This window comes from Schistocerca serialis, chromosome 8 (genome assembly GCF_023864345.2).
Source record: "Schistocerca serialis cubense isolate TAMUIC-IGC-003099 chromosome 8, iqSchSeri2.2, whole genome shotgun sequence".
NCBI lineage: Eukaryota > Metazoa > Arthropoda > Insecta > Orthoptera > Acrididae > Schistocerca > Schistocerca serialis.
Genome location: NC_064645.1, coordinates 64516854 through 64588942, shown reverse-complemented (window position 1 = coordinate 64588942; position 72089 = coordinate 64516854).

The following is a 72089-nucleotide window of genomic DNA, read 5'->3' as shown; positions in this document are numbered from 1 at the left end:
TGCACTTACACCGAATGTCGACCACTTCCATCCGCAGATACACAGGGGCTCTTTCGACTGAAACGGCAAACGATCCCGAAAATAACTGAAAAATGGATGTAATATTGATAGTGTCCTCAAACGTTTAGGTAGCTATTCCCGTAATTCTTTCAAATTGTCGTTTTCCTTAACGTCAGTGACCTTAGGGAAGTGGACAGTGCTGCTTATTAGAAGTTTCCCGTTCAATAGTGCGATTTTATTTTTAAAAAAAAGTACGTCCACTTTCGCCATGAAATCAGAAATAAACAGCTTCTCACAATACAGTGAGGGCAACTTTATTTAAAATACAGAACCTGCAACCCACTATGGATCTTCTAATTTTAGATCTTGCTTCCCATTTGCTTCAGGATATCAACAGTAGCTTGTTTTAAATGGAGAACTTGTTTCACAGGTGTCTTTTGACTTAATCAACGTATTTTTCATTATCACAAGACGTCTCCATACTCTTCATTAAGTGCCATCAGAAAGTAACGATGTAATAATGCATGCGACTTCAGAAAATTTAATATTTGCTTCCCCAATTCCATTATGTTTTCCATGTCTGCATATTCAACAAAAGTGCTTTGAGATGTACAGAAGAATGAATACCATAGAAATCGTCTGTCGATAGCTGTAATTATTAGCTCATTAATTGTCAACTAAAGCTTTAAATTCTCTCTGCATACCAGTTATGCGGTAACCTCGATTATGTGACTGCATAAAAGATATTGAGAGTTCTCATCTTTCTCCTTTGTGATTCCCATTCATATTTAAATGATTGCTGCAATAGACCGCTAGACTTCCTCCTTTTGCCAGAGGCATACAAACTACCGCCGCGAGAAAATTCTGGTCCTACGGAAGATCGATAAACGGGTCTGAGGCTTCCATCCAGTCGGTCGTGACCAGTCTGATGTAGCAGCAGAAGATACCAAAAGAAAAGCGAAGTTTGAAATTTCGTGTTTAAGAAATCCTTCACGCAGGAGTATCGTACTAATAAACCGCCGTTTGACCATCGCACAGTCTCCCATACGGAGGATATAATAATAGGCATCACTGGCGTAGTGGAGGAAGTGAAAATAAATAAGTCGTCATTTCCTGATGGAATCCCAGTTCAGTTTTACAAAGATTCCTCTGCAACATTGTCTCCTTAATTTTCTTGAACTTATCGCGAATCTCTCGCCCAGCGACAGGTCCTAAGCGACTCGAAAAAAGGGTAGATAACTCCCACATATAAGAAGAGCAAAAGATGCAGACCAATATCCTTATCACTGGTTTGCTGTAGATATCTTGATTATATTCTCTGTTCGAGTATAATAAATATCTATCAGACGGAAAAGCTTGTGTCCGCGTATCAGCACGGTTTTAGAAAGCACCACTTTTTCGAAATTCAGCTAGCCCTTTTGTCAGATGATACACTGCGAACTATTTGTGAAGGGCAACAGGCAGATTCAATATTCCTAGATTTCCAAAAACCGTTTGACACTATGCTCCACTGCATACGCCATATCGTCCCACACATGGGAGTGGCTCAGTCCTCCTACTACCAGGGTTTCTTGTCCCTCTCAGTACCGCTGAGTACACCCGGATATACTGGATGCGTTTTAATGAAATAACATAAAAATATACAGTACACAGTTCAATGTAACAGTAATGACTCTGTTTTCATAAATATAATATTAAATGAACAAAAATTCAGATTGGGATCGTATTGCCCCAGTGGCACTCAGTGCAAGAAACGATGACTGGCTTTTCACGTGTTTTAAATATAAACTGAACAAAGCATCATTTAATACAACTGACTCAGAGAGAGAAAAACATCTTTTGAAAACAAAACAAGAGATATATGACTTTCCAGTGTGCTTATGGCGTCATATTGACCCCAGTGGCACTTGGGCAGATACAACAGCTAGTGCAAGAAACACTAACAATTCATCCAAAACAGCTGAAAATAATATTTATCATTGCTGCAGGTGTTTTGTGTAACATCTGTTCAATGTAAAATTTTTCATTCTATCTTTACAAATGTTGCATTCAAGAAATTTCACGAATAATTTAAGTTGGGATCATACTGACCCCAGTAGTACTGAGTGGAAAAACCACGAAAAAAATTTAATGTGTTGTAAATATGCAGATATGTACCTGACACCAGGCTTTACCGAATCCCCAGTGACCAGAGGTCAGTGGAATGCACCTTGCAGGTCTCCGAGTGAATAAACCACGTCTGTTCAGTCGTCTGTAGACTGTGTGTCTGGAGACAACTGTTCCAGTGGCTGCGGTAAGGTTCCAAGTAAGGTTATCAGCAGTACTCCGTGGCCGTCTGCGGGCACTGATGGTGAGATATCGGTGTTCTTGTGGTGTTGTACACTGTGGACGTCCCGTGCTGTAGCGCCGTGAGACGTTTCTTGTCTGCTGGAATCGTTGCCATAATCTTGAGATCACACTTTGTGGCACACGGAGGGCCCGTGCTACGACCTGCTGTGTTTGACCAGCCTCCAGTCGCCCTAGTATTCTACTCCTCATAATGTCATCAATATGTGTTCTTTGAGCCATTTTCAACCCGTAGTCACCATTAGCACGTCTGAAAACGTGTGCACACCTACTCGCTGCACCGTACTCTGACATGCACCAACACACCTCTGTGTACGCTGCGTGCACCACCTTGCGACGACGGCAGGTGAAATGCACCGCATCGTCATACCCCGAGGTAATTCAAACCCGCAAACCGCCCACCAGAGCGTTGTTTCACCATGTATCAGCATTATCCTTAATTTATGAGCATGAGTATAGATCCGAGACTTAGTCGCCATTTCAACACAAGGTTCTATTCAGTTCTGGGGTCTCATAAGAATGGGTAAAGTAACTATTTAGACGATCAATCATTTCAGACGTGCTGGCCGGAGTAGCCGAGTGGTTGTAGGTGCTTCAGTCTGGACCCGCGCGACCGCTGCGGTCGCAGGTTCGATTCCTGCCTCGGGCATGATCTGTGTGATGTCCTTAAGTTAGTTAGGCTTAAATAGTTCTAAGTTCTAGGGGACTGATGACCTCAGCTGTTAAGTCCCATAGTGCTCAGAGCCATTTGAACAATTTCAGACGTTTCGTTTCTCATGAGTTGAGAAAACTTTTTTAGCTAACGTAATGATGGTATCCCGAATGCACGATCGCAACGGAAACAAGAATCAACAATTTTGTCACTCACGTAAACTGATTTTTGCTATCAGCAACAAAAACGATTTTTGTGCGTACAAATTTCAAAATCATTAATAGAGTTCTGCAGTGTACGCAGTTATGATCTTGTTGGTCACTTGCGTTGGACAAGCACTTCGTTTACTTTAGATACACTGCCCCAGAAGATAAGTCCATAAGACAACATTAGTGTCAACTATAACTTCATGTTATATACCCAGAAAAATCTAAATTTATGCTAGCAAGCTAACGAATGTATGGAAATTTGTGGTAAAGACTATGGGAGCAAACAGCTGAGGTCATCAGTCCCTAGGCTTACGCACTACTTAATCTAACTTAAACTAAGGACAACACACACACCCATGCCCGATGGAGGACTCGAACCTACGACGAGGGGAGCCACGCGATCCGTGACAAGGCGCCTCAGAAGAATGTTTAGTCATAAATAAAGAAAGTGGAATGCGATATTTCGGTAAATGCTTCAGTCTTGACATGTTCTAATTTTGCATTTGGAGTGAAGTGTGCTTATAACTGTATGAGTTGCATTATGTTTGTTAGTGCACAATTCTACAGGAAACAGTAAGTAAGACAAGAAGGAGTGAAACTATGCAAACTGAACGAACACTCTGGTCCGTACAATGACAGTTGCTTCTAAGGGCAAACAAATTGCTATTCTTGATTAATTTGTCAATGTGCTATCCAGATTAGGGCGATTCTTATTTTTTTTTAATTTTGTGGTTCTTAATGCTCACCCCTTAGTTTGTTCTCTTTTGTTTTAATAAGAATTTTAAGACCTATTTTGTTGAAACGGAAGACAAGCATTCCAAACTACAGCGGCCGAGAAGTTGCGGCATGTCACTACTTGTTTATTACTGATTGTTCCTGTGCTTGACTGCTGTCATTAGGATGGCATAATATGGAGGTTAAATAGAAATGTTAAATGATTTGAACACCCCCTCATTTCATAATGCGCCAAATGTCATTACAGTTAATAAATATTAACCCATACCAAACGGACTTATATACTTAATTAAATTTTGTATGGCCTACTGAAATAATGGTGTGTATTTCCTATTGGAATAAACAATTGAAATGACCCTACACACATATGTGTGAAAATATGCTTAAATATATTTAACTTGGAGAAATTTATGTGCTACTATGCAACAGAACATACAAAATGTGTGAATGCAGCGTAAGTCAATACTAGTTTTAGCATTATTTTCCTTTCAGAGATCTTTTTTTGTTTTGTTTTCAATTAAGGTATTGTTTGTGGTAGTCTTCCAGACAACCCAAAATTCATCTTTTTTCTTCTTGATTGACTGTTAATGGTCCATTTAAATCCAACATAAACATCACTCCTCTCTATGCTGTATCGGATATAGCACATACAGCATAGACCTTTTCGCAGTCTCTTTGGTACAAAGTGTTTGAATGCCAAGAAAAAGTAACTTTATTTAAGAAATTTAAATATATGCTTAACTTCTTCAACATGTCCAACGTCTTGACTGAAATGAAGTCATCACTCAGCTACAGAGTGACAATTCCATTTTGGAAAAATCTTCCAGTTGTGGCTAAGCAATATCCTTTCTTCCAGGAGTGCTAGTCCCGCAAGTTTCAGAGGAGTGATGGCGCTATAAGATGAGGTGCTGGCCGAAATAAAGCTGTGAGGACAGGTCGTCATTCGTGCCTTGGTAGCTTAGTCGGCACAGGTCCTGCCAGCCAAAGACAAATTTTCCGATTTCGCGTCTCAGTCCGGCGTACAATTTTCATCTTCCACGAAGTTTCATGTCAGCGCATTGTCCGCTACAGAGCGAAAATTCCAGTCTGGAGTATGATAGTCAGGCACACGCATAAAAAGTAATAAACAAAATGTAGTGAGATGGCGCATCTTCCCAGCCACTACAGCATGTGTTCCTCGCCCACAACCTCAACAAAACAGGTCGTATAATTCCTCTTAAAATAAAAGGGAAATAAAAAACAAGAGGTGTGCGTGAGGAAATGCGAAATTCGAAAAAAATAAGTACCAGTCTAATCCAAATGCAGTGTAACAACTTTCTTAGTTTCATTCAGTATATGATCATATATTGTATTCAGTGTAGTTGCGAGTTGCCTACCTAACGACTTCCAGGGGCAAAAAAAATTTTTCAGCATTTCATACAATTACTGACCGAATTTAAAAATTTGAAATTCTGTTATAGTCTGCTTGTTGGTCAGGTATTAAATGTTGGGAACAGTGTATATGTCCTGAGACAAAGTAACTCACAGCGCCCAAATTCCCCGCAATATAACCATCAAGTATTTGATAATGCCAACAGGCTTTACGTATAATTTTCAAACCTTTTCGAAACTATTATTCGGTGACACCCCGTACGAAATAATGATAGGAAGAAAATTTGGTCTTTTATTACATTTTCGCCGCTCATGCAGTACAACTTTAATATCACACATCTCGTTCTATTTTATTACTCCCTTACACCAACTCTATTCGCAACGTATCCACTTATACCACTGAATGTACCTGCAAAATTATGCCTTTGTACGACATATTGTTCATGAGATATGATGTCATAAAAATGATATGCGTGAAGGACTGGATTATCTTAAAACGGGTTTTACATGTTTAACGTTAAACATTTACCACATTACCCCACTTTCGTAGTAAACAGACATTTGTAGCTGTTTTTATACATGGGAATCCGACTCATTAAAGAATCGGAGGAGTGTGCGGGGTGGGAGTGCCGGGGAGATTAGCTGATAATGTCAACTTCTACTGCTAGCGTGTCATTTTTGCATGTTTGATATCACATAATTTGATTATTTCTGAGATTAACATTTATACTATTAGGATAAATTTGTACGTAATAACAGTCGTAAAATCTACATCTATAAACACAAATGACTTTAAAAGTAGTTACAACAGGTTTTAGTAGTTACAATAAATTGTGATAAAGCCCACTGCTCAAGTGAACCTTATTTTACACTTAACTGGACGCCCCTGGAGATACTAACGACCCCATCTGAAGTAATCACCATCGCCAGCCTACATCCCCTCACTTTATCAAATACTGCGCAGGAGTTCGGATTTTAACCCAAGACATTTTCGTAAACACTGGTGGTTATGAACTTTACGCCGCCACCTCTCCTACTTGCCGGCACTGGCTCTGAAGTTTTATCCACCAGCAGGATTGGAACTGGCCCACCTCCCAGTCGAGCGCCTCTGCACCAGCGTGCGTAAGCGACCTCGGCTACGAAGTGTGTGTCTTTAGAGGGGCTAGCTCTCTGCCCAGAGTACTTATTAAGCTTAATATTTCCCTGTTTTTTTATCAGTGCATTACCTTCAAGCAAGATCTGTGCTGTTACAAGTAAACTACAATAACTATAATTTCATTTCATCTATTGTTTCCACTTGTTTCCATTGTTTTTTAATTTATTAATCGTGCACCGTATGAATCAGAGGCCTTCCTTATATTCTATTCTTAGCCTGCAGATTTTGGGGATCCCATGACCTCGCATATCGTATTATTTACTACAAGTGTTTTTGGCATTCTTTAGGCTTACTCTTTATTTTGTCTGCACACTGAGTACTGATAGTGACGCAGTAACTGCTGGTTACGCAATATCAAACAGTAAAACTGATCTCTGCACGCTGATAATGTTTTTTGGATCTTCATTGTCGCGCGCTGGACCTTTATCTGAATCAGTGGATTATCCCTGGTGGGTCGGCAGGATTCGTCTAATGCAGACTCGTTCTGACGTGTGTGTTTCGACATAACCGGGATGAAACTGCACCCATCTCGAGAGTATATTGGTTTAATTATTCGTGCTGCAGTTGAAGTATATCTGAAGTTCCAGCATGAAGAAATTTATTATGGCTTGTTGCGTACCGCAGTTTTCTGAGTCACAGTGTAGCTCCAGTTAGGTTTTGGAGAAGGAAGAATTCTAATAAAAACCACTACATTATGTATTCCGTTATTAATTGTTGTCAATTAAATGCTTAATTGTCCGTATCGTAATATGCAATTGAAAGAACACATATTCGCGGAACGGATTTACGAGTGTGGAAGGTAGTAATGTACTGTTGTCGCTAATATCTTATAGGATGCTGTACGAAACTTTTTTCCACCAGAAAGGGAAAAAAAGTATCGTTGTTTTACAACAAGTTCCATCTGCTTGTTACGGTTTAATAATGTTGCTGTTTCTAGGGCGACGCATATCAGTTAGTGTATTCAGAAAGTCATTAGGTCCAACAGCGAGTATACAAGTAATAAGCAGGCAGTTTGTAAGCTTCTAGCATAATTAAAGCGCTCCCTGCGCTGCTCGCCAAAATTATGTTCACAGCCAGTTTTCCAACGTAGGTCAGCAAAGCAAACACTCGGCACTGTAATAAAATTAACCCTTTTCTTGTTGTAAAGCATACAGCTCTTGGCAATTTTAACTACGGGATGTCTTGCTTCATGCTTTAGTCCCCCCCCCCCCCCTCTCTTTCTCTCTCTCTCTCTCTCTCTCTCTCTCTTTTCCCCCACTCCTTTTCTCAAGAAAGTCGATTCAGAGTTCAGCGCTGTATCGAGGTGTATGTACTGAGGGACAGGCCGCGAGTTAATTACTGCAGTACTCACGTCGACATCATTGCCAAAACGATAATGTTTTGGAAACCGCAGCACTAAAAATATGTGTTTCACTTTACTGTGGCAATGGTTGCCACCTGTTTTCACTTTTAACAAAAGAAATCTTGGGTGTTTAGGTATCGTGCCCTATCTGTGACCACCTAGATTGCAGACGCAGTTCGAAACTGAAATACCTTGATTCAGCCTAAAATCCAAGTCTTTCTCACATCACCATAATAATTAATAGTTCTGAGTGCGTTACATTCCAATAAAATCTAGTATTTACGCCTCTTTAGAAAATGCCTCTGAACAAGTAGTACAACATTTATTTTTCTTTTACTTACCTGTTAATTTCATTGCAGTCATTCATTCATTGTTTCCACTAGTTAATCAGCATCTTCAGATTTTCATGCTCTGTCTAAATTCAGATAGAATATGTTAGTCTGATATATGAGAATCAAATGATGAACATGTGAGGGACGTGCATAGTTTGCTCACGTTGTTTTTTTCTTTACGTTTCCTTGTGGCATCCCAAATATCTATGCTAACAAACTATGGTTCCCCACATTAAATGTTTAAAAGTGTTTAGTTAAAATTTTATGTTTCATTCACTTGTGTCATGTGTAATAAATTTAATGAGACTAGCTTCTGATTATCAGCTAATTTATTTTCGTGAACGCTTTGTAGTTCGCGTTCGATCACGTGGTTGTGAAAATAACTCTCGAGGACCAATGTGTAGACCAAAATGGGAATTTCCCGACAGAGCAGTATGATAACTCAGCGCAAATCATTGAAATAAGTATTGTATTACAACTAAATAGAACTATGGTCCAGGAATAATTTATTTGGTAAGCAGAAGTCAGTGAAGTTCGAGAAAGTGAACCGAAATAAAAAAGTACACGTTTGTCAATTGTTACTGTAGAATGAAGTTATGTGAACGTTCGACTCCCTCTTGTCTGGACGAAGAAGGAGTGTATATGAAATTTTCAGTGTACTTATCTGTACTTATTGCGTAGAAATGAAGATTGTAATTACGAGTCTATTTCTGTGCGCGGGAGAGTACATTGGAACCCTAAATGTTGTCTGTGATTGATACTTGAAGTTAAATTGCACATAAATGTGAGCTCATCGACACAGGTACAGCTAATCGTTATCTTGTTGTTTGAAAGAAAAAATAAAAGAAAAATATTAATCCAGTTAAGTGTGATGGAGAAATATGAAATACCACTTCTTAATAATAGCTGTTTTACAATGGCAGAGTACAGTTTAGTAAATTATGTAGAAATATAAGAACAAATAATGCTTTTTTATTTCTAGCAGATCAATCAGAATGTGCTTCTGGGATTCTTTTTATTATTCTCTCGTGGATATCAGTATTAAATCCGTCAGATACGGCAATGGTCAGAAAAATAAGTATAATCAGTAATATAAACAATACTACACTCTGCTAGAGCAAGTCCGGATATACAGTTTACTTTTCTTTGGAAGTGACATTTCCGACTTTATCTGTCTCCCAGCCTGCAGCTCTGTACGGAACCTATCGGCGCGTCCACCACATCTGCTGAAACGCAGCACTCTGCTAAGGTCCCAGACTCACACCTCGTCTTCAGTGTTCAGTCGCAATGGGATGCGTTGTTGAGCCTTAGGAGAAGCCCACAAAAGACCACGATACACATTTCTATCACCGTGTCGTGATGCGAATGTAATCTCTTACGTTACGAAAATCCAATACTTACGTGCTAATCATAACGCTATTGCCTGAGACAGGATTCGTGATCCCCATGACGAAGTACATCACCGCAAGTGGCCCCCTCGGACACCTGATATGGTTCAAATAGGGCGTTCCTTCTTTCAAAACACTTTGTGAATTAACTACCTTTCAGAGTGGGAATGAAGACATATCTTTCTGACTGTTGTGAAAAGTTTTGTTGATATCTGACTTTGTGATGCTCATATTTTGAATTCAAAGAAACGAAAGTAGCATGTTTTCTACAACCTGTGCTTATGAGAGTTCTGGTAGCTGACATTGTAATGAAGGTGACTTGGTGAAACTCCTAGCTAGTATAATTGAATTTTCTCATGTTGAGAAAGCATAAGGAACAATCTGTTATACTTAGTAAAAAATTTCTAAAGCCAAGAGCGCATAAATATATCATTATTTACAACGAGCGGTTTCGACAGACTTTGCTGCCATCTTCAGGTCTTCAAAAACTTTTATTATGAAATGCATCCATTTTGAGTTCGAATCTCTCTCCAAATAACCATGTTAATGGATAGAACGTTGGACATTATACAAAGTTTTGTCATAAACAAAACATTTAAAATCAAAAAGCACCACGTGCACATGGCCGTGTCCATATATGTAGCGCTCACAGATCATTGTTACGTCACAAAAATCACGGCACACAATAAAACGTGCAGAAGCACATTTCTTTACGTTAGCTGGAAATGTTCTAATCATTGAAGGTCCACATCGGACGGCGTATCAGGTACAACTCATTATCTAGAATAATGCTTCACAATTACGGCCCTAAACCGTACTGAAATTAATCTGACTCCTAGAGAAAAATCGTTTAAATGCATATGATTTAGACCCTCAGCCGATTTGAACTCAGAATTATCTGAATACACTGAATTTATCCCTTTAAAATTATTAGCATCAACATTAATTTGGTGACAGGATTAAGTCCTGAACTTGACAAACATTCTTATTGGACCTATCATTAGCGAAACGGACGTAGACCCATATGACAAAGAACTTACCTGGTGCACTAAAACGAGCGCAATCATATTTCCGCTGCACCAAACGTGTGCAATTATCAGTTTGGCACGGAATATATACAAAATTATTGGCCTAGGTTAAAGAAAACGATAAACGTCATCGTACAAATGAAGGGCTTATTTCAATAGTGGTACAAGTCCATTACCTCCAGTTTTCTGCCTATAATCTTCTGAAATTAATGATTCAATCAAACAGAAACGCTACGGTCGCAGGTTCGAATCCTGCCTCGGGAATGGGTGTTTGTGATGTCCTTAGGTTAGTTAGGTTTAACTAGTTCTAAGTTCTAGGGGACTAATGACCTCAGCAGTTGAGTCCCATAGTGCTCAGAGCCATTTGAACCATTTTGTCAAACAGAAAGCAAGGTTCATCTCTAGTAAGAATCCATATGCTTGAATATTTCTGGTATCTCAACTGCTGATTTTTCAGCGCTCATTTAACTTTAGAACTCTGTATCTCAAAATGAACAAAATTGGACTTGTACCATTGTTGAAATAAGCCCTCCAAATCAACGTAAAGTCAAAGTATAAAAAGCAATAGTGATTTGAATTACACACAATGTAGATACACAAGTGACGGACAGTGAAGGCACATAAACTTGCTGAAACTACAAGCCTCGCAAACTCACACATTAATGACAATTACAAAAGGCACCGAGAAAACGCATTGACAAAGAGGGCACAGAAAAAATACAGGAAACACGATCGTCTACATGGGCAAGAACAGGCTTCCAATTATCGATCAAGCGTTACAAACTTTAAGATTCACCTGCAGCTTCCACGAAACCCAACTAATTAAAATTTTGGGACCATAATACGCCCAAACTGTGGCTTTAATTTTGGATGATAATGATCAAAAGCAATACGGGTGATTTAGGAAGATACTGGGCCCGTGAAACGTACATCATCCGTCCAAATTGTTGCGACACTGACTGTATTCCCAAAGTGTAAGCGACGGCAGCGCAGTAACTACGGTGGCAGTTTGAACTATTAACTGTAAACAACAGATGAGCGTTCGATCTGTCTACTGTGAGTAGCCGGTGGTAGGTAATGGACGTGCAGTGGTAGTTGTCAATGTTATTGTGTAAAAAAATTCAGTAGAGTGATATCTCTATGTCAACAGTTCAAGACATTCTCCAGAATGTTCTGAAGACGATAAAGCTGTGTGCAAAGTTTATCCGGTACACCTTGACTCCTGACCAAAAATAACGACGCGTGGCTGCCTGCTGTGACTTGAGAAATGAAAAATGTGGATTTTTTCCCGGAAAAAAACAACACGAGCGACGAGACTTTGTGTTGTCAATAGGAACCTACTGTAGAACGATGAAGTACAGAAATTCACATGAAGGGACAACGCTTTGAGCACATAACCGACTTTCAAGCCATTGTGACGTGCAAACTGAAGAACATTCCAAAGAAAACTTTCCAGATAATTTTACAGATTTGTACGTTCTGTCCATTGTCCTCAACTGGCGGGAGACCATGTGGAACAACCTAAGCACTAAACACCTCTATTCCTCTATTTTTTATTAATACAGTATCAAAACGTTTTGGACTGATGAGGTATAGTAATTCCACAAAAAGTCTCCGCATGAGTGCCATAAAACGGCTTGCGGTAAGTCTATAGCGACAATAAATTCGTATCGCCAAAAAAGTTGGCATTCACTCACTCCTGTTAAATGAGAATGAAGGCCTTTCGAAACATGCACATGAGTGACGAAGGTCTTCGTTTCCAGCACCACAACTTTCACTAGGACCTATCTGAGATTTTGATAACAAGTCTTCTCTGTCCCATGTTTGGCAGACGAGAATCCGCCCTGCTTACATTTCCAAAAGGACGTATCCTTCCCTGACCAACTTTGCCAGAGAAACAAAAGAATCACAAACCTGGTATGAGGAAGACTTTCCTGCTTCAGGTATGTCAATAGTGTGAGGGTATCATTACTTGAACATATATTTTGTCTGCTAAAGGCTGAAGTAGTAGTAGCAGTGTGATGAACGAAAGTTTTCGTCGTATATACAGGCAAATAAGCCAAGATTCAGTTGTGCCCAACTGGTATTTATGCATCTCACAACGAGTACAAGCGTACTTCATGCCAAAGGGGGTAAATAGCCTACAAAAAAAGACCTTCTTTTTTTGCCGTTCGTATTATTTTGCTCGACTCCAAGAAGGGACAGAAAGCAATATATAGAACACACATTTTAGGTAACAGATAATTTCATCTTCGCAAATCGTAGTTTGGTCTTCATACGCTTGTGGCATCTAAGAGGGAATATTTCACTATTTGCCAAAGTGTACTTTAATAATTGCCTTAATTATCATTGAAGCTAGCTTTGTGTACGTAGCCATAGGAGTAGACGGTCATTTGGCCTTGATCTTCTATATAGTTCCTAAAACAGTACACTTTGTGGTCACGCTATTTGGTGTTGATACTGACTTAACGGATTTAAGGCTACTTCACCATTCCTTCGCAGAACTAAAAAACCTACAACTTTCGTATTACACACTTAGTTCCTTCGCCGTGTTAGAGTCCATTTAAAGGGAAACTCGTAACTCGTTCATGACTCTGTAACGCCTAACCTGTACGTTCAGCACCGCTCTTCGACTGTATAGCGCTCAGAACACTTTTTTTTAAGCTAGCGGCATTTTCAATACGATTTTCTTTTACTTCAAAGTCAACAAAAACCCGGACCGGCGTTTCTCTTCTTATAATACGGCGGTTACTGAGCACATCATTCGGATAATTTGTTAAATATTTGGTAATGTTCGACTATGTCTTTCCTGCAAACACGTCAGAAGGCGTGCGAGATAATAAACAAATTCAGATCAGAGAAAACGTTTTCGCGCTGAAAAGGATGAACAGTGTCCAGTTTCTTCCCCTTTCGTGTCAGTGTAAGTACTGCCTGGATATCAGAACTGAACACCGACCGGTTGAAATGTTGTGGAGGAAACATTTTCTTTTTGCTGCCATGTGAAAATAAGTTACGAAAATTTGTCGTTTTCGAGTGATAAACATGTCTAAGACTATGCATCCATCGATAACACTTTTGTGCAGTTGATAGCACATTAATCACAACTCAGAGACACAGAAAAACTGTGTCTTGAGTGAATATGTTCCTAGCCCAGCTTAACACAATGCCACGGAATGCACTCCCACTGCATACCGAGGCGAGACACACCTCCGACGAGAAACCAGTTCCCTAGGATGATAGGAAGCAGCGTGCGTGGTTTACCCACGGGTATCCTTACCTCCGAATACATCTTTCTCTACCTGCCATCCATCTCTATCTTACGGGTTTGAACCCTTTAGCTTCCCGTAAGTGGTAAGTTCGAAGGTTTTCTCTCCGAAACTTAGCTATTGCCATCAATATTCATATTTATTTCCTAAAAAAGTTCTATTACAAATTTAGCAAAAATGTGTATCTTAACAATTCTACCAAGCCAGTCTTGGACCTATTGCTGTTTTTGGTAGTATTCCTTGAATTGCTAAGAGATAAGTATGACCAAAGTAGAGACGGCCGCGCCCCGTAATCGTCACATTGCGAGTATGATTTTACTGACTCGATCTTCTAGTCACGTGACAGGTGTGATTACCGCGTCCGATGTTTTTCATTGGTTTAAAGTGCTGTGATACTGTTTTCGTCATTCTCTGAGTTATTCGAGTAAAGCATGATGCATTCTGTGAATTGAAGGGTGCTTAGAGATGAAGCTTACGTCAATATTAATTCTTTTAAATAGAATTAGTTCTTTCAGTGTTGCAACTGAACTTATTCACCAGTCGATGTGGTTACTGTGACTTCGGTACGTTGACAACAGCCTATGAGGCACCACTGATCTGTCTGTGTAAACAGGCGCGCTCCAGACAAACAGTGTAAGATACACACACACATAAATTCCACAAATTCAAAATTCTGGTTTATTCAGTTACATAAATAGTAAACTTTCGAGTGATGGTTGTACGAAGGTAGCCGACGTGTCAGGTGTTTCAAGATTTACACCGCATACATGGAAAGCGGAAGAACACCATCCGCTAAGTCACAACGCGGACGATGGTGAGTTGAGTGATGGCGGCAGATCGCATTGAAGAAGATTGTGATGATAAATACGAGGAAGACATTTGCGGAAGTCCATACATTTTGACAACATAGTCTACGGGAGAGCAGCGACCAGATGTTATATTTACGTTAAAATGAACAGTCGAGATCGCATCAATATTTCTTTATTGACCGTTTCCGGCTTATACACAGTCATCTGCCTGGTGCTGAAGGCCCCTCGGATTTCTCGTGGTACCACGATCGCACACTGAATGTACGATCGTGGTACCACGAGAAATCCGAGGGGCCGTCAGCCACAAAATGAGTTCCATAAGTTAGGAAATGCAGAGCGAGCTGGAGTTCGAAAACTGTTAAAATCACTGATGCAAGCGCCTTACTAGGGAAACGCGCTGCCAAAGCCATAAAGCCTGGAGTATGGAGCAATGGAATAAAGTAATGAGTCTTGTGTCACAATGTTTCCAACTCTGGGCCGAGTCTACATTCCAAGAGGGAAACGTGGCGGGGTTGGGCGATCGTTTGGGCAGCCATATCGAAGTGTCCCATGGTCCCCATGCTTACACTACAAGCTCACACTATGTCAAGGATTAGGTGACCAGTTTGGCTGATCAGGCTCGTCCCATGGTATACTGTCTGTCCTCCAGTGGTAGCGCTGTATGTGTGACTCCATAGGATCCCAATTCACACAGGTCGCATCGTCCAAAATTGATTTTGTGAGTATTTGGGCGCATTGTCGAATTTCTCTTGGTCATCACAGCTTCCATTATCTTAATACTATTGAGCCTTTGTCGCCTACTTTGCAGAGAAAAGCGTGCGATCGCTATCCCGTCATCGTTAGCTGAATTTGCCACTACTTCTCAGGAAAATGGTGTAAGATCTACTTGAAAACCGTACACGTCCTGTATTAATTCATTCTGAGACCACTGGAAGCTGTTCTGAAAGCCAACGTTTCTCCTGCACCGTATTGGGCATGGGGAGAAGAGGAATCTGTAGCACAACTTGACTAGACGAAGGGTATTGGTAGGACACATTTTGAAGCATCAAGGGATAACAAATTTAGTATTGGAAGGAAGCATCGAGAGTAAAAATCGTAGAACGAGACCAAGAGATGAATACAGTAAGCAGATTCGGAAGGATATACGTTGCAGAAGCCTTGCACGGAGTAGAGTACCATGGAGAGCTGCATCAAACCAGTCTCTGGGCTGAAGACCAAAACAACAACATTAGGCATGAAATTTGTTCTATTTTTGTTGTTTCCATATTTCTATCCACCCGTTGCACTTCTTCTTATGCCGGTCACCTCTGCTGCAGGCTTCTCGAACAGTAGCCATATAGCAGCAGTGGCAGCGAGCAGACGTGAGGAGCCTGTCTCTCTTCGAGCGCCGCGGCCACTTTGTGCTTACACAACGTGTGGTGTAGTATTTGCTGTAACAGCGTTCTGTAACCTGTGGAACTTAAGCAGAAGAGATTGTACCCACTCAGTTTTCGATCATAACTCTGCAATTCACAACGCTTTTGACATTTACATATGGGAGCACAAGGAACTTGACACTGCCTATGATAATATTACACGAGACTGAATAATTCCGAATAATGTGAAGGTATTGTAACCTCCTCTAGTGGAGTTCTAAAATTTAAACGTGACGCACAAGTTCTGCACTTTGGCTATGGGATTCATTCAGCCCTTCGAATTTTCGAATGACGGTACCTCACGATCGCTACGTCCCTATACAACTGTACTTACTGTGAAAAATGAAAAAAACCTTCGCCTGGGTATAGATACCAAGTTTACGGACACTCATCTCGCAGAGTGGGCAGTTCTCCGCCTGATATTTCTGCCTTTTAACCGAGCACTTGCAGGCAAATTGTAGGAAGCGCAAGCCGGCGCAACTTCCCGCGAAGCGAGCCGGCCGCTCTAGCCTCGCCCAACCCTCCATCATCCTAACGTCCTTCCCGCTATCGCGCCGTAAAACAGCTGCAGCCCAGCGCAGTTTTTCGCTGACGGTGAGGCGCACAAGCTGACGCGAAGCCCACTGCAGTCGCTACGGTGACGGAGAAGGGGACTTAGCAAGACGTGGGCGGAGTGTGAGTGCCCAGCACCTAACAAAGACACCCTCAGTGATGAGAAGGTTACATCTGCTACTAAATGAGGTGTAACAATTTCTGATGAAACAACAAGTGTAGTTTCGCTTGAAGTTCAATTCAGCATTCCGATGACGCGACCGAAAGAGAGACGTAACAAGAATACCAAAGGCAAAGGAAACAGGGACACACTACATCTCTCACCCAAGGCCTGCTCTATTGGAAACGGTCAGGTCCACTATGGGAGATGCCACTGCTTCGGGATGGACATCTGAAGCTACAGCCATGAAAGGCGACACACTCGTCATGCACGAAACATCGCCCTGGTGAGTGGAAATCGAGACTGAAGCGCCAATTGAAAGAAAACAGTCCTCGGTCACTATCTTTAACGCATTAACCGGGTTTCAACACTGCTAGGAGTGTCTTCCTCAGAATTTAAATCAAAGAATGGTCTATAATATGTTCACAGAATTGTGACTAAAAACGTATGATACAGAGTATAAGTACGGAATCATCGTGAAAGACTGGCAGTACTTACACGTCATTTATAAAATAATAAATGTGCCTAAAGGGCATTAGTCTCAAAGATATTTAAGATAAAAAGACCTGTGATGGCGAGCCACCAAGGGCTGCTCGTTACTTGCGCGTCTACAGGTTGCAAACGCACTGAGATGCTCGCGTTAACATATGTGGCCAGGTGAACATGGTACTGCAACGAGCGCGCCATCTAGTATCCGTAGATACAGTTAGGCTACTTCGCATTAAAATATATGCAGAAATGATTATAAATGAACATTATTTGGTACATAATGGAAATCAATGTTTGTTTGATAGTAGCATACAACATAACATTTTGTCTACATCAAAGCTTATAACCGTAAGATAGAACATGAAAACATCATTATGAAAATGTAGATAGGACTGAATGACAACTTTTAGAAAGCAATATTGACGTAAAACACAGCCAAGAAACATTTGATAATTAGAAAACATAGGGCTACCTTAGAAGGGAAAGAACATTTCGGCAACCTGCACAAGGAGACCCGACGTCAGATATCGAGTAACGGCTTTCCACCGTTGAAAAATTTTTTGTTACGTAGCTGTAGCTGTTCGTTAAGGATGAGACTATCCTTTCGACCAAAAAGTTTGAAAATCTCTAATTCTTCTAGAATATCTAGTCTACGCCCTCTCTTTTCGGTGTGCAAAATGTTGCTATCGCAGATGGATTTAGGTGAATGACCTGTTATTAGAAGATGGTCTGCAAAAGATGAATTTTGGGGGCTAGTGCCATTTTTTATTAGCAGGTGTTCTTTATATCTGGTAGTGAAGGCACGTCCTGTTTGTCCTATATAGTAAGAGGAGCAAGTCTCGCAGACACTTTTGTAGACGCCAGAATTTTCTATATGGGAACGAATATAATGTAAATTATGAATTAACATTCTCTTCAAATTGTTATTAGTAGAAAAAGCAACGTTGCAATCGTATTTCTTTCGAAGAATGCGTTGGATCTGATAAGAGATAGGCCCCACGAAAGGAATAGAGAAATATTTTTTTAGTTAGACTCGATAACGGAAGTGCCTAGCGTAGTAATTCTTTTAGCAGCTTTCTTCTTAACGACGTCATGTACTATGTTACATTTATACTCGTTAACTGCTATTGTTTTAAGTGAATTGATTTCGTCGTTGAACTTTTCTTCAGAGAGTGGGATGGAAATGGCTCGGTGAACAGCAGAATGAAAGAAGGCTTCTTTATGCGATTGTGGATGAATAGAAGATGCAGGAACGATCTGGTCTATAATTTTCTTGTGGTTTTGAATGCTGGATACCGAATAAAAATCAAATATCACTCAAATGGGAGAAAATTCTTTTATGTGGTCACTGCCATACCGACGCTCTGACAAAGTAGATTCGGTACGCAAAGCCTGGGCTTCAGTCCACAGTGAAACAGTACGCCAGACGGAAACTGTTCTCGAAAAAACCGAGCACAGATTTTTACTATCAATATCCCAGAGAAATAATGTCTTATGCCCTGCAACATACGAACAGTTCAAGAATCTTTAAGGTAAAATCACTGACATAGGGCACAAGCAGCTCTCTGGAGTAGATACCATGAGGGGCATTATGAACTGTACTCACGCATATTATAGTTCCCTGTATAAGAGACAACACATCGACGATCAGGTCTGTCACAGAATACTCAGCATTATCCAGGAACGTCTGCAAGAGCCGGATAAAGTCACTCTGCAACGACGACACTGAGGAAGTAACCTTCCCTGCAGCTGAGGGAAAGACGACGAGGCCTGACGCAATATGAGCAGATTTCTTTTTTCTTCATCAGTCTTCTGACTTGTTTGATGCAGCCAGCCACGAATTTGTGCCATGTTCTCCTGTGCCAAACCTCTTCACATCAGAGTAGCACTCACAACCTACGTCCTCAAATTTTCGTGGATGTATTCCAGTCTCCGTCTTCCTCTTCAACTTTTACCCTCTACAGATCTCTCTAGTGCCAGGGAAACCACTTCCTGTTGTCTTAACAGATGTCCTATCGCACAGTCCCTTCTCTTTCTCAGTGTCTTCCTTATATCTCTTTTCTCTCTGATTCTGCACAGAACCTTCTCATTCCTTACCTTATCAGTCCACCTGTTTGTCAATATTCGTCTGTAGCACCACATCTCAAACGCTTTGATTCTCTTCTCTTCCGGTTTCCCACAGTCCATATTTCACTACCATACAATTCTGTGCTCCAAAAGTACATTCACAGAAAATTCTTCGTCAAATTAAGGTCTGTCTCTCCTGATAGTAGATTTCTCTTGGCCAGGAATGCCTTTTTGCCAGTGCTAGTCTGATTTTTTGTCCTCCTTCCTCTGTTCGTCATGGGTTACTTTGCTGCCAAGGTGCCAGAATTCCGTACCGTCATCTACGTCGTGATCACCAATCCTGATGTTTAGTTTCTCACTGTTCTCATTTCTGCTACTTCTCATTACTTTCGTCTTTCTTCGATTCACTGTCAATCCATATTCTGCACTCGTTAGACTGTCTATTCCCTTCAGCAGAATCCGTAATTCTTCTTCACTTTCACAGAGTAGGGCGATGTCAGCAGCAAATCTTATCATTGATATCCATTCACATTCAATTTTAACTCCACTGTTGAACCTGTCCTTTACTTCGTAATTGCTTCTTAAACGTATACATTGAACAGTACGGGCGGAAGATTACATCCCTGCCTTACACCCTTTTTAATCCGAGCGCTTCATTCTTAGTTGTCCACTCTTATTATTCTCTCTTGGCTCATGTGCGTACTGTATATTTCCCGTCTCTCCCTATAGCTTACAGCTATTTTCTTCAGAATTTCGAACATATTGTAACACTTGATACTGTCGAATGCTTTTCCCAGCTCGACAAATCTGATGAACGTGTCTTGATTTTTCTTCAGCATTGCTTCCATTATCAACCTACACTCCTGGAAATTGAAATAAGAACACCGTGAATTCATTGTCCCAGGAAGGGGAAACTTTATTGACACATTCCTGGGGTCAGATACAACACATGATCACACTGACAGAACCACGGGCACATAGACACAGGCAGCAGAGCATGCACAATGTCGGCACTAGTACAGTGTATATCCACCTTTCGCAGCAATGCAGGCTGCTATTCTCCCATGGAGACGATCGTAGAGATGCTGGATGTAGTCCTGTGGAACGGCTTGCCATGCCATTTCCACCTGGCGCCTCAGTTGGACCAACGTTCGTGCTGGACGTGCAGACCGCGTGAGACGACGCTTCATCCAGTCCCAAACATGCTCAATGGGGGACAGATCCGGAGATCTTGCTGGCCAGGGTAGTTGACGTACACCTTCTAGAGCACGTTGGGTGGCACGGGATACATGCGGACGTGCATTGTCCTGTTGGAACAGCAAGTTCCCTTGCCGGTCTAGGAATGGTACAACGATGGGTTCGATGACGGTTTGGATGTACCGTGCACTATTCAGTGTCCCCTCGACGATCACCAGTGGTGTACGGCCAGTGTAGGAGATCGCTCCCCACACCATGATGTGTTGGCCCTGTGTGCCTCGGTCGTATGCAGTCCTGATTGTGGCGCTCACCTGCACGGCGCCAAACACGCATACGACCATCATTGGCACCAACGCAGAAGCGACTCTCATCGCTGAAGACGACACGTCTCCATTCGTCCCTCCATTCACGCCTGTCGCGACACCACTGGAGGCGGGCTGCACGATGTTGGGGCGTGAGCGGAAGACGGCCTAACGGTGTGCGGGACCGTAGCCCAGCTTCATGGAGACGGTTGCGAATGGTCCTCGCCGATACCCCAGGAGCAACAGTGTCCCTAATTTGCTGGGAAGTGGCGGTGCGGTCCCCTACGGCACTGCGTAGGATCCTACGGTCTTGGCGTGCATCCGTGCGTCGCTGCGGTCCGGTCCCAGGTCGACGGGCACGTGCACCTTCCGCCGACCACTGGCGACAACATCGCTGTACTGTGGAGACCTCACGCCCCACGTGTTGAGCAATTCGGCTGTACGTCCACCCGGCCTTCCGCATGCCCACTATACGCCCTCGCTCAAAGTCCGTCAACTGCATATACGGTTCACGTCCACGCTGTCGCGGCATGCTGCCAGTGTTAAAGGCTGCGATGGAGCTCCGTATGCCACGGCAAACTGGCTGACACTGACGGCGGCGGTGCACAAATGCTGCGCAGCTAGCGCCATTCGACGGCCAACACCGCGGTTCCTGGTGTGTCCGCTGTGCCGTGCGTGTGATCATTGCTTGTACAGCCCTCTCGCAGTGTCCGGAGCAAGTATGGTGGGTCTGACACACCGGTGTCAATGTGTTCTTTTTTCCATTTCCAGGAGTGTATATGTAGAATTGCCTTTCTAGTGCCTTTATCTTTCCTAAAGCCAAACTGATCATCTAAAAATTCTCTTTTCCATTCTTCTGTATACTATTCTTGCCACCAATTTGAATGCATGAGCAGTAAAGCTCATTGTGCAATAATTTTTGCACTTGTCGGCACTTTCAGTTGTCGGAATTGTGTGGATGACATTTTTCTGAAATTCTAATGGTGTGTCGCCAGTACATACTATCGTGAATAGTCGTTTTGTTGCCACTTCCACCAATGATTTTAGAAATTTTGATCAAATGCTGTCTATTCCTTCTGCCTTATTTGACTTTAAGTGTTCCAGAGCTCTTTTAAATCCCTATTATAATACTGGATCCATTATCTCTTCTATGTCGAGACTGCTTCTTCCTCTATCACGTCACCAGACAAGTCTTCCCCACACAGAGGCCTTCAAGGTATTCTTTCCACCTATCCGCTCTCTCCTCTGCATTTAACAGTGGAATTTCTATTGCACCCTTAATGTTATCACTCTGGCTTTTAGTTTCAGGGAAGGTTGTTTTGACTTTCCCATATGCTGAGTCAGTCCTTCCGACAATCGTTTCGTTTTCGATTTCTTCACATTTTTCATGCAGACATTTCGCCTTAGCTTCCATGCGCTACCTATTTATTTCATTCCTAAGTGATTTGTATTTCTCTGTTCCGGAATTATTTTGAACATTTTTGTACTTCCTACTTTCAACGATTAACTGAAGTATTTCTTCTGTTGCACATGGTTTCTTCGCTGTTAGCTTCTGCGTAATGACGGTTTTCTTTCCAACTTCTATAACTTCGCTTTGAGATGATGTCCATTCCTCTTCAACTGAACTGCCTACTAAGTTATTTCTTATCGCAATAGCTATAGGCTCACAGAACTTCAAGAGTACACTTCCGTATCCCACTTCCTTGAGCATTGATTCTTCGTGACTAGTCTCTTGAACTTCAGCCTACTCTCCATCACTACTAAGTTGTGATCTGAGTCTATACCTACTCCTAGATACGCCTTACAGTCCAGTATGTGATTTCGGAATCTCCGCCTGACGCAATCTAATTGAAATCTTTCCATATCTCCCTGCCTTTTCCACGTATATCTCCTCCTCTTGTGACTCTTGAACAGAGTATTCGCTAATACCCTGAAATTTAGTGCAGAACTCAAGCTTTCTCCTCTCTCATTATTAGTTCCAAGCCCATATTCTCCCGTAACCCTTTCTTCTACTCCTTCCCCTACAACCGCATTCCAATCCACCATGACCATAAAATTTTCAACTCCCTTTATGTACTGCATTATCCTCTCGATACCCTCATATACTTTCCCTATCTCTTCATCTTCAGCTTGCGACGCTACCATGTATACCTCACCTACCTTTATCGATGTTGATCTGCTGTCGATTCTGATGAGAACCACCCTACCACTAAACTTTTCACAGTAATTCACTCTCTGCCCTACTTTCCTATTCATAACGAGTCCTACACCCATTAAACCATTTTCTGATGCTGTTGTTATTACCCCGTACTCATCTGAGCAGAAATCCTTTGTCTTCTTTCCATTTCACTTCAGTGAACCCCACCATATCTGTAATGAGCATTAGCATTTCCCCGTTCAGATTTTCTAGCTTCCTTATCACGTCCAAACCCTTGTCTTTCCATACCATTATTCGTAATGCGTTATCATTTCGTTTGGTATTCCATCTTTCCGTCATAGTTGCCTCTCCTTGGCAGTCCCAACATGGGGGATACTTCAGAATATTTTACCAATGGAAAGATCATCACGACAGTTTTCAGTTACAGGACACAAGTCCTGTGGATACACATTATGTGTCTTTATGCAGGTGTTTCCATTGCCTTTTCATCCTCATACTGTTGATCATTGATGATTCTTCCGCCTTTAGAAGCAGTTTCCGGGAATACGCAGCAGATTTCTGCCAGTCCTATTGGGACATCCTCAGGGACTCCCTTCAAGCTGTTGGTAGTAATGTGTGCCGAGATGCGATGGTACCCTGATGCTCTGAAAGAAGGCATAGTAGTTCTGGTCCCAAAAACCGGCTGGAATACGCATGTATACAACCTCCAGCCTAATATACCGCTTAACGCAAATTTAAAAATCATTACACATGCGGTCGAGATGTATATGCAATTACCCTTGGAAAAGACTCTATGTGGTCATGTACCGACATCATTCCACAGGCATCGATACATTGGTAACGTAACTGCAAGTTTCTGTTTGATGGAGATAGCAGTCGCGTGGATCCAGTGGTGCACACCCTCTAAGCCACAGCTCCAGCTACCGTGCTGGCTGCAGATTGCTTGACTAGCGCTTTCGTGTGGCGGGTTTCCGGGTTCCGCTTAATAGGGCGGGAGTCCGCTACACACAGGAAGAGGCTACACGTGTGGCGGGGGCTGTGTGGAAGGGACTGGGTGGTTTTTCAGGTTAGAGGGTCTCAGGAAAACACAGAAAGGGCGTCTGTCTAAAAGGGAGCAGGTAAAACACAGTAAGGTAGTTGTAGAAACGATCGGTATTGTAGTTGTAAATTGTCGTAGCTCTGTTGGGAAAGAAACGGAGCCCCAAGCCCTAATAGAAAGCGCTGAAGCTCAAATACACTCCTGGAAATTGAAATAAGAACACCGTGAATTCATTGTCCCAGGAAGAGGAAACTTTATTGACACATTCCTGGGGTCAGATATATCACATGATCACACTGACAGAACCACAGGCACATAGACACAGGCAACAGAGCATGCACAGTGTCGGCACTAGTACAGTGTATATCCACCTTTCGCAGCAATGCAGGCTGCTATTCTCCCATGGAGACGATCGTAGAGATGCTGGATGTAGTCCTGTGGAACGGCTTGCCATGCCATTTCCACCTGGCGCCTCAGTTGGACCAGCGTTCGTGCTGGACGTGCAGACCGCGTGAGACGACGCTTCATCCAGTCCCAAACATGCTCAATGGGGGACAGATCCGGAGATCTTGCTGGCCAGGATAGTTGACTTACACCTTCTAGAGCACGTTGGGTGGCACGGGATACATGCGGACGTGCATTGTCCTGTTGGAACAGCAAGTTCCCTTGCCGGTCTGGGAATGGTACAACGATGGGTTCGATGACGGTTTGGATGTACCGTGCACTATTCAGTGTCCCCTCGACGATCACCAGTGGTGTACGGCCAGTGTAGGAGATCGCTCCCCACACCATGATGCCGGGTGTTGGCCCTGTGTGCCTTGGTCGTATGCAGTCCTGATTGTGGCGCTCACCTGCACGGCGCCAAACACGCATACGACCATCATTGGCACCAACGCAGAAGCGACTCTCATCGCTGAAGACGACACGTCTCCATTCGTCCCTCCATTCACGCCTGTCGCGACACCACTGGAGGCGGGCTGCACGATGTTGGGGCGTGAGCGGAAGACGGCCTAACGGTGTGCGGGACAGTAGCCCAGCTTCATGGAGACGGTTGCGAATGGTCCTCGCCGATACCCCAGGAGCAACAGTGTCCCTAATTTGCTGGGAATTGGTGGTGCGGTCCCCTACGGCACTGCGTAGGATCCTACGGTCTTGGCGTGCATCCGTGCGTCGCTGTGGTCCGGTCCCAGGTCGACGGGCACGTGCACCTTCCGCCGACCACTGGCGACAACATCGATGTACTGTGGAGACCTCACGCCCCACGTGTTGAGCAATTCGGCGGTACGTCCACCCGGCCTCCCGCGTGCCCACTATACGCCCTCGCTCAAAGTCCGTCAACTGCACATACGGTTCACGTCCACGCTGTCGCGGCATGCTACCAGTGTTAAAGACTGCGATGGAGCTCCGTATGCCACGGCAAACTGGCTGACACTGACGGCGGCGGTGCACAAAAGCTGCGCAGCTAGCGCCATTCGACGGCCAACACCGCGGTTCCTGGTGTGTCCGCTGTGCCGTGCGTGTGATCATTGCTTGTACAGCCCTCTCGCAGTGTCCGGAGCAAGTATGGTGGGTCTGACACACCGATGTCAATGTGTTCTTTTTTCCATTTCCAGGAGTGTAGTTATAGGTTCAGTAAGCTGGCTAAAGCCGGAAATAAGTTCAGCCGAATTTTTTTCAAAACGATCTAACAATGTTTAGAAAGGACAGATTAAACGCAGTTCGTGGTGGAGTATTTATTGATGTCAGAAGCAGTTTACCTTGTAGTCAAATTGAAGTAGATAGTTCCTGCGAAATAGTATGGGTAGAAGTTGTACTTGACAATCGGACTAAACTATTAATTGGATCGTTTGACCTACCGCCGCACCACTCCCCCGACTCAGAAGATATAGTTGCTGAACAGTTCAAAGAAAATTTGAGTCTCATTTCAAATAGGTAACCCACTCACACAATTATAGTCGGTGGTGACTTCAATCTACCCTCGATGTGCTGGCAAAATTAAACTTTTAAAGCCGACGGGAGGCATAAAATGTCGTCAGAAATGGTACTGAATGCTTTCTCAGGAAACTGCTTTGAACAATTAGTTCATGAGCCCACTCGATGCGTAAATGGTTGCGAAAAATACTTGACCTCTTATCAACAAATAATACTGGACAAATAGGGAGTATCGTGACGAATACAGGGATTAGCGACCACAAGGCAGTTGTTGCTAGGCTGAATACCGTAACACCTATAACCATCGAAAAGCAACGCAAAGTATATATATTTAAAAAAAAAAGCTCATAAATATGCTCTTAACGTCTTTTTAAGAGACAGTCTTCACTCCTTTCAATATGGTCATGGAAGTGTAGAAAATATGTGGAATGATTTCAAAGAGATAGTAGCGACAGCAATTGAGAGATATATACCACAAATTAATAATTGATGGTACTGATTCCCCCCCCCCCCCCCCCCGCCCCCCCGGTATACAAAACGGGTCAGATCGCTGTTACAGAAGCAACGAAAAAAATTTGCCAAATTTAAAAGAACGCAAAATCCCCAAATTTGGCAAAGTTTTGCAGAAGTTCGAAATATAGCGCGTCCTTCAATACAAGATGCTTTTGATAATTTCCACAACGAAACTCTGTCTTGGAATGTGGCAGAAAACCCAAGGAGGTTTTGGTCATACCTAAAGCACACCAGTGGCAAGACGCAGTCATTATATTCACTCCGCAATAAGAACGTTGAGATCACCTATGACAGCGTCACTAAAACAGAGTTATTAAACACGGTTTTTCAGAAAGTCCTTCACCAAAGAAGACGAAGTAAATATTCCTGAATTCCAGTCAAGAACAACTGTCAAGATGAGAAACATAGTAGTAGATATCCTTGATGTAACAAAGCAGCTTAAAACGCTTAATAAAGGCAAGGCCTCCGGTCCAGATTGTATACCAGTCAGGTGTCCGGCCCCGGTAGCTGAGTGGTCAGCGTGACAGACTGTCAAACCTAAGGTCCCGGGTTCGATTCCCGGCTGGGTCAGAGATTTTCTCCGCTCAGGGACTGGGTGTTGTGTTGTCCTAATCATCATCATTTCATCCCCATCGACGCGCAGGTCGCTGAAGTGGCGTCAACTCGAAAGACCTGCACCAGGCGAACGGTCTACCCGACGGGAGGCCTTAGCCACACGACCAGCCAGGTTCCTTTCAGAGTATGCTGATACAGTAACTCAATATTTAGCAAATGTATACAACCGCTCGCTCACAGAAATATCCGTACCTAACACTGAAAATACCCAAAAAAGGAAGTAGGAGTAACCCGCTGAATTACAGGCCTATATCACTAACGTCGATTTGCAGTAGGGTTTTGAAACATATACTGTGTTCGAACATTATGAATTACCTCCAAAAAAATGTTTTATTGACACATAGTCAGCACAGATTCAGAAAATATCGTTCTTGTGTAACACAACTAGCTCTTTATACTCATGAAGTAATGAATGCTATCGACAAGTGATGTTAAATTGATTTCATATTTTTAGACTTCCAGAAGGCTTTCGACACCGTTTCTCACAAACGTCTTCTAACCAAACTGCGTGCCTATGGAATATCGCCTCAAATGTAGGACTGCATTCGTTATTTCCTATCAGAAAGGTCACAGTTCGTAGTAATAGACGGAAAGTCATCGAGTAAAACAGAAGGAATATCTGGCTTTCACCAAGGAAGTGTTACAGGTCCTCTATTGTAAGAGACAATCTGAGTACCTGTCTTAGATTGTTTGCAGATGAAGCTGTCAATTATCGTCTTGTAAAGTCATCGGATGATCAAAAGACTTGCAAAATGACTTAGATAAGATATCTGTATGGTGCGAAAAGTGGCGATTGACCCTCAATAAAGAAAAGTGTGAAGTTATTCACATGGCTACTAAAAGAAATCATCTAAATTTTAATTACGCGATAAGTGGCACAAATCTGAAGGCTATAAATTCAACCAAATACTCAGGTATTACAATTACAAATAACATAAACTGGAATGATCACATACGTAATGTTGTGGGTAGAGCAAACCAAAGACTGCGATTCACTGGCAGAACACAGAAGCTGCAGGATCCGCATCAGGTGGAACTGAGGGATGACATCGAAAAAGTTCAAAGAAGGGCAGCTCGTTTTGTATTATCGCGAAATAGGGGAGATAGTGTAACAGACATGACACGTGTATTGGAATGGCAATCATTAAAACAAAGGCGTTTTTCGCTGCGACGGGATCTTCTCACGAAATTTCAATCACCAGTTTTCTCCTCCGATTGCGAAAACATTCTGCTGGCACCCACCTACAAAGGGAGAAATGATCATCACGATAAACTAAAGAGAAATTAGGGCTTGCACAGAAAAATTTAAGTGCTTGTTTCTCCCGCGCGCCGTTCGACAGTGGAACGGTAGAGAGACAGCTTGAAGGTCGTTAATTGAATACTCTTCCAGGCACTTTATTGTGAATAGGAGAGTAATCATGTAGATGTAGATGTCGGAGTAGACATTAGGCATGAAGGAATGCAGGCGGTCCGCAGCTGTCAGCGTGTGTTCTATTGTTACCACAGGTCCCATTCAAGCTCAGGAGAACGTATCCTACAGCACACTCAGCAATCGTAATTGACGATGTGGTTGGGTCGACATGTGAACTTGTATGGGCGGTCGGCTGCGGAGCTCCATGTTCAACAATGTACGATGAATGGTGCGCTCCGAAACACTTGTGCGTGCAGCAGCACAGTGCTCTTTCGACGGAGGTGCCACAGATCACCATCTGTCCTGCTTTACAGAGCAGACAAGCCTCCTAACGCCACGTTCCGTGAAGAGTCCTGGACGTCCAACCATTTCGCGCCTAGTGGTAGTTTCATTGTCCTTCTACCTCTTTCCGTAGAGGCATACGACGGCAGCAAGTGGACATTCGACCGGATTCGCCGTTTTCGAGATACTCGTTCACAGGCTTTGTCAAAGTCGCTTTTGTCAATGGCTTTCCTCGTTTCGATAGGGTGATACCCTGTTCGTATCAGCCCCGCTTACACACTTTTGTCATCGCATCGCGTGCCCGCAACGCCACCAAGCGCCGTCCAGCGTCGGAGTGAGCAGTGTCTATAATGTTTTCGTTATCAGTGTACATGAGATGTTAAAGATTCTACTTTTTCAGAAGCGCATTTCTTCCTTTTGCCAGAACGCATTTTATATTCTCTCAACGTGAGCCACCATAAATTATTTTCCTGCCGAAATAGCAAACTTCGTCGACTACCTCTCTTGTTTCATTTCCTAACCTAATTCCCTCATCGTCGCCTTAGTTAATTCGACTACATTCAGTCCCCTTTGTTTTACTATTTATGGTGGTCATCTCGTCACTTCAAGACACTATCCCATTTCGTTCAGCTGCATTTCCAAGTCCTCTTCTGTATGTGACAGAATCACAAGGTCATCAGCAAACCTTTAAATTTTTACACTGAGGTCACAAAAGTCATGTGGTGCCTCCTAATATCATGTTGAACCTCCTTTTTCCCGGCTTGGCGGAGCAATTAGAGGTGGCATGGACTCAACAAGTCCTTGGAAGTTGCCTGCAGAAGTATTAAGCTTTGTTGCCTCTACAGCGAAATGCTCCCGATGCATGATTTTGTGCACGAAGTGACTCTCGATTATGTCCCATAAATGTTCGATAATATTCACGTCGGGTGATCTGTGTGGCCAAATCGTTCGCCCGAATTGTCGCTAACAATTGTATCCCAGGGATATGACCTCATAGTTTTGGAGGATGAATCCATGAGTGGTTGCAAATGGTCTTCAAGTAGCCGAACAAGTGTTCTGATTATCTGTGTTATTTCTACAGCTACTAATTCTCTTGTCAAGTTTGCATTAAAATTTAGCGTGCTCATTCTTTCTTGTTCCTTTATAATAACACATATAATCAGAACACACAAATTCATAATTATTTATAATCGTAGAACATCAGAGGAAATCACAGCCAACAAGCTAAAACAAAAATTAAAACAGAACAAGGCCACAGTAACAAGAGCAGACGAAGGGAACATTACTGTAATTATGTATGAAAAAGAATATACAGAAAAAACACCAGATTTTCTCAAAAACAACATCAAAAAACTGACCAGTGACCCAACAGCAAGGTACCAAAAAAACATTCAAGAGACACTGAAAAGCATCAAAAATACATTCTCGAAAGGCTAGCTAAAAAGGAGGACACAGAAAAATCCAAAAGTACTCACCCTAAATTCCCTACCAAACGTTCACAAGGATAATATCCCATCAAGGCCCTTCATCAACTCCGAAATGCTCCATTCTACCACCTAGCCCAACAGACACACACACTACTAAAGAAACTGTACACTTTTGATAACAACAGGAACCTGGAAAACTCAAAGGGATTAATCGACAGAGTCAAGAGCATACACATACCAGACACAGCAATCCTGTATCATTTGACGTCACATCAATGTACACTTGTATTCCAATAAATGACACTATCAACATCATCACACAAAGATTAAAACAACAAGTAAACACACTGGACACACATATCAATGAAATAACAACCATACTCAAGACCATAACATCACAAAATTATTTTGTGTTCAACAAAGAACTTTATTCTCAACATGAAAGATTGCCAATGGGATCACAAGTTAGTGGCCTCCTAGCTAACATATTTATGAACAACCTTGAGAACATAATCTTCAGACGCATAATAAAACCAAAAAACTACGAAGTTATATACTGGTACCGTTATTTCGATGACATAAGATGCCTGATTGATGAACCACATACACACAAAGAACAGCTACACAATGAAATAAACAACTTACACCCAAAAATTAACTTCACATTAGAAACATAAACTAACAACTCAGTACAATTTCTAGATCTCACCATACATAAAACAAACAACACACACCCGCTTCACAATATTCAGGTACCCGACAACAACATGCACCACCATATACAAGCTATCGAACCACCCATTGACACATAAGCAAGCAAACTTCACGTTCATGTTCCACAGGTTAAACCGAACGCCCATGAACAAACAGAACTACACACAAGAACTAAACACAATAAAACAAATAGCAGTAGAAAATGGCTATGATACCCATATAGTAGACAAGTTAAATCAAAAAGTACGTAAACAGTACAAAAATTAACATACCACACACACACACACATACGAACACACACACACACACACACACAAATCCTCACCCAACACAGAACAACACAAAACACAAACAATGGCCTCACGCAAACCACAACAGAGCAACAACACACACACAAAACGAAACGGCACATACCCACCTACAATAACAAGATTGTTCACAGAATAGGCAGCATATTAAAGAAACAGGGACTCCAAATAGGATACAGGACAGAGAACACAACACCGAAAAAGATCAGAACCCAAGAAACACCCACTTATAAATTTAACACATCAGGAATATATGAACTCCCATACGACACTTGCCAGTCACTGTACATGGGACGAACAGGCAGAAACTCCAAAACATATTCAGAACATCTCAGAGCTTTAAAAAGCAACAGCCCCCATAGCACATTTGCTGGCCACATTATAGCTCACAACTTCCACCCAACTACAATAGAAACACACTTAAGAATACTAAAACGCAGCCACAGCCTATACAGCAAATTGACCATTGAGGAAAACTTCCACATACAGAAGGCAATGGCTGAAGGAAAACAGGTCATAAATGAACACACTACACTCTGCAAGGGGGCACTATTTAGCACATTAAAGGAACTTTACAAAAAAGACAACACAAACAGATAAAGTCTACACACACACACACACACACACACACATACACACACACACACACACACGAGAAATGGATACACTACACCCTGCAAAGACTCACCAATTTAACACAAAAGGAACACCATGTAAAAGACAACACAAACAGCAAAGATGCGTATATAAAACATACACACACACACACACACACACACACACACACACACACATAGATAAAATGTAAACAAAATTCAAATTTGGCGCCGAGCTCACTGGTGAACAACTGAACCCTGACTGGGCTGGGACACACAACAACCACAATTACACTGTGTTTCGGTGAAGTGCAAAGAGCTTTTACAACCTTATTTGTGAAAATACGTGTTATATTTACGTGAGCATCACAACACCTCATCATGATGCTGAGAGTAAAAGGGCTTGCCACATGAAAACGTAAGTAAAAAGGATTATAGGTGCGAAATATCGCGAAAAACTAAATTACGTTTAGATGATAGGTTAATTCCCAACAAAAGCTCTCATAAACATCGTTTGGTTGCAGATGACAAGCTACCTGTAATAGATAATACTCAAGCGGTCCTGAAAAATCATGCACTCGAAGTGTAAAGGTGTTAACAAAAAGAAACGAATTATTGTTTGAACTAAATGTCCACATAATTTTTGTAATCATTTAGTAAAAATGTTCAAATTATAGATTAAATAAAACGGAAACCCACTGAGGATGGCACAGTGGTGCTGAAACATGTTTGGGAAATTGGAAAAAGCGGTGTTTTCCATAACTGGCAGACCTTACATCCTACAATACCTCGTAGTATAAGCGTTCCCTCGCGTGTTCTTACATTTCTCCCGACCCCAACTGATTTTCCACGAGGTCGGCTTCTACTAATGTTTCCATTCTTTTGTCAATAATACTAGTTAATATTTTCCAGTCATGGCATATTAAACTGATAGTTCGGTAATACTCACAGCTGTCAGCAGCTGCCTTCTTTGGAATTGAAATTATTACATTCTTTCTGAAGTCTGTGGTATTACGACTTCTGTATATCTTACACATTAGAAGGAATAATTTGATCATGGCTGGCTGTCCCATGTATCTCAATAAGTCTGCAGGATTGTCTGTTGCACCAAGATCCTTGTAGTTTTGCTAGTTTATTCTCGCAGTATCGTATTTCCTATCTGATATAAACTTACTTCCACTTCTCTTTGTGTGAAAGTGTGCTGAAGTTTGTTTATCTTACTAAGAACTTCTATATATTCCTCCCACCTCTCAGTATTTCCTTCCTAGCTTAGCTCTGGCCTGCCATGTGAACTGTTCACTACAATACAGCTGCTTAGCTTTTCTCCAAAACTCTCTTTAATTTTCGTATGGACGGCAATTGTATTCCCCTAAGCGAAGGAAGTCGTGCATTTAACGATTTCTGCTTAGCAAGTTGGCACTTTCTGTCAGTCTCGTTATTTAGATGACTGCTTCATTTGCTTCATTTTTATATTTCTTCCTTTCATTGATTACATTCAGTAACCAGGGATTCTCATTACACGTCCTATCTGATCAAGCGCTGCCTTCACTATAACTCTGAAAGCTACCAGCCCATCTTCTACTGTATTCCTTTCCCCTGTTTCCCTCTACAGTTGCCCAATACTCTTTCTGAAACTTACAAGAACGTCTGGTTATTTCAGCTTATTCAGATCCCGTCTCCTTAACAAGAACGTCGGGTTGTTTCAGCTAATCCAGATCCATCTCTTAAATTTCCTACATTTTGTAGCTTCTTCAGCAGTTCTGCAGACCATAACCAATTACTTATGGTCAGTCTCTACCTCTGCCAATGGAGATGCTTGCATTTCAAAATATGGTTTCGAGATCACTGTGTTGCTAATGTGTAAGGGTGTTTCAAAAGTGACGAGTTGGAGGCTGTGAAATGAAAACAGCTGAAGGGACCGTAATGCCATTACCTACGGAAGAAGGTGTTGCCATTTAAAAGAGTTCAGACCCGAAACTAGGTGCTAGTGGGACACTGGCACAGACCCACGTGACGAGAGATGAGCATGTGCACGTGTCGACCGTCCATTGCACACAACAGTGCTGAAAACAGAGAAACGGAGGCTTCGGCAGGAGTGCAGGGGAACGGATATTAATCGTAGCACGGCAGAAGTGTACGGAGAGCATTGCATGTCCATTGCAATTCCGGCACTTCTGCGACCTCTGGAGCAAAGGCTCGCCGATCTTCAGTAATGAGGCCATCCACTTGCTGGACAGTTGTACTGACAATGCGGTGTGGCGTTCCAGATCGTGCGTCATCGGCCAACGCCATGCGTCCTTTCTTGAATCGCTTCTGCTACGCCCTGACCCTCGCAACCGACATGCTGTGCTCTCATTGTAGTTGTGCAATTTTTCGATGAATTTCTATTACCCTTACTCCTTCCTCTTTAAGGAAACGCGCTGCGCTCCTTTACTCTTCTTTTGGCGCCTCCATTTCTCCGTTCTCAACAATACTATGTGCAGTGGTAGGTCGACGTGTGCACGTGCTCGGTCTGTTGTCACGTGACAACAGCGACGAGTTTGGGACGTGAGCGCTCTTATAGATGCCGCACCTTCTTCTGTAGCCATTCACAGTACGATCCTCCCATCGGTTTTCATGTCACAGCCTCCGTCTCGTTTCTTTTTGAATGATTCTTATATAATCAGTTTGAAATCTTTCAGTGTCCTCCGGTCTCTTCCAAGTTCGCAACCTCTTTTCACGAGTCTTAAACCAAGCGTCAAAGACTTTCATCGTATGCTGTGTGCAAAATTCTAGGAGGCGGCTTTCTCCTTCATTCTTTTCCCTCATTCAGTCTCCTTTTATTATTTTCACTTACATTTTTTTTCCTGCAAACGAATTCCAGTCACACATCACAGTTTAATTTTCGTCTGCCATAACTATCTGATTAATATCCTTCATCTTATCACACATTCTTTCAGTCTCTTCACGATCTGAGAGCTAGTTGGCGTATGAACTTGTACTGCTGTGGTGGGTCTTGGATTCGTCTTTAACTTGGCTATTATAATGCATTCAGTATATTACTCATACTAGCTTACCCGCATTCCTACTTTCTTAGTCATTATTAGGCCTAGCTCTGCCTGATTCCTACTGGATTTCTTTATTATTAACACCGTATTGAGCTGATGAAATGTCCTGTTCTTACTGCCACGACACTTCACTAATTTCCACCATACCTAGTTTTATCCTACCCGCATACTTTTTTTAATTCGCTAGCTTTGCTACTCTGTTCAGTTGTTCGACATTCCATAGTCCGAGCTGTAGAATTCTAGCTATGTTTCTCCTGATGGTGACATTCTGTTCCGTTCTTGATGCATTACATTGATGCCGAAACTGGTAGCACATAGAAGTTCATAAAATAAATTTCTACAATACATACGGCTGTTGGTAAAATATTGCATCAAGAAGTTCATGCCAGCCGTCGTCCCACGATCCATAATGGATCAACGAAGATTCTGTTCAGTGGTCCCCTCCTGGAGATTCGAATGTGGGGACTAAACTAACCCTCGAAAATTTTAACTAACACAATATCGTCATTATGTCCAGCAGTGGAGCTGTATGCCCTCGGGAGAAAAATTATGGCTGTAGTTTCCGCTTGCTTTCAGCCCTACACACCACTAGCACAATATAGGCATTTTTACTAATGAAAATAGATTCTTTCCAAATGCGTGTTTCCAAGAGTATCTTTAGGATAGAATAAAACTAAAAATATTTTAGAGGGACAAAATACAGCAGACGAATTTAAGGTACTCTGGGCATATAATGATAAGACTCACAAGAAAATTTGTGATGTCTGGAGGAACAAAGACGGGAGTAATACCTAGAAGCTGGACAAAATGGTTCAAATGGCTCTGAGCACTATGGGACTTAACAGCTGTGGTCATCAGTCCCCTAGAACTTAGAACTACTTAAACCTAACTAACCTAAGGACATCACACACATCCATGCCCGAGGCAGGATTCGAACCTGCGACCGTAGCAGTCGCGCGGTTCCGGACTGCGCGCCTAGAACCGCGAGAAGGCTGGACAGAAGTCATGAAAGAAACCACCAGAACGACTCTGGGAAAGCTGACGACTATATCATCGTCTACGAGTGCATGGAGGAGCACCGCTCATGTCATCTGGAGTCGGAGACGACTTGTTGGCTCGTAACAACGAAAGGGGTAGATCGAGGATGGAGAGATGGAAATCTGGATATGGGAATCGCCGAGTAGGTGGGCCAGTAGTGGGTGCTCAGCTTTATTGTGAGTTTGCTTCGATTTTGCACCGATAAAAAAATGACACCCATGCTTTCGATGTGAGACCTATGAGCCCGCTGGCCACTGTCTATGCTGGAAGGGGTGGAGGTCCGCACCGCGCATCCCACTCAGCGCACGGACCGAGGAGCAGCCCCGAGATTAATCGCGCGCTGTGGGGCGCTGCGCTGCGGGGCGGTGCGGGCTCACGACCCATTTTCCGGCCCCTTGGCACAGAAACCCAGGGACGCAGCTGGGCTGGCCACGTTCAGAAGCAGCCGCGTCACGCCGCCGCCGCCGCCGCCGCCGTGAATTATTCCGGATGCAGACGTTTGCGGCATGCATTATTCGCGGCCGCTTGCCCTCTGCGAGCAGGTGGCGCTCCTGCAATTACCCCCGAGGTGAGCGGCGGGGGTGGGAGGGAGGGGGAGAAGATGCGCCTCCGCAAAGTGCAGCGCAGCGTGCCGCATGCGGGATTGGGGGCGGGGGGACCTTGCACGGTTGCCACAAGGGGCCCCCGGAGGCGCTGCAGGCGAAGACGCTTAACCCACGACTTCATGCACTCCAGTGCTCTACGGCTAGCGTACTTGTGCTTTACGTTAAGGAGAGTCTAGGTGGTATGTGCAACAATAGCGTTGCCATCAACATTGCTGCAATGTGGCTTCTGTGGATGGCAATTTTTGCGGTCTGATTGGACAGTGCAGGTAGTCGCCAAAGTACTGCTTGGATGTGGTTGGTGATGTCCAAAAAGGGCGTACAACACTTCGTAACTCAGGGAAATGTCTCTGGTGTTGTCTGTAAATCCTCCCCTCTCGCTCTCACCTAAGTTTCCTGCTTGTCTCACAGATAGCACTGTAGTCACGTGTCTGACATGTGGATCATAGTATCTCTCCCTTGCCAATTTGATTCATTTTGACAGCGTGTGTAGCATGCGAGTAGGACTTGATGTGCGTAAACGGGAAAACGCAACTCTTAACCGTTTGAGGTGTGCTTATACAGCTGCCTGTATCCATGGATTTTAAGCAACCCTCAACGTCTTCAAATACTAACAAGGGAACCTCCCCATCGCACCCCCCTCAGATTTGGTTATAAGTTGGCGCAGTGGATAGGCCTTGAAAAACTGAACACAGATAAGTCGAGAAAACAGGAAGAAATTGTGTGGAACTATGAAAAAATGAGCAAAATGTACAAACTGAGTAGTCGATGTGCAAGATAGGCAACATCACGGATAATGTGAGCTGAGGAGCTCCGTGGTCCTGTGGTTAGCGTGAGCAGCTACGGAACGATAGGTCATTGGTTCAAGTCTTCCCTCGAACGAAAATTTTAGTTTCTTTATTTCCGCAAAGTTATGATCTGTCCGTTCGTTCACTGACGTCTCTGTTCACTGTAATAAGTTTAGTGTCTGTGTTTTGCGACCGCACCGCAAAACCGTGCGATTAGTAGACTAAAGGACCGAAAACATTTGATCGCAACCGATTCCTCCACAGGAAAACCCGAAAACATGTCTGATATATTCTACAGGACACTGGTGACGGCATGTGCGTCACATGACAGGAATATGTTGTCGACCCAGCTAACTAGTACACTTGGCGAATGGGTAAAAAGATTCTTCTACCTTGCCCGATCTAGGTTTTCTTGTGGATGTGATAATCGCTCCCAAAAAAGTGATGAAAACATAAGAGTTTCTCACATAAACTGAAAATAAAGAATTAAACTTCTCCACTCGCGGAAAGACTTGAACCAAGGATCTCTCGTTCCGGAGCTGCTCACGCTAACCACGGGACCACGGCGCTCCTGAGCTGACACAAACACGGATGTTGCCTATGTTGCACATGGACTACTCAGTTTGTATATTTTGCTTATTTTTTTCGTAGTTCCACACAACTTCTTCCTGTTTTCTCGACTGATCTGTGTTCAGTTTTTCAAGGCCTATCTACTGTGCCAACTTATAACTAAATCTGAGGGGGGTGCGATGGGGAGGTTCCCTTGTAAGTACAGGGTTTTTATATTCTCTCGCTCTTTACATGCCAACTACTAGTCCTACAGAAAAAAATGAACATGACCTTTATGTTGGGAATTTAATGTAGTTAAATTTTTTGCTGGGATAAATTTTCGCTCGAGGCCGTAGTTTTCGAATTATCCAGGAGAAACGTACGAAAGAGACCTTCAAACGCGTTTTTCTTGAATAACTAGAAAACCGTGACCTCCAGCGGAAACGCATGCTGGTAAACAAATTTAACTACCTGGTAAATATAACTCAACTTTCCCTATTTAACACGTTATAACACGGAAACTAATTATCTACGAGTACCAAGCGTGGTAGCATTAATGTCCAGATTTTGAGGTGCATGATTTCCATGCGTCACAACGCTACCGTCCAGTTCCAACTATGGCCACCAGGTGTCGAGATCAGCCATCGTGATTCATAGTCTCACACAACTGACCAGTCGCAGTGCACCTGTCGACGTGTCAACATGAGCTTGGACAAAATGAGTAAGGCATTATTGGTGAAGATCTATTACCAAACAGCAGTAATGCTGCAGCTGCGCTTCGATAATATCTCAGGCCGAAAGAGTGACGGAAGGGTCCTCTTTCTCCACCTGCTGTGCGGAGCATGATGAAGAAGTTCGAATCAACTGGAGAACTGGGCGTCGCTCCGGGAAGGGGCCGACGGCCGGTTGCACCACAGGTGGTTTATGAAATCGCTGTTGCTACGGCAGACAACGCTGCGCGCAATTCCAGATCGTCAGGCAGTGCGCGTGCTGTGCCACGACAGTTGAACATCCCGTGGTCCACTGTACGGAAACTGCTTCGAACCATTCTCAAATGGTATCCGTCCAACATACATGTCGTATAGCAGCTTGCACCACTATTCTATGAACATACGAAGCTCATTTTTCCCTTACGGGTGAGGTGAACACACAGAACTGAGCGGGGATCTCCACCTCCAGTGACCGTGCATGAAGTTCCCCTGTATGGTGAACGTGTCACCGTATGGTGTGGCTTCACGGCTACGTTCATCACTGCCCCATCCCTTTTTTGAACAGGTTGTCACGCAAGGACCAAAGATGTGCAGTGTGACTGGCCGGCGTTACTCCGATAGGCTTCCCCAGCATGTCATACCCGCTCTACAGTAGAGAGACGCACTGAACTCAACAGTTTTCATGTCAGATGGGGCCCCACCGCACATCGCTCATGAAGCTCACCTGCTTCACCGAAACACATTTGGAAACGACCGAATTATCAACCGATCGTTTCCAAATGCTTGGCCAGCACGATCACCTTATCTCACTCCCTGTGATTTCTGGTTGTGGAGCTACCTGAAGGACAGGGTTTACAAGGGAAACAAGTGCTGATCTGAAGCGCAGCATATCAAGAGAGGTAGCCAGCATTCCAACGGACGTGCTGTGCAGAATCCAATCCGGCGCTTTCAGACTCTTCTGGACACTGATGGGTGCAATATTGCACCCCTTTTGTAGCAGTAATGGTAGCGGTACGTAATGGTATGATGTACAGGGTTATTACAAATGAATGAAGCGATTTCACAGCTCTACAATAACTTTATTATTTGAGATATTTTCACAATGCTTTGCACACACATACAAAAACTCAAAAAGTTTTTTTAGGCATTCACAAATGTTCGAAATGTGCCCCTTTAGTGATTCGGCAGACATCAAGCCGATAATCAAGTTCCTCCCACACTCGGCGCAGCATGTCCCCATCAATGAGTTCGAAAGCATCGTTGATGCGAGCTTGCAGTTCTGGCACGTTTCTTGGTAGAGGAGGTTTAAACACTGAATCTTTCACATAACCCCACAGAAAGAAATTGCATGGGATTAAGTCGGGAGAGCGTGGAGGCCATGACATGAATTGCTGATCATGATCTCCACCACGACCGATCCATCGGTTTTCCAATCTCCTGTTTAAGAAATGCCGAACATCATGATGGAAGTGCGGTGGAGCACCATCCTGTGGTACGTTTAGCTCCCTGCTTGCTTTATTCGTCGACTTCCGCGGGCTACGCGTGAAACTTGCCCTCACGCGTTCAACCGTTTCTTCGCTAACTGCAGGCCAACCCGTTGATTTCCCCTTACAGAGGCATCCAGAAGCTTTAAACTGCGCATACCATCGCCGAATGGAGTTAGCAGTTGGTGGATCTTTGTTGAACTTCGTCCTGAAGTGTCGTTGCACTGTTATGACTGACTGATGTGAGTGCATTTCAAGCACGACATCCTGTCGGCATTTTGTCTCACTGCGCTCTCGAGCGCTCTGGCGGCAGAAACCTGAAGTGCGGCTTCAGCCGAACAAAACTTTATGATTTTTTCTACGTATCTGTAGTGTGTCGTGACCATATGTCAATGAATGGAGCTACAGTGAATTTATGAAATCGCTTCAATCATTTGTAATAGCCCTGTGCCTCAGCAGCACATTAAAAGTGTTTCAGTTGAATTGATTCTGCGTTATTTCTTCTCCCCACGTCCTTGACATTAATGCTACCGAGTCTCGTCCTCGTAGGGTAATTAGTTTCTGTGTTATAACGTGTTAAATAAGGAAAGTTTATTAATCCACCCAGTACGTTAAATTTCCTACAAAAAGATCTTGTTCATTTTTTCTGTGGGATCTGTAGATTGCACTTATTGAATAAGAGAACATGAAAATTTCTCACATGGTTTTTGAAGGTGTTGCAGATGGCATAAAACGTATTGGTAGGGCCAACTGAATCACCCTCCGTACTTCGTACGGCCGGAAATGTTCAAGCTGTCTGCAGGTGAGTGAGTAAGTGCGTAGTTTCATAAGTGTGAAACCTCTGGGTCGAGTTTCGCTGCTGGTACTTTTTCTTTCGTTCACATATAATTGTGACAACAGATTTATTACGATAATGTAAATTATCGGTAATTAGTGATTAATTTATTATTTATATAACATTCATCGTATAAAAAGGAGTAAATACTTCTTCTGTAAGGAAACTGGAACTAAAAAAAAGGACACATATCTTTCAATAGAATCAGTATAATCATTTTATTTATATTATTGTATCTACATTTATAACAAGTACATTATGTAACCTTCGAAGAACTGAACGAATGGTGATCATACTCATCACGAAACATGGAAAACGGTAATTATTGCGACATAAAGCACATGCGATGGGCCGGCCGGAGCGGCCGTGCGGTTCTAGGCGATACAGTCTGGAGCAGAGCGACCACTACGGTCGCAGGTTCGAATCCTGCTTCGGGCATGAATGTGTGTGATGTCCTTAGGTTAGTTAGATTTAATTAGTTCTAAGTTCTAGGCGACTGATGACCTCAGAAGTTAAGTCGCATAGTGCTCAGAGCCATTTGAACCAATATGCGATGGTCAACGAATTTTTACTTGTGCATGGTTTTTCAATGTGTCTGTTGGAAAACAAACTTGGTTTGGATTCATAAACGGCTCCCGCTCATAACACAGTTTAGCAGCAAATTCCGCACATCGAAGCATATCACCGAATTCTGGTACAGACGGCTGAGAGTGTATAATTGATTTAATTTTTGCGAAATTTCCGTAGAAGCCATCTCTCTCTTCTGTCCGATGACGTGCGCCCAATTTGTAATTGTTTCATAAGGTTCTGCGCCTGCATGTAGAAATAAATGCAGCAAGAGTGCGTTTGGGAGGGACTACTTCAGTACTGCATGTTGACAGGATAATTTGGGGATGAAAAAAAAAGTACTTGTAGCCACATTCGATACAGTGACATCGTACTCTGAGAGTGACCACTCACACGCTCCTGTGAGGCCGTGAAAGCTAGTGAATAAACAAAGTACACGAACACGTCCAAAATTTTCAGAATCGATTTTCTCTGAAAAGGCTGACAGCTGCGTCTGCCTGTTCACACACATATGTTGAAGTCTTAGCCGTTCCGTCGACACCCTGACCGTATGAATCAAGTCGGTGAGGGAAAGCTGGTACGGTCCTCTTGTGAGTGAGAACAATATCGTTTGGCTTTTGTTCGGAACACTGCTCGCTTTCATGTAGCCACATGTCTTGCAGTTGTTTGTCGAAAGTTCGTTCTGTACAGCAATGGAGTAGGGGACAAACGACAGAACTGTGAATTTTGTAAATAGCATTCGTCTATGAGTTATGGGACATCGAAAGTAATGTATACGAAGATCGTAATCTGAGGAAAACAGTTGGCAAGTTGTTGTTGATGAGTTCGGGATAAAGCTTGGAGTAGCGTACAAAAAAATTTGAAATCTTCCAACCTAGGCGAGGCAAAAAAGTTTCGTGGAAAGAGTGGAAACGCATGTGGCTCTTCATCCGCATACTTTGCCTCCGATGTCGTGTCTTTCATATCTCGAGACGTGCCTGAAGCAGAAGTAGTTGGTGTAAACACTTGCGCTTGCTTATGAGCAAAATAAAAATAAAAATTGTAATCTTATTTCTTGTTTACTTCAATGAGGTCTTTCAGTCCTTCTGTCCAATCACTGCATACCTCTGAGAAAGATGCGCATCCAGCATCAGCTCATGCGTTAAATTTTCTGAAGCATTCCCCTTACAATGCATCCACAAAGCCAAATCGTTCTCGTTCTTTCTAACTTGATACCTTGTGTGACGTAAAAGCAGTAGAGCCCACTCACTCCCACCACCTCGCATTCGTCCATCTCGTGACAATAATATGCCCGTTGTAGGCACTTCTGGCTGGGAAATGTATTGTCGCTAATATTGCCAAGAAACAGTGCCCGTTAATGTTGTAGTACATATTACTGTAATTAGTGTTGCCACAGTGTTATCAGTCAATGTTGTCTGGATACTCTGTATTGTTGGAAATATCCAATGTTTACGGCCCGTGTAAACCGACCATTATATTACATTACTCGTGTACCGTCTCTGGGACATGGAAATAAGTCAAGTATGTATATAAATTTAATTTTAGTGCCATACTCTAAAGTGACATTACATTACTGTGTGGCACTGGCAGTTACAATTATTGCCAACAGCCATGGCGCAGCGGTAACACCGACTCCCGCCAGATTACCGAAGTTAAGCGCTGTCGAGCTGCGTTAGCACTTGGATGGGTGACCAGACGGTCTGTCGAGCGGTGTTGGCAAACGGTGTGCACTCAGCCCTTGTGAGGCAAACCGAGAAGCTACTTGATTGAGAAGTAGTGGCTCCAGTCTGGTAAACTGACATACGGCCGGGAGAGCGGTGTGCTGACCACATACCACTCCATATCTGCATCCAATAACCCCTTTGGGATGAGGATGACACGGCGACCAGTCGGTACCGCTGGGCCTTTATGGCCATTTCGGCCGGAGTTTATATTTTAGTTTTTTTATTGCAATTATTAATTAAACTGAAACATAAATTTTAAGTTTCTGTGAAGAAGTTCCTGAGTTGACTAGTAGTTGCCCAACAAAAATTTATTTGCTTTACTCTTTAAAGTCGTGTACTAAACTCGTCCAACTGCTGGAGTAGCCAGTGCAGCGTAAACACTATTGCTATTTCTGTTATATTAACTCATATTCTTCTTAGGTGAATAGCTTGTCTACTTCCTCTTCGTAAGTGTGCATTTGTACATTGTACTGAAAAGGGTTTTCGCATTCCCAACAAGAGTCCACACATGCACTCACATTATAGGTGAGTGTAACGAAACAGCCTCAGAATTTACGAGAATGACCATACGGTTCAAATGAAACTTCGCTTGTGTTTTGTCACTGCGTTGTAAAGTTTTTCAGAGAAAATGTTTACTATCTCACTAACGAGAAAGATAAACACTGGCGATAAAATTTTGTTACAGGCATTAATTTGTTCACTGGCAGGTTAACTTCTACACGGTGCGGTCGTACATTGCACAAGCCATGACAACGTTGTGCAAAATTCAGATACAGAGAGTACTTAACTACATCATCTGATCGTTTATACTTCGATACAGCTGGAGACAAAACGTCGCATAAGCACCGGTATCAATTAGATACTTACATGTAGAGTTTTAGTTTGATTGCTTTGATCCGCCCTACATTCATATCAATTATCTGCTGGATGTCTTCCTCTACACTTCTTAGCCTTTACAGCTCCCTGTAGTACCACGGAAGTTCCCTGATGTGTTCACAGATGTCCCATTGTCCCGTCCCTCCTTATTGTCAGTGTTTCCTATACATTCCTTTCCTCACCCCAGTCTGCGTAGAACCTCCTCATTCCTTACCATATCAGTCCACCTAATTTTCAACATTCTTCTGTAGCACTACATTTCAAACGCCTCGATTCTCTTCCGTTCAGGTTTTCCCACAGTCCATATCTCACTACAGTACAAAGCTACGCCGCGCAGAGTGGCTGCGGGGTTTGAGACACCATGTCACAGATTGCGCGGCCGCTCCCGCCAGAGGTTCGAGTCCTCCCTCGGGCACGGGTGTGTGTGTGTTATTCTTAGCGTAAGTTAGTTTAAGTAGTGTATAAGTCTAGGGACCGAAGACTCAGCAGTTTGGTCAATTAGGAATTCACACACATTACAAAGCTGCGTTCCAAATTTACAATATCAGAAATTTATTTCCCAATTCAAAATTAATTTTTGATGCTAGCAGACTCCTTTTAGCCAGGAACACCCTTTTTGCGTGTGCTAGTCTGCTTTTTATGTCCTCCTTTGTCTGTCTGTCATGGGTTATTTTGCTGCCTTGATAGAAGAATTCCTTGACTTCATCTACTTTGTGGTCACCAGTCCTGATGGTAAGTTTCTCTCTGTTCTTATTTCTGCTACTTCTCAACACTTCCGTCTTTCTACCATTTACTCGCAGTCCATATTCTGTACTCATTAGAATGATCATTCCGTTCTAGACTTCCTGCAATTTTTCTTCACCTTCACTGAGATATAGCAATGTCATCAGTGAATATTATCATTGATCTCCTCTCACCCTGAATTTTAACCCCACTCTTGAAGCTCTCTTTAATATCCGTCATTGCTTCTTCGATTCATAGATTGAACAGTAATGGCGAAATACTTCATCCCTGTCTTATCCGCTTTTCAGCACGAGCACTTCGTTCTTGGTCTTCCAGTCTTAATGTTCTGTCTTGGTTCTTCTACATGTTGAATACTACACGTCTTTCCCTATAGCTTACACCTATTTTTTTCAGAATTTCGACCATCTCAAACCAGTTTTCACTAACGAATGCTTTTTCCAGGCTGACAAATCCTATTAAAGTGTCTTGGTTTTTCTTTAGTCTTGCTTCCATTGTCAATCAAAACGTCAGAACTGGCTCTGTGGTGTCTTTACCTGTCCTAAAGACAAACAGATAGTCACATAACAAATCCTGAATTTTCTTTTCCATTTTTCTGTTTGTTATTCCTGTCATTAACTTGAATGCAAAAAATGGCTCTGAGCACTATGGGACTTAACATCTTAGGTTATCAGTCCCCTAGAACGTAGAACTACTTAAACCTGACTAACCTAAGGACATCACACACATCCATGCCCGAGGCAGGATTCGAACCTGCGACCGTAGCAGTCCCGCGATCCCGGACTGAAGCGCCCAGAACCGCACGGCCACCGCGGCCGGCTCTTGAATGCATCTGCATCTATATCTGTATTTACATCTACATGGATACTCCGCAAGCAAACGTTCGGCGTGTTGCAGAGGGTACCCTGTACCATTTCTAGTCATTTTCTTTTCTGTTACACACGCAAACAGAGCGAGGGAAAAAGGACAGCCTGTACGCCTCCGTATGAGCCCTAATTTCTCGTATCTTATCTTTGTGGTACTTACGCGCAATGTACTTTGACGGCAGTAGGATCGTTCTGCAGTCAGCTTCAAATACCATTTTTCAAAATTTTCTCAATAGTGTTCCTCGACTAGAACGTCGCCTTCCATCCAGAGATTCCCACTTGGTTTCCAGAAGCATCTCCGTAACACGTGTGTGTGTGTTTTTTTTTTTTTTTTTTTCGAAACTACCGGTAACAAAACTGTCAGCCTGCCTTTGAATTGCTTCGATCGACCTGGTGCAGATCCCAAGCACCCAAACAGTACTCAGGAATAGGATGCACTATGTAGGGAAGCAGCCTACTCACGCCATAGTAAATTCACATCAGTCTTTCCATTGTGTGCCAGCCAGTCCGCTGTAACTAGCTCTAACGTCATAAATGTTGCGCAATACTTTAAATATCAAGTAAATAACCTGAAACGTTTCTAGCATGTCAGGAGTAATACTAAATCAATATGTGTTGAATATCAGTTCAATAACTTTAACCATTTCCGAAATTTTGATGTTTTCTGTAAAAATCATTGGCGCAACAGAAAAGAGCTAGAAACTTAAAAATTTATATTTAGATTGCTTTTCCATAATAATTTAGCAGAAACAGTGTTCTGGATCTCACAAATTAAAATTTTAGTTGAAATTCATGATTTTCTGGTTTTTGTCTTAAAAATTAAGGAAGCAAGATAGATTAAGTAGGCAAATAAATAAAGCTAGGATGTTTAAATTTAAGTAGAAGGGAGATCCGCTATAATCATAAAGATATGAGAAGTTTCAACTAACTATAAAAACTGTAGCTATAGCGTATCTCCAAAGAGCAAGTTCAGAGCTCATCTATTGCGTGTAGTGTAATTAAATTAATTCTCTCGCCTAAAATAATTGACTTAGCCACGTCAGACTTTTATTATGATTACTTACCTGTGTGCTGATTGCACATTTAAATTGAGAGCTTCATCGGCCTTCAGCAAAGGAAGCAATGATTTATTCGATAACTTAAAGTGGTGCATTACTAGCCCAGCGGCTAGTCGGGAGAGCCGATTTGATCAGGCGTTCCCTTAGCCGTCCGCACCGCGGCTTTATATATAAGAATGCTGCGCAAGGAAAAAAGGGCCCCAGTTCTCTCCAGCCGCTGATTAGCGCACCATCTGTGCCGGGAGTCGCGTTGCATCGGTATCATTGCTATAAACAGCCTCGGATGCCATAATAAGTTACTCGGGATACGCGTAACCACGAAATCGTTTTCGAGTGAAGTGTTAATTCTGGGATGACTTTAATGATCTCTCTTCAGTATGCGTATGTCGTATTTTCACATGTCGCCGCGGACAGACATTCTACTCATTTTATATAACAATTATTCCACCCGCTGCCCCACATATGGTGCATCGGACGGAAAAGACAAAACATTATATATAACAATTACTCCACCCACCGCCCCACATATGGTGCATCGGCCGGGAAATGCATCTTTTCTACATTACATTCTACTTTACATTACCAAATACTCCACCTGCCACCCCACAACTAGCTTATTCCATGCGGTCTTCGTTACAGATGAACCATGCTCTCCTGAAATTCTCCTAATAATCCGAAGGGGACCATTTGCCTCCTCTCCCACAATACTCACATATTTCTTTGCAGTTACGCCTAAATATTTATACGACGTGACTGTGTCAGGCAGGACACTACTAATACTCTATCTGAACGTTGTGGATCTGTTTTTCTTACTCATGCGCGTTAACTTACATTTTTTTTCGCATTTAGAGCCGGCTGCAATTCATTGCACCAGCTAGAAATTTTGTCTAAGTCATCTTGTATCATCCTACAGTTATTCATCTTCAACACCTTACCATTCACCACAGCATCGTCACCAAAACTACCGCAGATTTCTGTTAAGCAGGTTCGCAGGATCATTTATGTACATAAAAGGTAATAGTGGTCCTATCACACTTCCCTGGGGTACTTCTGACGATGTCCTGGTCTCTGATGAACACTCGCTGTCAAGGGCAACATACTGGATTCTATTACTTAATAAGTCTTCGAACTACTCACATATCTTGGAACCTATTCCTTGTGCTCGTACCTTAATAGTTATGCAGTGGGGTACCGTTTCAAATACTTTTTGGTAATCTAGGAATATGGAATCTCCCTGTTGCCCTTCATCAATAGTCTGCAGTACATAACGTGAGAAAGGTGCCAGCTGAATTCCACAGGAGCAATGCTTTCTAAAACTGTGCTGATTCATGCGCATAGGCTATTTGCTCCATAGGAAATTTATTATATACGAACGCAGAACTCCAACAATCATTTCTTTCTCTATTTCTTCACATTTTTCACGCAGCCATTTCGGCTTAGCTTCTCTGCTCTTCTTATGTTTTTCATTCCCAGCTAACCTATATTTCTGCATTCCTGAATTTCTCTGAACATTTTTGTACTTTCTTCTGTCTTTCTTCGATCAACTGTATTTCTTCTATTACCCATGGGTTCTTCGCAGTTACTTTCCTTTACCCACTTTTGTCTTTCCGAGTTCTGCCCTCGTTAGAGATACCTATTCCTCTTCAACTGAACTGCCTGCTGAGCTGTTCACTATGGTACTCTCTACAGCATCAGAGAACTTCAAGCGTATCTCTTCATTCCTTAGTGTTCCATACTCACTTCTCTGCGCATTGATTGTTCCTGACAAATCTCTTAAACTTTAGCCTATACTTCATCATTACTAAATCGCAGTCTGAGTCTATATCTGCTCCTGCATATGCCTTACAATCCAATATCCGATGTCGTAATCTCTGATAGACCACGAAGTATTCGAATTGAAATCATTCTGTATGCCCGGCCTCTCCCGAGTATACCTGTTGTGATTGTTGAATAGATTAATCGCTTTAAGTAGCTGAAATTTATTGCAGAACTCAATTAGTCTTTCTCCCCTATGATTCCTACCGTCACTCCCACATTCTTACGTAATATATTCTTCTACTCCTTCCCCTACAACCCCATTCTAATCCTCCATGGCTATTAGATTTTCGTCTCCCTTCACGTACTGAAGTACCCATGCATTATGCTCGTATACTTTCGGTATCTCTTAACCTTCTGCTTGCTATGTCGATATGTATACCTGAGCTATTGTTCTCAGTGATGATTTGCTATTACAATTTCTCTGCTGTATTTCCATATTCATAACGAATTCTACTCCACTTATACCATTTTCTGCTGCTGTTTACATTAACTAACGTAATCAGAAATCCTTGTCTTCTATCCATTTCACTTCAGTAACCCTCGCTACATCTAGAATGAGCATTTCTGTTTTGAGATTTTCTATCCTCCTCACCACGTTCAAACTTCTGACATTCCACGCCCCGACTCGTAGAGCGCAGTCCTATCGTTGATTTTCAGTCTTTTTCCCTTGGACACCTCCCACTCGGCAGCCCCTTTCGGAGATCCGAGTGGGAGACTAGTCGGGATTCTTTAGCCAATGGAGAGATCGTAATGACACTTTTTTTCTCTTACAGGCCACAGAAGCTTTGGATACACATTGTGTGTCTCTAACGCAGTGATTTCCTTTTCCTTCTGCATTCTTATGGCGTTGATCATTGCTAATTCTTCCGAATTTTAGAGACAGTTTCCCATAAGAGCAAGTGAGTGCCCTCAAAGTTCCGCTGTTTTGCTCTCAGTAACAAGGCCGTTGGAAAAATCAGGGTGACTTCTTATGCCGGAAGTCTTGTCCCACCATTGTTGATGATTTTTATTCAAAATTTGAGCGGTGGCGGTGTTCGAACCTGGGAATTGTAACGTTTTCATTACTAGTCAGACGCTACCCCTAGACAACAGCTACCAATTTGCACCTAGCAGCTTAGGTCCTCCATTGTTTGTTGGATGTATTACAGTTTCTGTCTTCTTTCATAGTTTGTACCCTATACAGTTCCCTCTACTACCATGTAAGTAACATTCCTTGATGTTTTAACGCACGTTCTATCATCCTGTCCCTTATTCTCGTTGGTGTTTTCCATATGTTGCGTTCCATGTGTTACTCTCTTTGCCTTCATTGAGGAGAATCTTCTCATTCCTTACATTAACAGTCCACCTGAATATCAACATTCTTCTGCAGCACAGCATCTCATATTCTCCGTTTCTGTACTGTTCCGCCGGCCGGTGTGGCCGAGCGGTTCTAGGCGCTTCAGTCCGGAACCGAGCGACTGCTACGGTCGCAGGTTCGAATCCTGTCTCGGGCATGGGTGTGTGTGATGTCCTGGTTAGTTAGGTTTAAGTAGTTCTAAGTTCTAGGGGACTGATGACCTCAGATGTTAAGTCCCATAGTGCTCAGAGCCATTTGAACCATTTTATACTGTGCCGGTTTTTCAAAAGTCCATGATTCACTACTACGCAATACCATACTCCAAACATACATTCTCAGAAGCATTTTCCTCATATAAAAGCCTATGGCTGGCAGAAGCAGCAGACGCTTTGTTAGGAACGTCCTTCCCGCCTGTGCTGGTCTGCTTTTAGTGGCCTCCTTGCTTCGTCCGGCATAGGTTATTTTGTTTCCCAGGTAGCAGAGATCCTTGACTTTGTCAGCTTCGTAACCACCAATTTAGATGCTAAGTTTCACGCTGGTTTTCTTTCTGTGACTTGTCATTACCTTTGTCTTTTTGCGGTTAATTCTCAATCCGTACTGTGTACTTATCAGACCGTTCATTCATCTTAACAGATCCCGTAATTCTTGTGCACATTCACTGAGGACAGCAGTGTCACCAGCGAGTCTCATCACTGACGTATTTTCACCCACCAAGAATCTTGTTTTCGCTCTTGGACCTTACTTTTATTTCGTCATTGCTTGTTCGATATAGAGATTGAACGACGGGGAAAGACTGCAACACTGTCTTACACCTTTCTTAATCTGAGCACTTCGTTCTTGAAAGTCCAGTTTCATTCTTCTCTCTCCATTCTTCTACACATTGAATGTTACTCATGTTTCCCTATAGCCTTCTCCTGTATTTCTCAGAATCTCGGACATCTTGCAACATTTTACGCTAAGTGGGTCTAAAGCACCCATTCGCTCCCTTGATGACCGGTCTGCTGTGGCAGTTGAAGATAGCAAAACAAAAGCCGAAGTTTTAAATATCACATTCAAGAAATCGTTCACACAGGAGAACCGTACAATCGTACCGTCATTTGACCATCGGGCAGACTCCCGTATGGGCGACATAGAAATAAGCATACCTGGCGTAGAGAAACAACTTAAAGATTTGAAAACAATTACATCACCAGATCCGGATGGAATCCCAGTTCTGTTTTACAAAGAGTGCTCTACGGCGTTGGCCCCATACCTAGCTTGCTTTTATCGCCCTGCACCAAGTCCCAAGTGATTGAAAAAAAAAAACCGTAGGGGACTCCAGTATATAAGAAAGGTAAAAAGAACAGACCCGCAAAATTACAGACCAGTATCCCTAACTTCTGTTTGCTCCAGAATCCTTGAACATATTCACAGTTCGAATCTGATAAACTCTCTTGAGGCTAAGAAGCTTATGCGCACGAATCAGCATGGTTTTAGAATGAATCGCTCCTGCAAACCTCAGATTGTCCTTTCCTCACATGACATACTGAGAACTATGGATGAAGGGCAACAGGCAGATTCCATATTTCCAGATTTCCGGAAAGCATTTCACACGGTGTGCCACTGCAGACTGTTAAAGAAGATACGAGCATATGGAATAAGTTCACAAATATGTGAGTGGCTGGAAGACTTCTTCAATAATAGAACCCAATATGTTGTCCTCGACGGCGAATGTTCGAGACCAGGGCATTGTCAGGATTGCCCCAGGGAATTGTGATAGGACCGCTGTTGTTCTCTACGTACGATATGACGGGCAGCGTGGCCAGCAATCTGCGGTTGTTTGCTGCTGATGCCGTGGTGTACGGTAAGGTGTCGAAGTTGAGTGACTGTAGGAAGATACAAGCCGACTTAGACAAAATTTCCAATTGGTGTGATGAATGGCAGCTAGCCCTAAATATAAAAAAATGTAAGTTTATTCGGATGAGTCGGATGATAAAACCTGTAATACTCGGATACAGTATTATTAGTGTCCTGCCTGACACAGTCAAATCGTTTAAATATCTAGCCGTAACGTTGCGAAGTGATATGAGGTGGAAGGAGCATTTAAAAACTGTGAAAGGGAAGGCAAATGGTCGACTTCAGTTTATTGGGAGAATTTTAGGAAAGAGTAGTTCACCTGTAAAGGAGCGCATATAGGACGTTTGTGCGACCTGTTCTTGAGTACTGATCGAGTATTTGGGATCCGCACCAGATCAAATTGAAGGAAGACATCGAAGAAATTCAGAGGCAGGCTGCCAGATTTGTTATCGGCGGAGATGTTTCGGGAACTCAAATGGGAATCCCTGGAGGGAAGGCGACGTTCTTTTCGAGAAACACTGTTGAGAGAATTTATAGAACCGGCATTTGAAGCTGACTGCCGAAAGGCAAATTAGGGCTCATACGGAAGCGTACAGACAGTCGTTTTTCCCTCGCTCTATTTGCGAGTGGGACAGGAGAGGAAATGACGAGTAGTGGTACAGGGTACCTTTCGCCACACACCGTACTGTGGATTGCGGAGTATCTAGCAGGTAGAAGTATATTTCACGTTGGCGAACGATTTTTTCATGTCGTCCAATTCTATGACCGTATCTTGATTATCCATCAGTCTCGCTTCTATTACCAAGCGCAATCACGACTCCTCCCTGGTTTCTTTACCTTTCCTAAAGCCTAACTGATAGTCACCTAACAAATCCTCAGTTTCCTTTCCTATTATTCTGTACATTATTCTCGTCATCAACTTGGCTGCATGAACTGTTAAGCTGATCGTGCGATATTTCTCGCACTTGTCATCTCTTGTTATTTTCGGGGTTCCGAAAGTTTGATGGTATATCGCTAGTCTCGTGGGTTCTGCACACCTACTTGAATACTCACTTGGTTGCATTGAAAAGCACTCCATCGTCAGGCCACAGTGGCCCATCGGGACCATCCGACCGTCGTGTCGTCCTCACTGAGGGTGTGGACAGGAGGGCATGTGGTCAGCACACCACTCTCTCGGTCATTATGATGGTATTCTTTGACCGGAACCGCTACTGTTCGGTCGAGTAGCTCCTCAGTTGGCATCACGAGTCTGAGTGCATCCCGAAAAATGGCAACAGTGTATGGCGGCCTGGATGGTCACCCATCCAAGTGCCGGCCACGCCCGACAGCCCTTAACTTCAGTGGTCTGACGGGAACCGGTGTATCCACGGCAGCAAGGCCGTTGCCACTTGGTTGCAATTTTCCGAGCGTGGTAACGCAATGGCTAGCACACTCGACTCGCATCTGTGATTGCTCCTTTTAGTGATGTCCGAGTGACTTCAACTTAATTGCGAACCGTGGTATTCTCTATCGTAGTATCCAATCTTTAGCGAACTTCAAATGCGTCTAATTCTTCCTCTCTACTTCAGTGTCCCACTTGCTTCAACACTGATTCTGCCGTACAATTCCCTTAAAGATCAAACTACTCTTCACCATTAGGAAATTCTGGTCGGAGTCTATATCTGCTCGTTGTCATGCTTTACAATCCAATATCTGATCCCGGAACCCCTGTCTAGCCAAGATGTAATGCTGATGGTATCTTCCCATGGGCCCGAACCTTTTTACGTATACCTCCTCCTCATGTGATTTAAACAGCGTATAGCCGTACTAGATGAAATTTGTTGCAGAATTCAAGTATTCTTTCTGCTCTCTCATTCTTACTGCCACTCCCATATTCTCACGTAACCCTTTCTTATACTCCATCTCATACAACCGCATTCCGATCCCTCATGGTAATTAAATTTTTCATCTGCCTTTCAGTATCTTCAGATACTTTCTGTGTGTCTTCATCTTCTGCTTGCGATGTCAGACTGTGTACCTCAACTATCGTTGTCGGTGCTGGTTTGCTGTTAATTCTGACGAGAGCAATACTACCACTAAACTGTTCACAGTCAATATTAACTAAACCCAGTTTAACAACATGTGAAATAATTCCGGTTACTCCGTCTCCTAAGAAGGTTCCTGATGAAATATAAATACCTAAGAAGATAACTACATTTTGTAACAAGTATCTTTGCAAATTATACATTTTGTCAATTTATGTTCCGTTTCTATTGTGTAGTAATTTCGACGTTCATTTACTCATTGTGCTCATTATCAGACTATATTGAGACCTAATGTGATTAAAATTGGTTCGCAACCTGATAGTATTTATGACATGTCAAAAAAATTTGCTAACCAGAAGATTTAAGTCGACGGCTACGATATTAAGTAAGTATAAGTATCACAGATATCACACAGAAGGTTGCAATTACAATTAGAATTGCTATTCGCTAAACCAGAGTGCCAAAATGTGAACTGAAATGGTCGACAGCCAGAAATCTGTGACTCGGTGCTAGACAACAGACCAGATTATTTAGCGAATTCACCGATAGCTGGCCTAAAGGGCCATAGTACTCACAACCTTCAACAGAAGACCGCTTCCTAAATGACTAGTGTGCATTTTCCTTGTCTTTCCAATGGTTTATTGTCAGCTCCAACAAGTGGACGAGTTACGTTACTGGGTTATGTTCTAGTAGATGAGAATGAAAAACGCTCTTTTTTTGTTACGTTTATAACGGTGTAAAGTTTACGTGAATGGTAAATTACTTTCTCGAACAGGTCTTGAAGACAGGAAGTGGATTACCGAATTAAAAATATAGTGTCCTGTTTCAAAAAGACATACTGCTGTTCAAATCCGTGTACTTAATCATATTAGAAGAGAGGAAACAATGTGGTTAAAGTCTTCCTGATAGCTAAACAGCATTTCCCTGAGGAAGCTCAGTTTGAATCTTACCCGGTAGTTGGCATGTTCTTCACTATGAACATTTGTGTTTGAAGTTATATCTCGTGCATGATTCTATGAGTTCTCTGGATTTAGACGTGCACTGAAGATGAAGACTCTGTGATCGAAATCGATATGCAGAATTAATAACCGGTTTCATATTTATACGACCAGTGCTGAAGTTTCCCTTGTTAGCAGTGCAGTAGAATCTAGCATCATCCAATGGGGTAACACAGTGGGGGAGAGTGCAGAAGCAGTGTGAAATATGTACTTATCATTATGCATAATTGATAAGCAACAACTTCGCGGGAACATTCTCCGAATAACGATATCGCCACACAAGGTTCTTTACACGACGGCCACATCTGAATGGACGCATACTGAGCCAAACAGCGCTCTCCATACATATAAGCCATTGCCACTCCTGGAGATTTAACAGGTGAATGTAGGTTACTGAAGAAAGACGGGCTCAGACAAGAGTCACACTTGTTCTAGTGCAATTCTTGTCACCGATCAAACATCTACTGTACACCTGAAATGTCAATTGCTAATCGTAAGCAATTTGCGAATAACATGCGTCGTTTGGACGGTCAGCTCTACGAAACAGTTATAACGTGATAATTCTACATGTGAATTAGGTAGTCTTATATTCATAAGACATGTTGTATGTGACCCACGGAAAAATGCCGATACCTATGTAATTATTGGTTTAATTGAAGTACTGCACGTAGCTAACCGAATAATTTTAATATGTCATTTGAATAGCTGTACATGAATATCTGAAAACATCAAAAAGTCACCCCATATATTGTGCTGTGAATCTAAAATACGCGACAAGTCGTACATGCTGCCTACCCAGCCAGCTACACTATGTGATCAAAAGTATCCGGACACCTGGCTGAAAATGACTTACAAGTTCGTGGCGCCCTCCATCGGTAATGCTGGAATTCAACATGGTGTTGGCCCAGCCTTAGCCTTGACGACAGCTTCCACTCTCGCAGGCATACGTTCAGTCAGGTTTCTTGGGGAATGGCAGCCCATTCTTCATGGAGTGCTGCACTGAGGAGAGAGAGGTATCGATATCAGTCGGCGAGGTCTAGCACGAAGTCGACGTTCCAACACATCCCAGAGGTGTTCTATAGGATTCGGATCATGGCTCTGTGCAGGCCGGTCCATTACAGGGATGTTACTGACGTGTCACCACTCCACCACAGGCCGTGCATTATGAACAGGTGCTCGATCGTGTTGAAAGATGCAATCGCCGTTCCCGAATTGCTCTTCAATAGTGGGAAGCAAGAAGGTGTTTAAAACGTCAATGTAAGCCTGTTCTGTGATAGCGTCACGCAAAACAACAAGGGGTACAAGCCCCCTCCATGAAAAACACGACCACACTACAACACCACCGCCTCCGAATTTTACTGTTGGCACTGCAATCACTGCCAGATGACGTCAACCGGGCAACCCTGCCATCGGATTGCCACATCGTGCACCATGATCGTCACTCCACACAACGTTTCTCCATTGTTCAATCGTCCAATGTTCACGCTCCTTACACCAAGCGAGTCGTCGTTTGGCATTTACTGGCGTGATATGCGGCGTATCAGCAGCCATTCGACCATGAAATCCAAGTTTCCTTACCCCCCCGCCTAACTGTCATAGTACTTTCAGTGGATCCAGATGCAGTTTGGAATTCCTGTGTAATGGTCTCGATAGATGTCTGCCCATTCCACATTACGATCCTCTTCAACTGTCGGCGGTCTCTGTCAGTCAACAGACGAAGTTGGCCTTTACGCTTTTGTGCTGTACGTGTCCGTTCACGTTTGCACTACACTATCACATCGGAAGCAGCGGACCTAGGAATGTTTAGGAGGGTGGAAATCTTGCTTAGAGACTATGACACAAGTGACACCCAATCACCTGACCAAGTTCGAAGTCTGTGACTTCCGCGGAGTGCCCCATTCTGCTCTCTCACGATGTCTAATGACTACTGAGGCCTCAGATTTGGAGTACCTGGTGGTAGGTGGCAGCACAACACACCTAATATGAAAGTCGTATGTTTTTGGGGGTGTCCGGATACTTTTGATCACGAAGTGTATGGTGCTACTGTTCTTATGCACGTTGGTGCTACAGCTAGCTCAGAATGAGTAAGAATCACTCAACATTTTGCGCTGAGGCTGCAGTGGAGAGATCAGGAAGACCACGGCGTCACCGACGGTAAACGGAGGCACGACCGATCTGGAGGCAGCGGCCGAGGTTAATGAAGTGGGTTACATGTGGAAGTGGGCGCAGCACTCTGGGGATATGGAGAGTTCAAGAAAAGCATCGATTGGTTGCCAGGATGCGAATGGCTCAAGAGGCGAGGGGTAAAGTCGGGCGTGGATTGGGGCACTGGCCCAACTCGCCTGAAAAAAAAATTAAATAAAACAATTTAAAAATATGTAAAAAGGCTGATTGCGGAAATGTGGAAATTAGACCATGGAAACATTATACCCAAAATTCAGAGAACCGTCGAAAACATCTGGGAAACGGAAAAGGTACGTGAAGCGTGGAAGTAAGTCCTGGTACACCTCTTCCAAAAGAATCGAGACGAAACAGACCCTAATAACTGTAGAGGAATTTCACAACTGCCTGTACCATATAAAATTCTATCGAAAGCCCTGTTAAAACAGGTAGAGGCTCAGACAGATCTACAGGTAGAAGAATACCAAGGATGTTTCAGAAAGGTATGATCATGCAGTGAGCGCATCTGGTGCCTGAGAAAAATATTAGCAGTAAGAAAATCCAGCACACATCAATAACATTCACTGACTTTATAGAAAAACACCCTAGAGTACACCGAAAGAAATAAAGGTGGGTAACAAGACCAGAAACCTAATCCAGGAAACATTAACAAATACAACAACCTGTGTGACGTTTATGGGAGTGATCTCAGAACCATGAGTGGGACAGGTAGATGGCCTGTCGCTCATTCTGTTTAGTGTGGTTTTGGCGAAAATCACGACATGGACAAAAGAATCAGTGGGGTAAGGATAGGGAGACACAAAGACAGAACCGCCAACATAAAATGTGTGGCCTTTTATGATACAGCCATCATAACAGACAGCAGAAAAGAATCAAAGGGAACTCGAGAGACACTACACGAAATCTCAGCCAAAAAAGGACTACTAAACTCATAGGAAAAAACACATTACATAGACACAAATTCCACAGACAGACACCCACGAAGTATGGGAAGATGGTACAAGTAGAAGGTTTCAAATATCGGCGGATGATTATAGCGAAAACGGGACTTAACTCAACAGTCAGTGGAGAGAAAGCCACGAAACTGCAATACAGATTTACATGAAATCCTTACAACAAAAGAAATAATTTCATCAATACTAAATTAAGACTCTATGGAAAAGATGTCTTACCACAGACCTTTTATGCCTCAGAAACAACAGAAATCAAGGGAAGAATGAAAATAAACGAGATGGAAAGACAAGTGAAGAAAATACTGAGGAAGATCTACAGGCAGGTTCAGAAACAGGTGATCTGGGTAAGGATACGGAGAAAAGGTCTGTACGAACAGACCAAGACGATTACAGACAACATCAGGAAAAGAAAGGCGAAGTTCCACGGCGGCAAACAAAGGATGGATATAAAATCCCACTAAACAAACGGATTTTTAACATGGGGACAAGTACCAAAAAACAGCAGGGTAAAGGAAAACATGGAAGACCTCATGAAACTGGAAATCTCCACAGGAGACATGAAAGACGGATAAACACAGTGACAAATTTCAGAAAAAAGAAATTTCAGCTAACCCCCGAAGACAAGAAAACAGGAAAGAAGTAGACAGAAGAGAGGAAGAATAAACAATGAACATATGAGAGGTATTTGGGAAAAAAGTAGTTTGACAATTTATTCTATTTTAGCGCTCCCCTTAAGGGGAAATTACCGACAGCAATATTAGTAATAATAATTGTTACTCTGAAATTGCAAAGAATCTCACTTGTTGGCGACAAATGTAAACTGCAAATGACCCACCCCTGTGAAGCAGTTGGTACCACAAAACACCTTCTTTGTGTCACCAGATGTGTTTCACTACAATACGTTTTATGGGCGTATACAAGCCATCGTTTGAGATAATGTTTGCTATGGGTTATCAGGAGAAAGAAAACTGGCGTTCTACGGGTCAGAGCGTTCAATATTAGATACCTTAATCGGAGAGGTACGTAAGAAAATTTAAAAAGGGAAATGGGTAGGTTAAAGTTAGATATAGTGGGAATTCGTGAAGTTTGTTGGTAGGAGGAACAAGACATCTGGTCAGGTGAATAAGGGGTTATAAATACAAAATCGAATAGGGGGAACGCAGAAGTAGGTTTAATAATGAATTTAAAAAATAGGAGCGCGGATAAGCTACTACGAACAGCATACTGAACGTATAATTGTAGCCAAGATAGAGACCAAGCCCACGACTACCACAGTAGTACAACTTTATATGCCAACTAGTTCCGCAGATGATCAAGAGCTAGAAGAAATGCATGATGCGACAAAAGAAATTATTCGGATGGTTAAGGGAGACGAAAATTTTATACTCATGGGGGACTGGAGCTCAATAGTAGGGCAAGAAGAGAAGGAAAAGTAGTAGGTGAACATGGACTGGGGGGAAGTAATCAAAGAAAAAGTAGCCTGGTAGAATTTTGCGAAGAGCATAATTTAATCATAGCCAATACTTGGTTTAGGTTGTACACGTGGAAGAGGCCTGGAGACAATCGAAGGCTTCAGATAGATTGTATAATCGTAAGACAGAGATTTAGGAATCAGGTTTTAAATTTTAAGACATTTCCAGGGGCAGATGTGAACTCTGACCACTATTGCTTGGTCACGAAGTGTAGATCAAAACTGAAGAAACTGCAAAAAGGTACGAATTTAAGGAGATGGGACCTGGATAAAAAGAAAGAACCAGAGGTTGTATCGACTTTCAAAGAGCATTCGGAAACGTTTGACAAATACAGGTTAAAGAAATACAGTAGAACAAGAATGGGTAGCCTTGAGAGATGAAATAGTGAAGACAGCAGAGGATCAAGTCAGTAAAAAGACGAGGACTAGTAGAAATCCTAGGGTAACAGAAGAGATATTGAATTTAATTCATGAAAGAAGAAAATATAAAAATTCAGTAAACGAAGCAGGCGAAAAGAAACACAAACGTCTCAAAAATGAGACCGACAGGAAGCGCAGATGCCTAAGCAGGGATGGCTAGAGGACAAATGTAAGGGTGTAGAGGCATATATCACTAGAGGTACGATAGATACTGCTTATGGGAAAATTAAAGAGACCTTTGCAACAAAGACAACCACCTGTATGAATATCAAGAGCTCATATAGAAAACCAGTTCTAAGCAAAGAAGGGAAAGCAGAAAGGCGTAAGAAGTATATAGAGGGTCTATACAAGGGCGATGTACTTGAGGGCAATATTATAAAAATGGAATAGGACATAGGTGAAGATGAAATGGGAGATATGATACTGCGTGAAGAATTTGACAGAACACTGAAAGACCTAAGTCGAAACAAGGCCCTGGGAGTAGGCAACATTCCATTAGAACTACTGATAGCCTCAGGAGAACATGTCATGACAAAACTCTACCATCTGGTAAGCAAGATGTATGAGACAGGCGAAATACCCTCAGACTTCAAGAAGAATATAATGATTGCAATCCCAAAGAAGGAAGGTTTTGACCTCCACACTTCCCTCCAATACTAAATTTGTAATCCCTTGATGCCCCAGAGCGTGTCCTACCAAGCGATCCCTTCTTTTAGTCAGGTTGTGCCACAGAGTCCTCTTCTCCCCAATTGTATTCAGTACCTCCTCATTAGTTACGTGATCTACCCATATAATCTTCAGCACTCTTCTGTTGCACCACATTTCGAAAGTGTCAATTCTCTTCCTATCTAAACTACGTATCGTCCATGTATACTTCCATACATGGCTACACTCCACACAAATACTTTCAGAAAAAGGCTTCCTGACACTTAAATCTATACCTGATGTTAAGAAATTTCTCTTCTTCAGAAACGCATTTCTTGACATTCCAAGCCTACATTTCATATCCTCGCTACTTCGACCATCATCAGTTATTTTACTCCCCAAACAGAAAAACTGGTCTACTACTTTAAGTGTCTCATTTCCTAATCCAATTCCTTAGCTTCACCTGAGTTAATTCCACTACATTTCATTACTCTCGTTTTGCTTTTGTTGATGTTCATCTCATATCCTCCTTTCTAGACAGTGTTCATTCAGTTAACCTGCTCTTCCAGGTCCATCGCTGTCTCTGACAGATTTACAATGTCATCGGCCAATCTCAAAGTATACATTTCTTTTCCATGGATTTTAATTCCTACTCCGAATTTTTCTTTTGTTTCCTTTACTGCTTGTTCAATATACAGATTGAAAAACAAGCTACAACCCTGTCTTACTCCCTTCTCAGCCACTGCTTCCCTTTCATGCCCCTCGACTCTTATAACTGCCATCTGGTTTCTGTACAATCTGTAAGTAGCCTCTCGCTCCCTATATTAGTATTTTGCAGCCATGAGTTGTTAAACTAAAAGTTCGATAATTTTCGCAGCTGTCGACACCTGCCTTCTTTGGGATTGCAATCATTATATTCTTCTTGAAGTCTGAGGGTATTTCGCCTGTCTCATACATCTTGCTTACCAGATGGTAGAGTTTTGTCATGACATGTTCTCCTGAGGCTATCAGTAGTTCTAATGGAATGTTGCCTACTCCCAGGGCCTTGTTTCGACTTAGGTCTTTCAGTGTTCTGTCAAATTCTTCACGCAGTATCATATCTCCCATTTCATCTTCACCTATGTCCTATTCCATTTTTATAATATTGCCCTCAAGTACATCGCCCTTGTATAGACCCTCTATATACTTCTTACGCCTTTCTGCTTTCCCTTCTTTGCTTAGAACTGGTTTTCTATATGAGCTCTTGATATTCATACAGGTGGTTGTCTTTGTTGCAAAGGTCTCTTTAATTTTCCCATAAGCAGTATCTATCGTACCTCTAGTGATATATGCCTCTACACCCTTACATTTGTCCTCTAGCCATCCCTGCTTAGGCATCTGCGCTTCCTGTCGGTCTCATTTTTGAGACGTTTGTGTTTCTTTTCGCCTGCTTCGTTTACTGAATTTTTATATTTTCTTCTTTCATGAATTAAATTCAATATCTCTTCTGTTACCCTAGGATTTCTACTAGTCCTCGTCTTTTTACTGATTTGATCCTCTGCTGTCTTCACTATTTCATCTCTCAAGGCTACCCATTCTTGTTCTACTGTATTTCTTTAACCTGTATTTGTCAAACGTTTCCGAATGCTCTTTGAAAGTCGATACAACCTCTGGTTCTTTCTTTTTATCCAGGTCCCATCTCCTTAAATTCGTACCTTTTTGCAGTTTCTTCAGTTTTGATCTACACTTCGTGACCAAGCAATAGTGGTCAGAGTTCACATCTGCCCCTGGAAATGTCTTAAAATTTAAAACCTGATTCCTAAATCTCTGTCTTACGATTATACAATCTATCTGAAGCCTTCGATTGTCTCCAGGCCTCTTCCACGTGTACAACCTAAACCAAGTATTGGCTATGATTAAATTATGCTCTTCGCAAAATTCTACCAGGCTACTTTTTCTTTGATTACTTCCCCCCAGTCCATGTTCACCTACTACTTTTCCTTCTCTTCTTGCCCTACTATTGAGCTCCAGTCCCCCATGAGTATAAAATTTTCGTCTCCCTTAACCATCCGAATAATTTCTTTTGTCGCATCATGCATTTCTTCTAGCTCTTGATCATCTGCGGAACTAGTTGGCATATAAAGTTGTACTACTGTGGTAGTCGTGGGCTTGGTCTCTATCTTGGCTACAATTATACGTTCAGTATGCTGTTCGTAGTAGCTTATCCGCGCTCCTATTTTTTAAATTCATTATTAAACCTACTTCTGCGTTCCCCCTATTCGATTTTGTATTTATAACCCCTTATTCACCTGACCAGATGTCTTGTTCCTCCTACCAACAAACTTCACGAATTCCCACTATATCTAACTTTAACCTACCCATTTCCCTTTTTAAATTTTCTTACGTACCTCTCCGATTAAGGTATCTAATATTGAACGCTCTGACCCGTAGAACGCCAGTTTTCTTTCTCCTGATAACCCATAGCAAACATTATCTCAAACGATGGCTTGTATACGCCCATAAAACGTATTGTAGTGAAACACATCTGGTGACACAAAGAAGGTGTTTTGTGGTACCAACTGCTTCACAGGGGTGGGTCATTTGCAGTTTACATTTGTCGCCAACAAGTGAGATTCTTTGCAATTTCAGAGTAACAATTATTATTACTAATATTGCTGTCGGTAATTTCCCCTTAAGGGGAGCGCTAAAATAGAATAAATTGTCAAACTACTTTTTTCCCAAATACCTCTCATATGTTCATTGTTTATTCTTCCTCTCTTCTGTCTACTTCTTTCCTGTTTTCTTGTCTTCGGGGGTTAGCTGAAATTTCTTTTTTCTGAAATTTGTCACTGTGTTTATCCGTCTTTCATGTCTCCTGTGGAGATTTCCAGTTTCATGAGGTCTTCCATGTTTTCCTTTACCCTGCTGTTTTTTGGTACTTGTCCCCATGTTAAAAATCCGTTTGTTTAGTGGGATTTTATATCCATCCTTTGTTTGCCGCCGTGGAACTTCGCCTTTCTTTTCCTGATGTTGTCTGTAATCGTCTTGGTCTGTTCGTACAGACCTTTTCTCCGTATCCTTACCCAGATCACCTGTTTCTGAACCTGCCTGTAGATCTTCCTCAGTATTTTCTTCACTTGTCTTTCCATCTCGTTTATTTTCATTCTTCCCTTGATTTCTGTTGTTTCTGAGGCATAAAAGGTCTGTGGTAAGACATCTTTTCCATAGAGTCTTAATTTAGTATTGATGAAATTATTTCTTTTGTTGTAAGGATTTCATGTAAATCTGTATTGCAGTTTCGTGGCTTTCTCTCCACTGACTGTTGAGTTAAGTCCCGTTTTCGCTATAATCATCCGCCGATATTTGAAACCTTCTACTTGTACCATCTTCCCATACTTCGTGGGTGTCTGTCTGTGGAATTTGTGTCTATGTAATGTGTTTTTTCCTATGAGTTTAGTAGTCCTTTTTTGGCTGAGATTTCGTGTAGTGTCTCTCGAGTTCCCTTTGATTCTTTTCTGCTGTCTGTTATGATGGCTGTATCATAAAAGGCCACACATTTTATGTTGGCGGTTCTGTCTTTGTGTCTCCCTATCCTTACCCCACTGATTCTTTTGTCCATGTCGTGATTTTCGCCAAAACCACACTAAACAGAATGAGCGACAGGCCATCTACCTGTCCCACTCATGGTTCTGAGATCACTCCCATAAACGTCACACAGGTTGTTGTATTTGTTAATGTTTCCTGGATTAGGTTTCTGGTCTTGTTACCCACCTTTATTTCTTTCGGTGTACTCTAGGGTGTTTTTCTATAAAGTCAGTGAATGTTATTGATGTGTGCTGGATTTTCTTACTGCTAATATTTTTCTCAGGCACCAGATGCGCTCACTGCATGATCATACCTTTCTGAAACATCCTTGGTATTCTTCTACCTGTAGATCTGTCTGAGCCTCTACCTGTTTTAACAGGGCTTTCGATAGAATTTTATATGGTACAGGCAGTTGTGAAATTCCTCTACAGTTATTAGGGTCTGTTTCGTCTCGATTCTTTTGGAAGAGGTGTACCAGGACTTACTTCCACGCTTCACGTACCTTTTCCGTTTCCCAGATGTTTTCGACGGTTCTCTGAATTTTGGGTATAATGTTTCCATGGTCTAATTTCCACATTTCCGCAATCAGCCTTTTTACATATTTTTAAATTGTTTTATTTAATTTTTTTTTCAGGCGAGTTGGGCCAGTGCCCCAATCCACGCCCGACTTTACCCCTCGCCTCTTGAGCCATTCGCATCCTGGCAACCAATCGATGCTTTTCTTGAACTCTCCATATCCCCAGAGTGCTGCGCCCACTTCCACATGTAACCCACTTCATTAACCTCGGCCGCTGCCTCCAGATCGGTCGTGCCTCCGTTTACCGTCGGTGACGCCGTGGTCTTCCTGATCTCTCCACTGCAGCCTCAGCGCAAAATGTTGAGTGATTCTTACTCATTCTGAGCTAGCTGTAGCACCAACGTGCATAAGAACAGTAGCACCATACACTTCGTGATCAAAAGTATCCGGACACCCCCAAAAACATACGACTTTCATATTAGGTGTGTTGTGCTGCCACCTACCACCAGGTACTCCAAATCTGAGGCCTCAGTAGTCATTAGACATCGTGAGAGAGCAGAATGGGGCACTCCGCGGAAGTCACAGACTTCGAACTTGGTCAGGTGATTGGGTGTCACTTGTGTCATAGTCTCTAAGCAAGATTTCCACCCTCCTAAACATTCCTAGGTCCGCTGCTTCCGATGTGATAGTGTAGTGCAAACGTGAACGGACACGTACAGCACAAAAGCGTAAAGGCCAACTTCGTCTGTTGACTGACAGAGACCGCCGACAGTTGAAGAGGATCGTAATGTGGAATGGGCAGACATCTATCGAGACCATTACACAGGAATTCCAAACTGCATCTGGATCCACTGAAAGTACTATGACAGTTAGGCGGGGGGGTAAGGAAACTTGGATTTCATGGTCGAATGGCTGCTGATACGCCGCATATCACGCCAGTAAATGCCAAACGACGACTCGCTTGGTGTAAGGAGCGTGAACATTGGACGATTGAACAATGGAGAAACGTTGTGTGGAGTGACGATCATGGTGCACGATGTGGCAATCCGATGGCAGGGTTGCCCGGTTGACGTCATCTGGCAGTGATTGCAGTGCCAACAGTAAAATTCGGAGGCGGTGGTGTTGTAGTGTGGTCGTGTTTTTCATGGAGGGGGCTTGTACCCCTTGTTGTTTTGCGTGACGCTATCACAGAACAGGCTTACATTGACGTTTTAAACACCTTCTTGCTTCCCACTATTGAAGAGCAATTCGGGAACGGCGATTGCATCTTTCAACACGATCGAGCACCTGTTCATAATGCACGGCCTGTGGTGGAGTGGTGACACGTCAGTAACATCCCTGTAATGGACCGGCCTGCACAGAGCCATGATCCGAATCCTATAGAACACCTCTGGGATGTGTTGGAACGTCGACTTCGTGCTAGACCTCGCCGACTGATATCGATACCTCTCTCTCCTCAGTGCAGCACTCCATGAAGAATGGGCTGCCATTCCCCAAGAAACCTGACTGAACGTATGCCTGCGAGAGTGGAAGCTGTCGTCAAGGCTAAGGCTGGGCCAACACCATGTTGAATTCCAGCATTACCGATGGAGGGCGCCACGAACTTGTAAGTCATTTTCAGCCAGGTGTCCGGATACTTTTGATCACATAGTGTAGCTGGCTGGGTAGGCAGCATGTACGACTTGTCGCGTATTTTAGATTCACAGCACAATATATGGGGTGACTTTTTGATGTTTTCAGATATTCATGTACAGCTATTCAAATGACATATTAAAATTATTCGGTTAGCTACGTGCAGTACTTCAATTAAACCAATAATTACATAGGTATCGGCATTTTTCCGTGGGTCACATACAACATGTCTTATGAATATAAGACTACCTAATTCACATGTAGAATTATCACGTTATAACTGTTTCGTAGAGCTGACCGTCCAAACGACGCATGTTATTCGCAAATTGCTTACGATTAGCAATTGACATTTCAGGTGTACAGTAGATGTTTGATCGGTGACAAGAATTGCACTAGAACAAGTGTGACTCTTGTCTGAGCCCGTCTTTCTTCAGTAACCTACATTCACCTGTTAAATCTCCAGGAGTGGCAATGGCTTATATGTATGGAGAGCGCTGTTTGGCTCAGTATGCGTCCATTCAGATGTGGCCGTCGTGTAAAGAACCTTGTGTGGCGATATCGTTATTCGGAGAATGTTCCCGCGAAGTTGTTGCTTATCAATTATGCATAATGATAAGTACATATTTCACACTGCTTCTGCACTCTCCCCCACTGTGTTACCCCATTGGATGATGCTAGATTCTACTGCACTGCTAACAAGGGAAACTTCAGCACTGGTCGTATAAATATGAAACCGGTTATTAATTCTGCATATCGATTTCGACCACAGAGTCTTCATCTTCAGTGCACGTCTAAATCCAGAGAACTCATAGAATCATGCACGAGATATAACTTCAAACACAAATGTTCATAGTGAAGAACATGCCAACTACCGGGTAAGATTCAAACTGAGCTTCCTCAGGGAAATGCTGTTTAGCTATCAGGAAGACTTTAACCACATTGTTTCCTCTCTTCTAATATGACCTGTTGGCATATACGCGTTGCCGACAGCAGCGTCGTATTGTGCCTGTTTATATATCTCTGTATTTGAATACGCATGCCAGTACCAGTTTCTTCGGCGCCTCTGTGTAGATACCTATTCCACAGATGAGCAAGGAATTTTCATTACCAAAAATGATCTGATGGAATCCACAAGACCAACTGTAGCGATGCAGGGGGTATCAAATTTGTTATAAAAGTTAGTAAATTACTCAACGAATAGTATTTATCACTACAGGTATTTCGTTAATTACAAGCAAGTATCGTTTCGTGACGTCATCGTCTAGACACGAGTTGACTGTAATCTGAATCCGTTTTAGCAAACTAATAGCTTCTTTCATGCGATAAAATTTTATTGATTATGAAATACAAGTTCTTGGAGTTTATTCAGGGTGGGAAATGTTAATTAGTAATTGCAGGCCATAATTTATCTGTTTAATATAAAGGTGGTTTGAATTTTGTGTGCATGAAAAGGCGTGAATTTATGTGCGGCTTCTACTTTGAGACGAGTTACCACTTAGAGTACTCTAAGTGCTCGTGTTCAGTTCGCTGACCTGCGCGGTCAATTTCATTTTTGTGATTTTGACCCGAATGGAGACAAATCCAGTTTCATTTAGACTTTACATGAGATAGTCTCATCACGTTATTACAAAAGAGTCGTTTAGCCCATTAGGGAAAACTAAAACCTGCGCGCTCGATTTGAAATACGTTACACGCTAATGCGTGATCGAGCTGTCCAGCGAATCGCATACAATAGTTGCAAATGCGCTTGGACATAATGCACGAAGATGGAAATTAATTTTGAGACAAGTGCTGATTTTGACAAAATATCGAAGTTCTGTTTTAATTGAGGCACATATCAACTTGTTGATGACGTTGCTTAGCAACACTTTAATGCGGATTAATTAATTCATTAGAACAATTTGCGACGTATTAAGCCATATTACACATACAAACTGTTACACGAAATTTGCTGACCGCATGAGAATATGAGAGTGATTTTATTTCCAGAAACGCCAATAAACCGGCGATTTCAAAAGTTACATTACTAATTGTTGTGTAACTTCATTGATTGTCCCCTCCACTACTGAACGTGTTGTATCGTGTCTCTTCACAAGAGATCTCAAGAAGCCGGAGTAAACAGGAAACAAGAAGAAGACTAAAGAAGAGGCAACCGTATACAACTAAGGCATATAGTGACGCCTCTTTCTTAGATCGTACTTGAATTGAACAAATAAAGCAATAAATAATTACAAATCTCTCCCGTTACCCACAAACATAAGCAGAATTAAACAGTATTCGAATAAAATACAACACACCATCAATAAACAAGGCTGGCAAGCACTGAGTATGTAATACGGCGGACAAGTACCTTACAGAAAAATTTTAAAATAAGCGCAGGCTTTCGTACGCAGTCAGCGAAGCCACGCTACCCGCTGACGTGGCAACTGGGGATCAAAATTCAATATACAATCCACGTTCTTCACAAATCGTAAATACGTGTCCAGAAAATCGGGTAAACTCAGCCTGGTAGCAAAATATAAACGGGTGGCTTTACTCGAAGGAACGACCTCAGATACCTGCTGGATCCGAAGTGAACCAGGATGCAGTGGCTCACACGTCATGTAAGAACAAAATTATTGCCAGTTACAGAAAAAGGCTCATCATAGAGCCTACATTAGTGGCATGCAACGGTTGCCCAATGGGGCTCGCTTCCTCCAACGGCCGAGTAGTTAAACAACCGGCGTGATGGCGCCTGTAACACTCTTCAGCCCAAGCGACCGCCCTGCAGCAGTCTTTGGCCCAACCGAGTGCTCGTATGTCCTAGGAGACACAGGACCTGCAACATCCATACTGCTGCCAGCAAGTTCCCTTGTCCTCTGCCTCTCGTGCATGCCCAGCCGCCGCTGCTCACGTGCTCTCTTGCGCGCCAGCGTTCACCAGTTTCCTAGCAATCGGGCAGGAACATGCACAGGGCGGATACTATCCATTACTGAGCCCCAGGGCTGTCTTGGGTGCATGGGGCAAAGGTTCGAAATTCTCTCTTTCATCATTCAAACATAACTACTAACCCTTACAAAATTTATGTTTGAAGAGCTAGCTGCGGAACAGTGACAGAGAGAAGTCAAAGGTTGGATTAGTAAGAAGAAATTAAAAATACTTTCATGACGGAGCAATGTATTTTATTGACAAAACTGTTGAATCCTTGAGCCCCTGGTTCTCGATGTACAGTCACAGGAGTCGGCTGATGATAGCGTTCTGTATACTGTTGTATGCAGTACAGTCACCAATAAATTTGAGTTTCGTCGCAATATCCAAACCCCGCATGATTATTGATACAGAATCATCTTTTGACAATTTACACATATATTATGTAGGCTGAGACAGATTATAATATGAATGTTGATCCTGCCAAGACAATCGGTGTTTTACATGGACCATTAGTTTTCCGTGGTGAACATGACTTTGCACTGACTGACGTCGCTGTCGAAGTTGGTCAAATTGGCTGACCGTCGCTATTGTCCGCATAGATACTGCGCTACCCTCTATGGCTACGAATCTAGAGAACTTCCCACCATTTGACGTAATCGGCCACCGTACCTTTATGATAAACCAGTCCTGGGCTGCTACGAGGACTGAGCAATCCACAAATTTTTTTTATTGACAAACCTGTGTGTGTACGTATTACACGTAACTTATGTGTAAATTGCCAAAAGATGATCCTGTATCAATAACTGTTCTCATATCTCGTATGTGGTGTCCAGAATGACAAAATATTAATCACTACCAGTCGTATTTCACAATGAAAAATCTTTTTATGAGATAAGTGACTGCACGGACCTAATAAGAACTTGCCGAATTTATGGCACACATCTTCGCTGCTGTATTGCTTTCCAAAGTTGGACTAACAGAGTGTTAAGCAATTGGTCATAATGATTCAGCTTATCACAGTATTTATTCAGTGTTGTAGCCTCAGAAGATTAGGAATGAAACTAATTCAACGAGGAGTTATTTTGCTTCATTACTCACGACAGCGGCGTGAATGGATGACCAGCAAATGCCGAACCAGCCACGCTGCTGCTTCGCGGATACCGACCAAACTCTTCTGCTGCCGCTGACCTATATCTTGTCAGCGTCTCTCTCTCACTAGTTTTATTTTATTTGCCAGTTTTATTTATTTATTTTTTGTGACCACTGTATTCTGTTACTACCTAATCTGAACGGTTCCTGAAGTTTTAGGCCTCTATGCTACATTTTCTGTCGTGTTATTATACATTCAGTGTGTTTTTATTGTCTTTAGTTTTCGAAGAGTGTAATAGACTTTTACAAAATTGTTTTACTCTGAACACGACTCTCCTGTAACTAATGTCTATGAAGCTCCCCTTGGGTGCTGTACTTTTATAGGTATCAAAAATGGTTCAAATGGCTCTGAGCACTATGGGACTTAACTTCTGAAGTCATCAGTCCCTAGAACTTAGAACTACTTAAACCTAACTAACCTAAGGACATCACGCACATCCATGCCCAAGGCAGGATTCGAACCTGCGACCGTAGCTGTCTCGCGGCTCCAGACTGTAGCGCCTAGAAACGCTCGGCCACTTATAGGTATCGCTGGGCATGCCAAATATGGCTGTGTCGAAACACTAAATCTACTTTTGCTCAGCCACTAGGATGGCAATTGTAATGCTTCCTTTAGCTTCACGGTCCTGGCAAGAACTTTCAGATAGGTCCGCACTTTAATACCAGCTAGCCAAGGACAGAGGATACTTTAAACATCGTTTTAACAAAACAACTGTTGTTTTTAGTGAGCACGCTTATTGTTAGGAACAGTAGTTACTTCAATCCCCTAGCCGTAGGAAACTTACTGGAAATACGTTTTACCGTATAGTACACTAATTAATTTGTGCACCTGACGACGGAAAACTAAACTTCGACACGGGCACTCTAAACTAAATTACGATACACCACTTTGCTAGTGACAATAATGAGAGGATTGAGAAAAATTGGGTCATAGTTCCCCGGGAGAATTTTGTGCTTCGCAAAACTTTTGGTACACGAGCTGAATATTACCTGTTATTGAAGGAGCGGAATATTCCGCTCCGCTCAACTAGACACACGAACAATAAGCTGCTCTCCCACATTAATTCACAGAATAACACCGGAGTTACTGACGAGCTTAGAACTTTAACTCATCACTTTAACGTAGCATGAATTTGACGGTAGGTGGAGTCCAGCTTTACGCAACGTAACGACTACCCCTTCGAAACGTTTCTACTCAAATCTGCTACAGTTTCTAATTGTGTATAATAACAACATTTTTAGAGAAATTAGTTATTGTCATTTCTCCAAATTTTAAAGGTGGTTTACACTTTTGTTCTCCGTATAAGCGTCTCTCGCAAAGGTCAGGAACCAATCCTATACTTGTAAGTCAGTGATGACGATGAAGTGGCAATCCTGAATGCTGTCGTTGGGAAGAATCTAGTGGAAGTTGTTTTCCTAGACTTCAGCCGATCTGCGCCTTCCTTATCTCCTGTGCAGAAAGTTGTGCAGTGTGATATTCGCTATTTTTGACTTCATTAAAACAGCAAATACGAGTAGTTAATACTTTCAGCCAGAAGGCAAATACTTGTTTGTAAATAATGATTAATGTATAATGAGGCGTCGCATGGCGACGGTGGAATTTTCTAAATAATGTAATTCGTCGTCTTTCGGCGGCAAACAGAAAAATACGGATAGATATGCGATCCTTCACTGTTTTGTTCGCTGGAGAACAAATGAAGCCTTGAGCGCTAAAAAGACTTGTACTGTTTTTCTCAAGTAAGACGGACGCAGATCTGTGGCAGTCTGATCTAATTTTTTTTTACTAAATAAATAAAAACGTGTTCCGTCTAAGTTTGAGTGAAGTGTAAGAAGAACTGTTATAACTTATCGTGACGACGCACGGGTGACTCAAAAGGACAATGGCTATATAAAAGAGCGCTCAATGGACATGATACGGACATAAAAATCTACCGTCATT